Source organism: Protomyctophum parallelum, assembly GCF_964188405.1.
Source record: "Protomyctophum parallelum genome assembly, chromosome: 4".
Taxonomy (NCBI): domain Eukaryota; kingdom Metazoa; phylum Chordata; class Actinopteri; order Myctophiformes; family Myctophidae; genus Protomyctophum; species Protomyctophum parallelum.
This window is the reverse complement of record NC_139700.1, coordinates 13,970,988-14,043,076: the sequence shown is the minus strand read 5'-3', so window position 1 is coordinate 14,043,076 and position 72,089 is coordinate 13,970,988. Positions and strand designations below refer to the sequence as shown.

The following is a 72,089-nucleotide window of genomic DNA, read 5'->3' as shown; positions in this document are numbered from 1 at the left end:
CATTCGTGACATAAACAATACCTAAAATAATAAAACCCCTCAAACAACATTGTCCCACACACCTCCCCAATGTCCAATCTCCTCTGTGGTGGCTCACATATGCAGGTGCTGATGTCCAGCTGCTCGCTCTGCAAGACGTGTGACTGTCTGGTGTACGATGAGGAGATCATGGCAGGCTGGACGGCCAACGACTCCAACCTCAACAGCACCTGTCCCTTCTGTGGCACGCCGTTCGTCCCCTGCCTCAACGTGGACATCACAGACCTGAGATCAGTCGGCAGGTCGGTGGCGAGACACAAATCAGCCAGAAGACAGACATGCATGCGCACGCACGCACGCGCGCACACACACACACACACACACACACACACACACACACACACACACACACACACACACACACACACACACACACACAAAGAAGGCAAATGTATTCTGTATATACTGTACTATTATTAATATTGTTGTGGGCTCAAGTAGTGATAATCATTATTATTATTATGCACAAGCGCCTGCCAAATTCACGCGTGAACACATGAACCTACAATAGTTACATTCACGTATATAATTCCAACAGCATTCGACATCAATGTGAGGTTTAATGGCATCCATGTCAATAATGGGCATAACAGCCATGCAGGGCAGGCTGCCAGCCGGTTTAGCTGGGATTAGCAGTTATTTGCCAACTAGCTGGCATGCTGCGCTCCAGCACGTGCAGACACAAAACACAGACAGACATGCAACATCTTGAACCTCTTTAATCACATAGACACTGTGTCTGTGTCTGCCCTCAGGACCTGCAGGGACAGTAATCCAGAGGAGGGCACGCCCGTGTCACACAATCCCCAGGCTAAACCATCTGCAGTGTTCTCTGCAACCCGCCCGCGCACGCCTCCCTCGTCACCCACCGACCTGCAGGGCTGTGGGAGTGCCGGCTTGGCTCCACCAGTCTCTGCTTCCGTCATGTCGGCCTCGAGTCCGGCGGTGACGGTACCCTACCTGAGCCCAGTGGTGCTGTGGAAGGAGCTGGAGAGCCTGCTGGTGAACGAGGGGGACCAGGCCCTGTCGTGCCCCAGCGTCGTGGACCAGCACCCCATCGTCTTCTGGAACCTGGTGTGGTACTTCCGAAGGCTGGAGCTGCCCAGCAACCTGCCCGCCCTCATCCTTGCCTCACAGCACTGCAGCCACGGGGGCCAGGTATAAGCACACAGCTTTACACTGTTCAATTTGTAACATCATGACTCATATTACTATTGCAGGTCAATGTGGAACATACTGTACACTCAGCCAGCAGACAAATACCCAGTATTAGGAGTACCCAATTAAAACGGTTTAAGTGCCATAAACGTTAAGACGAGCTGAATCCAATTATGCACTGATTGCCATGGACGATTTTTTTTTTTTTTTTTCCTCTAAGGTGATGACATGCAACTTACATGCATAATATAATTACATTTTCTTTCTTTTTTTATAATGGGCGAATTGGCATCCAAAGCCTAAACTGGTGACCACCAGGTGGCGCTTAAAACCTCAGCTTATCCAGCCTTGATTTAAATCCAGCCTTGATTTAAATGAGAGAGTATTTAATTTTATCTTTTTTTCTCAAACTTCTTAATATCAAGCTGACTGACCAGTGACCACTTTCTGTCACGATGACGTATAGCACACAGTGCTTGGCCCCTGGTATCGATGCTTCCAGCTATATTTTGCATTCTTTCCTGACACGTAGTTGTGTATCTATCTCCCTTTTCTACTTTTCCAAGAGCGTAACTTCAGAAGACAGCAAGCATGTGCTGGTGAGGATAATGTGGGACAACCTGAAGTTGCACCAAGACCAAGTTCAACCCTGCTACGTGCTGTGGAACGCTCATTGTGAGTCACTGATGTATTCAGACTTCTGTGTTGCAAAGCTTTGATCTTTAAAAAAAAGAAAATGGAATCACACCCAGGAATCCTTAACATAATGTTGTTATACATGTTGCATCAGGCCTGCACTCTTAAACTAAAAAGAGAACTGTATATCATGCATTATTCAACACAGGACTGCCAGCAACGTCTCTCTCCCTCCCTCCTCTGACATAGATGCATAGTGAGTGATGGAGACGAAAGAGCCTTTGTTCTGAGTGACATACCTCTTACCATCTCTCTCTCTCTCTCTGCCTCTTTCTGTGTCTCTCTCCCTGTAGGTGCTAACTCCCTGGTACGCTCGGGGCTGTGCGAGGAGGGCCAGCTTTTCACAGTGGAACTCCTGCAGGGCTTTGTGAGGAGCGTCCAGAAGAGTGACATCTACCAGCCCATAAGTCAAGTCATCCAGACCCTGGGGCCCGAGCTTGGCTTCAGGAGACAGCGGTAACGAGATTGAGATTTCAATTAAGCTTGACTAAATTATATGGCACGAAGATATGTCATTTTTGTGTCAAAAGATTGTACAATATAAATGAAGACCATGGCGAAACTCTACTTTCTTCTCTCCCCTTCTTGCCTTTAGGAGCTTGTACAGAGATATACTTTTCCTTGCACTGATGGCTTTGGGGAGGAGCAATATTAATATTGGTGAGTTGAAAAGCAAGCAAAGTCTGATGTTGTTGTTTTTTCTCTCTCGTTTTAGAAACCACGGTTGGATGGGCTTTCATTTTTTGTCATCATGGCTACACTACTGCATCCATTTCATAATGTTGTTTGCTAGTCCCCTGATTATGCTGTGTGTAACAATACAGAATTACATTGAAACGCCTTAATAGCAACATCTAACTGCTGGCATACTCTCATATCCCTACAGATGCGTTTGACCGTGAGTACAAGATGGCGTACGACCGCCTCACACCTAGCCAGGTCAAGTTGACACACAACTGTGACCGCCCCCCCGGAGCGGGGGTCATGGAGTGCAGGAGGACATTTGGGGAGCTGAGTCTGTGAATGAATCCTTTATCCCTTCTCTACTCCACCTAAACCTCATCACATCCCACCCTCAACAACCACCTTAACCGCTGCTGCTGACACACAAAGTCTGTGTTTGCTGTTTTTGACTGCTTTATAGACTCAAACGACCAGCCTACCTGAACTACTGTAGACGGAGCCCATTCTAAAGCACACTGAGGGAAAGCGACGCACGCACGCACGCGCACACGGCCACACACACACACACACACACACACACACACACACACACACACACACACACACACACACACACACACACACACACACACACACACACACACACACACACACACACACACACACACACACAAGTTGCTTTAACACCTTTAGGACTCAGAGGTATGGTGGGACAGGCCTTGTGTTTGTATCTAGAGAACAACCCTCTGCGTTTTTCTGTATGCTATGTCTCTAGTAAATGTACAGTTATTACACAATCTATTTTATGATTCAGTTAAAGCTGTGAGTGACAGAGTGAGTAAAACACAGTTATCACACGGTGATGTCATCTGAATACATCAGTGGTGACGTCCAGGTGACCATTGTTAGTAGAGCAGTTGATTGTGTACAGAATTTACTCGCTTTAAGATATGTCCATGTTTTACACAGCACTTTGACAAGGTGACCTCTAGGCAGTTTTTGGCACTTATTATTACATTGAGGTATACTGGGGTTCAATCAAGCACAGCATTTTGTCAGCCGCTGCAGACAGTAGTGGAGATGGCTGATCCATAGACAAAGAAAAAATCGATGTACAAATAAATGGACAGAAATGGATTCTGGACACACCTGTATGGTGCGGGGACGACATGCAACAAAAAGTCTAGCTCGCGACGGAAAGGACTATAGCCTTTTTTTATGTGGTACACGCTTATTACCTGATACACAACCGGGGCACCCTTTCTTCAGATATGTTTTGGGGCATTTATTTCCATTGTGGGATATCACTTGTACATGCAGTAAATAATGACAGTGATGTTGTCCTCAGCAGTGTCCTGTAAAGCTGGCACACATGCCAGAAGGAACTAAAAAAGGGTAAAACTATGAAGGCGGTCTAACCGTGTGATTCTCCTTGATTTGACAAAAAAAAAAAAAACTCAGTTAAACAATGTGCACAACATAGATTGTTTTTGTTTAGTTTTTTGTACAAACCATGAATTGATGAGCCAAAATAACTTGCCCAAAAGGAAGTTACAAGGTATTAATGTTATTGCTATGATTTGACAACTTTTTTTCTTCTTCTTTTTTAAAGCTGTATCTTTTATAAAATGATGGATGTTGTAGCAGGTGTGTTGTAAGGGACCACTGTGGATAGATTTCCTCGTAAACAGAACAATCATACCAATGGTAGATACGTGGAACTCGGAAGTGAAGATTCATGTTTTGTATGTATGTTTAATCAACACAGTATTTTCATAAAGAAATTCATTTATTGACAGGTTGGGACAAGACAAGATGTACTGTAGGCCTACAGGGTATTTGATACTTTCTTTAATATCTTTGTTGTACAGTGTAAATTTCCATTGAACCCACAAACCTAGTTCACCAACAGTTTACCACAGAATATTAAATATTACAAATGTCACATTATAAAACTCATTACTCAAAGTGTTTATCACAAGCAATTATTCACTTTAAATTGATACGTGTTAAGACACAGATGTTTTTTTTTGCACTAAGGACATGAAGTAATTCTTAAATTGTTTTTTGTTTTGTTTTTATCAAGGGTGCTAAATTGAAAAACAGCTTTGACCTGCCCAGGGGTTGGCATTATGGAAATGCTAACCAGCAACAAGTAGAACTGAGTTTAATGTTTCAGAAGTTTGCCCTCTACTGCTAGGTCAGTGTATTCTTTGGCCATTTTAATTTTAATTTCATATTTGATTGATATTAACTGAAATTCTGAAAATGGGCTGAACGAGAATTCAGTATGCAGTAGGCTACCGAAGCACACTCTTGTTTTAAATTAATTATGTTTAGAACTACATCAACTAAAATGGAATGGGGTGACATTTTAGTTTTATATACCTATTTCATTTATCAAATAAAAAAATCAAATTCAAATGGCCAAGAAATACACGGGCCCTGCTAACTGATCCTGCCTGTATACAATGTTCATTATGTTATGCAGTTCACACATTATTAATGAACAACATGATGGGTATTTAAGGTATTACATACTGTAGGCGGTGTGCTTCAAAATATCTCTTGTCAAATTGTCAGTGGTGGAAGAAATACTCTTACAGGTCAAATTATTTTTTAGTAAAAAGTTTTACTTGAATAAAATTGCAAAAATTAATGGCATCTAAAATATACTTATATATATATATTATACTTATATATACTTAAGTTATTATGAATGTCCCATTTCACAATTTATTTTCAAAGATGTGTTAAAAATTGTCAACCGTAACAGTCAAACGTATTCGAAAATAGCCGATCAAAGGTATAAAATGGGGCTTAATTTGTTATTGTATGTTTTGTAATAATACATCTACAAAGTCACTTGTAACTGAAGTTTACTATATTTGCCTCTTAGATGTAGTGGAATAGAAGGATTGGTAAAATGGACTTAACTCAAGTAAAGTAAAAGTGCCTCAACATTTTTACTTAAATAGTAGGCCTACTTGAGTAAATCTCTGCTGTCGGGAAGAAACCACTTAACTCCAAAATGTTAGTTTTTCAGGAAATGAAGAAGAAAACAAAGCTTGGTGTTGTGACTTTGTATATTGTCAATTACTTCCATGAGAGGGGGAGATGTGGTGGAGTTTGTCCCTCAAACTGTCTGCTAAAACAGCTAACTAGCAGAGAACAGCTAACTAGCTGTTTTAGCAGACAGTTTGAGGGACAAATGTAGTTAAGAGGTTTAGTCCAAAGCGCTTTTTACTACTTTTCTTTTTTTCCCCAAAACAACGCACAGACTTCACAGACTGCTAGTACAATAGCATTGATTTATGCAAAAGGTGGTTTCCTCCCGAAAGCAACGAAATATACTTACCGGTACATTGTACATACATTCCACCACTGCAAATTGCATTTTGTGATGTGACCACCGACTTGTAACCAACCGCTACGACACACTGACCAAAACATTATTTGATGTTGTTTACACCCATAGTCAATTTCCACAATGTTCTGGAGTATGTATTATTTATGCTTTGTAACATGGATACTAATTTGTATGATTTTTACATAAAATAAATTAGTTTTCTGCCTGACTTGATCTAGAGATTGTTTTTAATTATGAACATACACACTTATTCTATGGAAGTTCATTGTCTAACGTTTCTCATTCATCTAATACAGTAAGCCTTTTTGGTTTGCTAGACTGAATATTAAAATAAACAATAACAGAACGGACGTATTTATATACAGAATTCACAATTATTAGAATTGATCAAATCCATAGAAATATGCAGTTATAACCTGCACATCCATAAGATAACCCTCATTTTATAAACCAATGAAGGAATGCTGTGTACTACTTCATCGCCCTACAAATACAACTGTCACATTTGGATTACAGTACATTCACTTATTAAAAAATCACACCCGTGTGAACTGAGTGGTGCAACTCCCCCCCCCCCCCCCCCCACCTCTCTCTCTCTCTCATTGGCAGGCAACAGAGCAGCACTATTCCTCTCTCTGTTTCTGGCGCCCCCTACTGGTACTAATAGTCATATACTGGTGCTCATTAACCAGTAGGTGAACACATAGGTGAACAACACATACACACGTACATTGCTGTTCCTTGGACTAAACAATGGTGGTGCATGTCCATTGAAAGCTGCCATTTTGACTAACAGTGCATGATGAGAAGTATAGCAGGACAGGTTACTGTGTGCGTGTGTGTGTGTGTGTGTGTGTGTGTGTGTGTGTGTGTGTGTGTGCGTGCGTGCGTGTGTTTTGCTGCTGGCATACTGCTGCAATGGGCACCAGTGCAGTGCGACTACAGCAGGGTTCTGCCTGGGTCTCTACAGAGTACAGACATCGAGTCCCTGACTTTAAACATCCATGTATTGGCCGTAGGCGCCGTTGCTGTTCAACTGTAGAGGGAACAACCCAGTTCAAAGAGAAAGGTCAGCTCATTCCCACGCTCAGATGGACACGGGGCAGACGATGATCCGGTCCTCCAGCATCACACTGAGCACCAGGAAGACAACGTAGAGCACGAACATGAAGCTGCCCAGCAGCTTGTTCATCTTCCATTTACAGAAGGCGATGGAGATGATGACGAAGAGGAGCATGAGGAAGAGTAGGACGATGGCGCAGAAGAGCCCGTTGCTGCTGACCGGCACCGGGGCCATACCGTTTGCCATAGAGTACAGGAGCCATGGAAACGGCAGGCTAACGTTAAGGACGAGAACAACAGAGGCACAGAGTGAGGGAGGGGGAGAGAGAAAGAGATGCGTTAGGTTTTCAACCCTTTTTGTATCAAGGCAAATTATTTATTCGGCATTTGAGCCACGGACCACCATTTGATGACATTTAGCCTGTCAGACGCAAATCGTTGAATATTTCTTGTCGTTGGATATAAGATTTTGTCCACAATTGCATGCTGTATTGATGTTGGTACCATTAGGAGAGATGACAGGGAAACGTTGATCAAAATTACAATTGTCCTACATTCTCTAATTGTGTAGACTTCTTGTAAATTAAGTAATGCGGATGTTTAACAATAATTTAACTCTTGAGAGCGAAAAATGAAACCAAATGGACCCGCACGGGTCCGTTTGGTTTCATTTTACGCTCTGATCTGACATGATCTTTTGTGCAGGGTTATCAGACCTGATAATACACCATGGTCTTACTGCAACCAACCATACTCAGCGTAAGGCCTCATTATACCTCTGCATTCACTACAGGCAACAGCTTTTGTTTTTGAAGACATCCAGCCTAGCAATTCCTTTCATGTGTCACGTACAAATCTACAAATGTGTGTGTGAGATGGAGGATGACTGATTTAAGCAGTCACACCTGGCCTGAGTCAAACTAGAACTGGACTCAGAGCTGGGTGTGGCTGCGCACCTGTTGTGCATGGACTTGATCAAGGCGCAAGAGGATAAATCAGTCATCTCCACAAACACTCAGGAAAATAGCTTCTGTCCGGACAGTAGGGAGCTATCTGCTTTCCTGTGTGTTTGTGGAGATTTATCCTGTTGTGCCTTGATCAAGTCCATGCACAACAGGTGTGCAGCCACACCCAGCTCTGAGTCCAGTTCTAGTTTGACTCAGGCCAGGTGTGAGTCATCCTCCATCTCACATATCACAGTGTGTTATGTATTTTCTGTTACCGTTGTTGCTCCATGTGAAGCCTATTGAACTCCATGTTCCGAAAGAAACATGCTCTATGAATAACGTTTACTTTAGCATGTTTTTAGATTGTCAGTCGTGTATTTTCCGTGTTTCGTTTTTCAATATACACAATGAACTCACCCTACGGTAATGTCAAATATGTTGCTGCCGACAGAGCTGGACACAGCCATGTCCCCCAGACCTTTACGCGCTACAATCACACTGGTGATGAGGTCAGGGATGGAGGTCCCTGCAGCCAGGATGGTCAGGCCCATAATCTCCTCAGAGATACCAATGGTCTCACCCACCTGGAAACATATGACATTGTCTTCATATGGAGAATACTAGCAGCAAAAAAACTGTTGTAATTTACAACATACAGTATGAAGCTTACTGAATAGGCTATACCTGTTGTTAAACTTGTTACCCTAAAGCTGGATTTGATTTCAGTATGCATTCAATTCAATTCAATTCAATTCAATCCAATTCAATTCAATTCAATTCAATTCAATTCAATTGAACTTTATTGGCAAGAGAAAACATGTTTACGTTGTCAAAGCAAGTGTAAAAATATAGCACTCACTGCAATCAGTCAAGTAGATAACTTTGTTGTTGCTTTGACACAAACATGTCAGTATCAATCTTTTTCGAAGCAATTTCATGCACTCGCTTGAAGCCATATACAAAAAACAAAAAAAGAAGAAGTCTACTTTAGCATACGTGTACAATGAATAGCAAGCAAGTAAGTACTTTGTGAAATGCATTTTTAAGCATTGTGCATTTGTTTAAAGATTAGTTTTGGGCTTTTCTGCCTTTATGATAGTATCAAGTGGAGATTGACAGGAAAGAGGGAGAGAGAGGCATGCAGGAAAGGTCGTCATGAATGGGATTCGAACACACAACGCGCTGTCAGGCCAAAGCCTATATGTGGCATCCACATGGACCACTTGGCCCGGTGGGCGCACAGCATTGTGACAAAATAGTCGAGCCGTGTCTTTCACTAATGAACACTGCAGACCCTCATTAACAAACCTGATGGGCCCACCACACCATGAGGTAGGAGAAGAATCCAATCCACACAATGGAGCCCAGGAAGGTCATCACAAAGTATTTCGTGGATGCCTGTAGGACAAGTAACACGAATGCGTCAACATGCAAAGAGTGAGACATAGAGATGCTGAAAAGGAGGCTGAAAAACAGCAAAAAATAGGCTGGGTGCTGGGTCAAACAAAGTCACATCACCAATTTCTGCTACCAGATATATCTTTTACTAATGTGTTTTTTTCCCTTCTGCTCCCAGATATATCTTTTACTAATATGTACATTAGTAAAAGATATATCTGGGAGCAGAAATTGGTGTGCGGACTTCTTTTAGACATAGAGACGGTGAGACGCCACTGCTCAGTCACAGGTTTATTATTCTGAATCTGGTGTCTGTGTGACTTACAGGGTTGCGGACATCAGGGATCGTCATCCACAGAGGGAACACTATAGGTAGCAGGAAGAGATAGGAAGCTTGTTTGCGCCATGTGTCCGGCCACGCCAAGGACAGCGGCTCCTCGATCTCATCTTCCTCTTCTTCCTCTTCCTCCATATCCATGGGATCCTCCTTCTTCTCCTCCTCCACCACCACCTCCTCCTCCTCCTCCTCCTCATCGCTGTCCTCCCCCTCATCGCTGCTGTCCTCTGTACTCTCATCGCCGTCATTTTCGGCATCACCATCTTTTGACGGTGATGGTGATGCCAACGCGGACAATTCAGGCTCATCTTCCTATGAGACATGTGTTTAGAGCAATAGGTACAAAGAGAGCATGGTGGATGATAGATGCAAAACTGTGACAATGTGACAAGTGACAATGAATAGCAGATTAATTGCATAATACCTAAAGCTGTGAAATGACATGTTGGCCCTTACATAAAGAGGTATCAATGATTCACATCTCTGCTTGTTGTGAACCAGCAGGATATTGAAAAACAGTACCTGCTTGTCTTCTTCTTCCTTCTTCTCTGATTCTTCCTTATTTTCAGATTCTTCCTTCTCTGATTCTTCCTTATTCTCTGACTCCTCCTTCTCTGATTCTTCCTTATTTTCTGATTCTTCCTTCTTCTCTGTTGCTGGAACAGAGAAGTGAACATCTTTCGTCTGTTCAGTTTTAGCTGCACCATCTGTGCAAAAATAATAATAAATACATTACATTTTAAGACCTGGACGCAACTTGCTCCTCCAAGGGAGCTAGCTCTCTTTGCATTGTACGATTGGAAAAGGTTTCTCTGATATATAGGCTAGTTAACCTATTTATTGTTTCCCAGCCTGACAGTTCAGGGGGTCATGGGCTAACTAATGTAACATTTGTGTCCAAGAGATTGGTCAAAATGTTCTCCAACCACAATTCCAATTATTGTAGGTCTCATTTATAGAGCACATGATGGAGTATAATGGCTGTATATTTGTATTTGGAGGTGAAAATCACTGCTCTACCTAGCCCCTTTCGGGACCCTACATAAAGCTTTTCTGAAATTTTGTGTTGGGTCCCTGGTCAGAACTATATTTTCGTATGGGAATTCCAGAACGCGGAAGTACACATTCTCTCTAAAATAGAATCTGCGCCGTTTGACGTCCTTTTTTTGTTTGCTTTATTCTGAATTCGGGAACTTTAAGTACCTATACATTCCGCTGCGAATATCTCCTGTGGCGCGGAAGCCGTTAAGTATTTTTAATCTTTGTTTGACAGATTTGGTCGCTTTATTTCTTCTTGTTTGTTTACCGTTTATTGTACCGCCTCCCGGTGTGCGGTTGGCTTGTGTGGCTACGTCCCTGCCTCTGATCTGCTCTGTCATAGCTATAGCGCCACTAGCTAGCCAGATAGGCGGTACAATGAGGTGTCAATAAACAAGGAAGGAAGAGATTAATCCAAGCTTCCAAATCGGGCAAACATAGATTAAAAATACTTAACGGCTTCTGCGCCACAGGAGATATTCGCAGCGGCATGTATGGGTACTTATACTTTACATATTCAGAAAGCCTCACACGGAAAAACGTCATCACAGAGCGCGGCCAGGCGCTAAACATGTTGTTTATGTTTAAGAATGGCTGTGTACCAGGTGGCATGGTAGTGGTGCAACAGGACCCCATGGACTGGGTCGAACAAAATGTCAGAAACTTCAGTACCATTGGGTTCTGCTTGGAGGGCTATGCTCTACCATGTATGTAGACACAATCTTGGACAGTGAAAAGCGCTATTCAGAATAGCCCAGACTGGCAATACTTCTTAACTCCTCAACATAACTCAGAGAGTGTATTTTCACTATTACATCTGGTAGTGTCCAGTATAAGAATTTGAAATAATATCAATACTCTACAGTATATCAACACTTAAGCCTTCCAAAGTCGTCTTTGACGCCTATTTTCCCAATGGCGTTGTTCGCTAATCTATGGTCATCCTTGGTTTCAGGGGTTTACATCACGTGACACGTCGATCACATGACCTGAAAAACAAACTGCTTTCCACAGCTTGAAGGAGCCGGTGGAAAAACACCACACAACTGCGCGCAGCGCTCATTCTACACCAGAATATTCTATGATTTGACTTTCAAAGGTAGGTGAAAAGCATACACTATCAGTGTTCAACTCAATACACTTACTTACAATTTTCTCTTCAGACTGAAGGAGCCTGTTTGTTTGTTTGTTTTTTGTTTGTTAGTTTTTACTGTGCAGTGCAAACACACATGCAGTGACAAAAAATACCCCAACAACACAGCAGCTACTGAGGTCATACACATTACAGAGTAACCATCACATGCATCGATTTTACCTTCAGCTTTGGATTCAGTCTTGCTCCCTGAATTCCCACTGGCCACATTGTTTGGAGTATCTGACTGTTCCTTCGATTTGTTACCTACAAACAAAACAAATCCAACACATCAAACCTCATCTCTACCAAGTCCCTATCCTATCTACCTCTCTACCTTATCTTTATCTAAGTCACCCTTTTCCTTAGCCCCTCTCGGAACCCTCCATAAAGCTTTTCTGAAATTTTGATGAGTTTTATGTAGGGTCTCTGCTCATAACTATATTTTCGTATGGGAATTCTGGAACGCGGACATAAATATTCTCTCTAAGATCGTATCTGCAGCGTTTGACGGCCTTTTTTTCTTTGAGTTATTCTGAATTCGTGAACTTTAAGTACCTATACATTCCGCTGCGAATATCTCCTGGGGCGCGGAAGCCGTTAAGTATTTTTAATCTTTGTTTAACCGATTTGGTCGCTTTATTTCTTCTTGTTTGTTTACCGTTTATTGTACCGCCTCCCGGTGTGCGGTTGGCTTGTGCCGGCTACGTCCCTGCCTCTGATCTGCTCTGTCATAGCTATAGCGCCACTAGCTAGCCAGATAGGCGGTACAATGAGGTGTCAATAAACAAGGAAGGAAGATTAAAAATACTTAACGGCTTCCGCGCCACAGGAGATATTCGCAGCGGCATGTATGGGTACTTATACTTCACATATTCAGAAACCCTCACACGAAAAAATGTCGTCAAAGTGCGCAGACAGGCCATAAACACGTTGTTTATGTTTTATGAATGTCTGCGTACCAGGTGGCATGGTACTGCTGGAACAGGACCCAATGGTCTGTGTCGTCAAAAAGTCAGAAACTTCAGTACCATTGGGTTCTGCTTGGAGGGCTACCTTTTCCTGAGACAAAGAGACTGATTATTTAAATTGAACCTGTGACCCAACACAATGCACACAATATGTTCAAATGAAAATAACTAACAAAAAGAAAGGAAAAGAGAAAGCAACAGACAAAATCATAAAAAACAAACATCCCACTTACCGTAAATGTATTTAGAATGTAGAGTGTAATGGGAAAATGAGGCAGTGTAATCTCAAACATGCTTCTAAGAGGTAACTTAGAAGCAACCATATCCTAGAATCTGGCCACTGGGAGCATTCCCCTAACATTAAATAACATATACTATTATGACCCGTTCTGGAGGCCAGCAATATGTTGGACCCAGACCTGTTGAAAGAGAGAGATATGACACTCGAGTAGTATTTGTTGTACTTGTATTTGGTTCAAGTAGTATTTGTCGCCCGATGGCAAGAGTTACTTCTGCATACTTCTTGTCCTTGTTTTTCTTTACTTCTTTTCGTTTACAACAAAGTCTATGGCAGTGTCATAACTCTCTCTCTCTGAATAGCCCTGAGAGAGCTCAATGCTGATCCTCCATTAAAGGTCTATGGCATGCAGTGTCATAACTCTCTCTCATTTATTTTTTGTTTTTCCTTTTAGGTTTTATGACCCACACAACCTGAACTTTGAACATTCAGAGGATTTTCTGCGGCCTGGGGTTTTCTCTGTGGGTTCTGAAGCCTTTTGAGCTGCAATAGGCCAGTCAATCTAAGATTTGGCCCAAAATAAATTGCAAAAGTAATCGTTCAAGGTTTTTTATGATCCTTAGGTTCATCCAATAATAAGTTTAATAACATATTAAAAATAGAGTATTATATAAATTGTGGATCATGTTAAACCTTTAAAGCGGCTATAAACAATAATATGTCAAAGTTTAATGACCTTTTCAATTGTTTTGGTATTGAGACAGCCAGCAATGGGTAGAACGCTCCCAAAAATAATTTAGTCTCTGTGACACATCTAGGGGCCACAACCTGCATTCAAAGATGTTCCTAGAAGCTTTGTCATTGGTCGAAAAAAACCCGGTTGCAATGACTAACCAATCAGGAAGCAGACAGGCAAATCGACCAATGACAAAGCTTCTAGGAAAATCTTTGAATGCAGGTTGTGGCCCCTAGATGTGTCACAGAGACTAAATTCTTTTTGGCAGCGTTCTACCCATTGCTGGCTGTCTGAATACCAAAAAAATTAAAAATGTCATTACATTTTTATAGCTTTTATAGCTTATCTTATAGCAGCTTTAAGGCAAAACAAATCAGATTTTAACTGGAAAAAGTGCCCCTCGGGGCACAGGTCTCCACCAGGGCAGGTCAGGTTGTGGCCTCCTGGTGGCGCTATAATAGGCCAATGTGAAAAAGGTGCCATTTGTTCTTAGGCCTTTGATGGCAATTGGATGATTAGAGGCATTTTGCAAAAATACACCTGTTGGTGGCGCTATAACAGGCCAATGTGAAAAGGGAAATATATTTCTCAGCCTAGTAGGAAAGTCTGTGAAAGATTCACGTAAATTGCACGAAGCGTTCATGGATTTGAGGCTTTCTGTTCAAAACGGGCCAGTCCTGCAAACTTTGAAAGCCAATGTTAGCCATTTGGGATGGAATATTAAATATCGGACAGATCCGTCTTGAACACATGACTATAGAGATAGTGTGTAACGATTTGCGGCATATTTGGACATAATCTGGAGGAGTAATAGCCGCTCTGGAGAATTTGGGGCAGAGGTTCATCGTTGGCATCCAGGGAGTGTGTGTGCAAAATTTGGCATCTACCGGGTTAACGGTGGCGGAGATTAGCTGTACACAGACGGACGGACACACACACACACACACACACACACACACACACACACACACGGATGGACCCACACACACAGACGGAGTGCAAAACATACTCTCTCCCCATGCCTTCGGCCTGGTGGAGACAATTATGCTTTAAGAAGCATGTAATGTGTCAAACTAGAGGGTTTTCATGATTCTGAATCCATTCCAAGCATTAGTTTTGCACGAAAAACACTCCTTGGGCTAAAAACGGCCATAGCCTCTTGCCCAAATGAGCCCAAATGTAATGAGGTCAGCACAGCATAATAAAAATTAGATTTTTTTTGCCTTAGGGGCCCATAGTTTTTTTTAATGGTACTCCCAACTTCAACCCCTGAATTACTTTTGCAATTTATTTTCGGTCACACCTCTTTTTAGCTTAAATTGACTGGCCTACAATGAACACAGGCAAACAGGCCTCAACAGTGACATCTGCTGGCAACTTCCTATGTCATATATAGGATTTGTGGACTTTTACCTCACCATCCACAGGAAAATCAGAGCACTTGTTTGAGCCAGCAAACCCCAGAACACAGAAAATCTACTGAATGTTAAAAGTTCAGGTTTTTTTGGGTGCAACTGAGCTCAGAAAACCTAAAAAACGCCATCACAAAAACACTCCATCACGGCACTCCATCGTTAAGCATCTAATGCCAGGGGTCACTCTATATGCATGCTTTGAGATATAAATCAGTAGGATCTGTAGACCATGCCATTTGTGGCTCTAGTGGTGTGCAGAAATGTATGAAGTGCATATGTATTGTGACATAATTTTGCCATGGAACACCACTATCATTTGGAGCCGATCTTAACCGTAAATACAAGAAACCACTGATGTAGCCTACATCAGTGGTTTTCAACCAGCGGTCCTTGAGGGGGTTCCAGGTGGTCCCCAGCTAAATGATGGAGAGTTAGTAAATTATATTTAATTAATAGATAATTCACTCTTGAGAGCGTAAAATGAAACGGAATGGACAGTTTCATTTTACGTTCTCAAGAGTAAAATTATTGTTAAACATCTAGACCTGGGGGTCATTATTGATTCTGAATTGAATTTTAATTCACACATTAATCATGTTACCAAGATTGCCGTTTTTCACCTTTAGAAATATTGCACGAATCAGAGCCTATTTGTCTTTGGACGATGCAAAAACGCTAATCCACGCCTTTGTTTTTTCTCGGCTTGATTACTGCAATGCGCTTTTTTCAGGACTGCCTAAGAAAACAACTGACAGATTACAAATTGTGCAAAATGCAGCAGCCAGAGTTTTAACTAGAACTAAGATGAGAGAACATATTACTCCAGTTTTGGCTTCACTGCACTGGCTTCCGGTTGTTTTTAGGATTGATTTTAAAATTATTTTACTTGTGTATAAAGCTCTCAATGGTCTCGCACCTTACACCTACATGACTGCCTGCCTAAATACAGTATGTCCCAAACCGCCCCCTAAGGTCTTCCACTGCTGGCCTGCTCGCTTTGCCTAAAAAAATGGCAACTAAAAAATACGGGGAAGCAGCTTTTTGCTTCTATGGGCCGTCGGCATGGAACAAGCTCCCAATGTACCTTCGTCAGGTAGCCTCTGTAGACATTTTTAAAGCACAGCTCAAGACCCACTTCTACAACATTGCTTTTGATTGATCTTTTATTTTTTTGTTATTCATGTCCTCACTGTATGCATTACTGCTTGTTTTTTTTAATGTCGTTGCCTTGCTTTTCTTTTTTATTCGCCATTGTTCTGTAAAGCACTTTGAGCTGCATTTCATGTCATGAAAGGTGCTATACCTTGTGCTGAGGACCCCCTCTAAAATGAGATGCGACATCTCAAGGGGCTTATCCTTTCAATAAAGGTGTATATATATATACAAATAAAGTTTTATTATTATTATTAGAGAATGTAGAAGAATTGTTATTTTTTAGGGTACCACATCAATGCTGCATGGAATTGTGGACAAAATCTTATCCAACAATGATAAACTATTCTACGTTTTGGCAAAATCTCATCCAATGGCTCAAACGCTTGGCATGAAAAGAGTTGAAAACCACTGGCCTACATAGATTCTGGAACGCATGTACTCGTCTCCATTTATATCCCTCAAATATGTGAATATAGTGAATCCCTATACTCTTTCGAATGGGAGAACCAAATGGCATGGCCACAAATCAATAGTTATGCATTGTTAAATATTCAGAAGCATGGTTTCCATGAATCCATGCAATGGGGCAGCCACACATTTACTATTTTTTTTTACATTTTACAGAGAGAAAAACAATGTTGCCAATATTCAAGCAACACTGAGTAATCCTAAAGGGAGAAAGGGTGCACAAGACGTTTTCCAGAGGGGCCGCTTGGGAAATAGAAGGTTCCTGCGGTTCGATCCCCGGCTCCCCCTGGGTTAGTGTCAAAGTGCAAGACACTGAAGCAGGTCAGTGCCTTGCATTGTTTCCTCCACCAACTGTGTGTGAATGTGAGTGTGAATGGGTGCACACTGTAAAGCCTTAAGGCGCTATAATGCACCTTTTACCATTTAGGTGTGGTGCATATACGGTAATCAAGAATTTACGTACATTACCACTTGTCCTTTGTCTTGAACTATTGTCACAAACCACCTGTCAATCACCTGCATTATCCCCAATTTCTATGAATGGAGGAACACATAATCATATTTCCCAGACAAAATGTTGACAATATAGATAGTATGTTGACAATGCCAAGATGTATCCCACAACTATTATGTATTTTCATTGACTATAGTAAACTATCAGGGTTTAAAATAAACTGTCAGAAATAAACTTTGTTACCGCTGAACCAGGTGATGATTAATGCATCTTGCACCCATCCCTTCTTCTATTCCGGTCTTTAAAAATGTTACATGTGACAAAATAATAGTTGTTTCTTGCATCCAAATTCTCTCCAAAGTTGAGTTTCAATAATTGAGATGAACATTATACTCAGAGTTGATTAATTTGGTTCAGTCTTACCAAATCCAGTACTGGAGTAACCTTCATCAGTTGTAACTTGTAAACAAAATGTATATGGACGGGTAAGCAGCCATGCATAGCCTAAAGCTCTCTACAATGCATAGGAAAAGGTGGCGGTGCTTTGTCTGTTCTATTACTGGGCCGGGCTGGGCTGGCTGTGGAAGATAGTTTAGTCTGTCCTTACTCCCTGCAAGACCATCTGAATTCTAATATGCCCATTACTCACTATCATTTTAAGTCTGGTCACATTGTTTTGCAAATTCACTGGAAAAACTGTGTGGCTGCCCTTTGCATGCTCCACTATAGTTAATAATGTTAAGGACTGTTGGTGGCCATCCTATTCAGGTCTCTCATTGGAGAGAGAAAGGTGGGGTATTTATGGAGACAAGAGGTTGTGTTTCATCCACGTTAATTTGAATTTAATTGAATTTGTGATTGGATTTCACTGCCCCCGAAGTTGTGGGGCACCAATCAGGGACCAGTTGTCACCAGAAGCATTTTTTTAGTCCGCCCCTTGAAATGCAGGTTCAACATTGAGATTCCAGACTAATGATGCAGTGATATTAGTCTGGCCATGCCAGGCTTCCATGTATGGCATTTGATTTACCACGTTCATTCAGATTTATTTTATTTATAGTTAATATCAGCTCTAATGGAGCAAAATTATCTCGCACCACACCCACTTCATACAAATCTGCACACTACTAGAGACATACGTGTCTTGGTGTCCAGATTCTACTGGTTTATCTCAAAGCACGTTATAGACCAATGGTTCAAGAGAAAGTGCAAAGGGAACAACCTTGCATTGAACTTCTTGAAAAAGACAAAAGGAGGAAAGGAAATGTAACATCTCTCAAGAATGAACCCTCCTGCAAAACTGTATCATATCCGCAAGCACAGACGAACAAGGGCCAAAAGGCAAGGTGAAGCTCAGGTGGAATTCCGTCTAGGACTGGATGTTCCCCTGTGCATGTTCCTCACCGCTTTCTAAATGTCATGTTGTGTAAGGTACATGTTTACCAATTTACTATAAGAAAGAAGCTCTATATTGATATTATCCAAAAAACGGTCATATGCAGACTCATCAAAGCCACACTTCGAGCTTGGATTGGTTATCACAGTGCCATCTTTAGATATGACACTTGTTGTGACCAGATACCTGATGAAGGTCGTGACTCGTGAGACCGAAACGTTGTATTAAACTCAGTTTAATAAATCTCTTGATCTCCTGTCTCTCACTAACATATTGAAAAATGGTCCAAAGCCTCATATAACCAGCTCTTTTTGGAGAGAAACAGAATCACTAGTCTCAAACCACATTGTAAAATACCATAGAGAGCAGCACATACTTCTGCTACTAGTTTTCCTGCACGTTCCTTATCGCGTACAGTATGGTGTTGCTTCTAACAAAGCCCTTCACTGCCTCCAACAGAATCCTAGTTTCAGAAAATGAACCCATAATGAACTCCAGAAATTAATTGAATTTCATTTATGCCATAAAGCAGTGAGGAGTTAAAATGCCATCTAGGAGCTCTAGCAGCCATCAAGGTTACATACGGTAAATGGGTTTGGGATCAGACCATGTAACTGTGTTCTGAACATTTTGAAATAGATCTTAGACACAAAGAGAAAATCTATTACTTTGTCACAGAGAAGAAATTATAATCTTTTACGGAAGGGTTCATTAAGTGCGAGATACCAATCATCATACCTGTGTCGGCTGCCGAAGCAAGGCGTTGGTCAATATTCTTTGCCTCGCCCTTTTTTTTATTACTACTACCTGCTCCCAGAACCAGACGAAGGCCTGTGAGATCCAAAAGAGTTTTGGTTAATAGGTCATAGAAACCAGCATCAAAATTATTAGGAGCATATGCATATATGCTCCTAATCTAATCTTTAGAGATGTCCCGATACTGTATCGGTATCGGGAAAAGTATCGGATCGGCCCTTATTTGTCATATCGGGTCATATCGGTATCGGTGAAAATGCCAGTCTAACCACAGATCCGACACAGGAGTAAGGGGTTGACACTATGGCAGGTAAATAGAATGTTGGGACATGTGGAATTTGCTTTGGAGTTGCCCAAACTGCAAGTGCGCATTTGAGTGAGGAGTCTGCTATAAACACAACACGAGATATATATATATATAGCTATAAACACAACATGAAATCACGACACTGGTATCGGTATTCGGTATCGGTTAACACAGAAATTGAGGTAGCGGGATCGGATCGGAAGCGAAAAAAATGTATCGGGACATCCCTAAAATCAATGCAATGTTCTTCCCATCTGACTCAATCTTAGCGATGGCAATCCGCCACCTGTATCCACCCAAGAAACAATAAAATCTAACTACTGAGAATCGTGTCCTTGGCCTTAGAGCAGACAAAAATGAAATAGGGTGATTAAACTTATTTACAAAATGACCGGCACCTTTCCAGAGTATAACCTGTATGTGATTTCTGGACCATGGCAAAATCAACTCAGTGGATTAGGGCTAGATTAGCGGGTAGAGCGGCTGGATGGGAACCACAAGATTCCCAGTTCGATCCCAGTCTCCCCCAGAGTCCTTGAGCAAGACTCTGAACCCCTAATTGCTCCCAATGTGCAGGTTGGTGCCTTGCATGGTTTCCTCCACCATCGGCGTATGAATGTGTGTGTGAATGAAATGCACAATCTATGTAAAGCCCTTTGGATAAAAGCACTATATAAATGCACCATTTCCATTTCTAACATTTTAGAAGATGCATGCAGGATATTAAGACCCCTGGCATTGACAGAAATGCAGTTGAGATCAGTCATGTGATGAATAATGGACATATTTGGAGCTTAATCACCTCAACAAGGAGGATATGGCAGCCTAGATCCCTAAAATAGCTCTCCCAAAAAACAAAAATAACTAGAACTGCACTCTGTCGAGTGCATACTTGCTTGTTGCACACTTATGGCCTACTAGTGCGCAAGCAGAGCGCACAAGTACTTTCGACCGCTACAAACTGTCAAATCTCAGTTTCTCTGTGAAGGAACGTTTGAAATGTTGATTAGGTTTAACTATTTGCTACCTACCTACTTTATGCATGTTACGTAATGACTACTTGTGCCTGATATGGCAGTGGTGCCAGATTACATACATGTATACATAAGAGCATTACCTTTAATTATCCCAACACTAAAACATATCGTCATTATGTCACCATCGAAAACCAATTACACTCTGGCATTGGGTCCTTTAATCCACATCTTTATTACGTCATCATTGAGAGCTAGTTATACATATACTATGTATGTATGTATATGTAATTTGTAAGTTGATTAGCGGTATATTTTATGTTTACGTCATCATTGAGAGCTAGTTATACATTTGTAAGGGACCAGAGTACATGGTGTGTATATGTATAACTAGCTCTCAATGATGACGTAAGAAATATGTGGATTAAAGGACCCGATGCCAGAGTGTAATTGGTCTTCGATTGTGACGTAATGACGATATGTTTTAGTGTTGGGAGGATTAAAGGTAATGTTCCTGTGTATACATGTATGTAACCTGGTCCCAGCAAATCAGGCACAATTTGCTATTTTATTTTACAAATTACATAAATATAGTATATGTATGACTAGCTCTCAATGATGACGTAAGACATATGGTCATGTATGTAATCTGGTCCCAGCAAATCAGGCACAATTTGCTGTTTTATTTGCATACGCATCAAAAGTGGCGGGTTGGCTGGGACGGTGCATACGGACCGGGCGAAACTATTACTTGCGCGCTCTGCTTGCGCAAGTAAATATACTATATATATGTAATTTGTAAGTTGATTAGCGGTATACTGTGGTTACTTTGCGCCAAAAACCGTCCCAGCCAACCCGCCACTTTTGATGCGTATGCAAATAAAACAGCAAATTTGTGCCTGATTTGCTGGGACCAGATTACATACATGACCATATTTCTTACGTCATCATTGAGAGCTAGTCATACATATACTATATATATAATTTGTAAGTTGATTAGCGGTATACTGTGGTTACTTTGCGCCAAAAACCGTCCCAGCCAACCCGCCACTTTTGATGCGTATGCAAATAAAACAGAAAATTTGTGCCTGATTTGCTGGGACCAGATTACATACATGACCATATTTCTTACGTCATCATTGAGAGCTAGTCATACATATACTATATATATAATTTGTAAGTTGATTAGCGGTATACTGTGGTTACTTTGCGCCAAAAAACGTCCCAGCCAACCCGCCACTTTTGATGCGTATGCAAATAAAACAGAAAATTTGTGCCTGATTTGCTGGGACCAGATTACATACATGACCATATTTCTTACGTCATCATTGAGAGCTAGTCATACATATACACACAATGTACTCTGGTCCCAGCAAATCAGGCACAATTTGCTATTTTATTTTACAGATTATATATGTATATATATAGTATATGTATGACTAGCTCTCAATGATGGCGTAAGAAATATGGTCATGTACATATACAAATAAAGTTTATTATGTATGTAATCTGGTCCCAGCAAATCAGGCACAAATTTGCTGTTTTATTTGCATACGCATCAAAAGTGGCGGGTTGGCTGGGACGGTGCATACGGACCGGGCGAAAATATTACTTGCGCGCTCTGCTTGCGCAAGTAATAATGTCATTGTGATTGGGATACCAAACACATTGTGGGACTGCCGCAATGTGTTTCTATAAACAAAATTTATTTGAACCAATAAATGGATAAGGTATTGTTCATCATTGATTCATTCATTCAACATTTATTCATTGATGAGAATGATACACACACACACACACACACACACTCCAGAGAATGGGAAGTGATAGTGAACGATAGGAAAAGAAGCCTGACCTTCAACCATTCGAACCAATCATCCAAAAGTCACCAGAACAGTCTTGTGAAACACCCACATTCCCAGAATGGCCTTGTGAAGCGCCCACATTCCTACATCTAGATACTGTATAGGACTGTATGGTATCCCAGTCAAAATATGGACATAGTCATCCATCCGTCACCCAATGGTTTGTGGAGTCCCATTTTAAACCTTGAGTACTGCACATTTGCCTGTCTATGGCAGCAACTTGTCAATCACAATGTCAGCCACACTCTGTATTGTCTATTTTACTCTAAGGGCTGTATTACAAAATTAACACTTCACCACTTCTTAACTTATCTTTATATAATTGGTCCTCACTAATGTTCATGATAAAATAATCCCCCAGGCCGAAGGCATTGGGAGAGAGTATGTTTTGCATTCCGTCCGTGTGCCTGTCCTTCCATCCGTGTACAGTTCATCTCCGGCACCGTTGGCCCGGCCAATGCCAAACTCTGCACACACACTCCCTGGATGCCAACGACTAACCTCTGCCCTACATTTCATTACTCGTACACATTATCCATACATCACACAAATCGGTACTAGTAGACACTATCTCTATATTCCCAGTTCGATCCCAGTGTGCTCAACACGGATCTGTCTCCTTTCCCATAATCGGGATGGAATATTATTCCATCCCGATTGGCTAAGATTGCCTTCCAAATCTTGCATGATTGGTCTGCTTCGAACAAAATACCACAAATCATGAACACAGCATGCAATTTCCATGAAATTATACACGTACATTCCCTCTAGGCCGAGGACAAAAATCAGCTTCACGGCGGCTATAACAGACCAATTCCCCAGTTTTTACCTATAACTGCACCGATCTGTGTACAACTTTGTATGCGCACTCCCTAGAGGCCAAGTAAAAACCTTTGCCCTGCATTTTTCACATCTGCTTATACCGGTAGTTAGTTCTACCATGAGGCAGATATTTGCAAAACAAATTTCTTATCATTAGGCAGATCTTTTTTAAAGATGGTGTGCCACATTTTTTGTATTTTTCCAGTCTATGAGGTGACAGTACTTCATTAGACACCCTGGAGTTGTTTTTGTGTGCAAATACTTTGTATTTAGGGTTTCTTCCTGGAGGCTAAAACCTTGACAGTCAAACGGGCCAATGAAATAAACAGTAATATAGTGACACCACACTATCAGCCCCTCCCCTAACCCCTCCCCCTTTATCATAAAACTACAGCTGTGGGTGCAGCTTCAGTTCAGGTGGATCACCACCCATCAACACCCACCAGGCAAACTAGGCACACTTAATTAACTGGTGGGCGTGTCCACATAAAAGCATGATTTTAACAAATACTGTACACTTTTTGGAAAAAGTTATTCCCCCTTATATTGTAATAATACCTGATGATCATGTTTTAGGTTGGAAAGAATCGTGGCACTCCATCTTTAACAAGATTTAAAAATATATATTTTTTTATTATTGTGAGAGCGATGGCTTACATTATCGCATTGTAACTTTTCATATTCAACTAACTTCGCTGTCAGTTTCTTAATCTCTGCCAAAGGGCACTGTTTCTGTTTCTAGCATGTCACCTCCGCACTGGAGACCTGCAAGCACATCCACTTATTTCTCCTCAACAGCAGAAACAAGGTTCAATTCCTAACATTCATTCTCTGTTAATTAAAGTTCCTTCTGAATATCTTTAAAATGTGTTGTTTGATCCTAGATAGCTTTGGAGATGTTCAAGAATAACAGCTTTAGCAGTTATTCGAATAATCCAGGGTTTTGTCATGTCTACACATTCATCTTGAAGCCCTGTTGTTGAGTTGTGTAAGATAGTTAAGTTATTTCTTTGGGGCAGCCAACTGATTTCCACCAAGGTTGATGAAAATCTGCCATCCATTCTTAGTTTAGTTAATTTATCCACAGACACACATAGGCTACACAGACAGGAGCCATTATAAAAGTTGTTTCTATGAATTGGAGCCATGCATTGATTGATTGATTGATTTACATTGAAGGCAGTATTTATCACATAAAAATCACACCCAACATACATCATCTCATTCTGGCCAATCACAATTTGCGTCCTCACTTTTGTGCTCAATATTTGTGTTTACACAAACCATCAAAGCTGGACAGAAAAAACTAAACAGGAACACAGTGAAATCAAGTCTCAAATACTACAGCTACTAGTTATTGCAAACAACCAGCAAATAAATATGACAGGCATAGAATATAACAATATTGTTCCAATGCAGCTGCTAGCCTCAGCAATGATCAGCTCATTACAATTCACAAGACGATAACATGAGCTGAAACGACTCTGACCAAGATCTTCAGAGTTGTCAGAATTGCCATTATATTCACTTCAAGTCAAATGTATTTATAGCATATTTCATACGACAAGCATAGACTCGATGTGCTCCAATGTGCTAGTCTCCATTTAATAGACATGCCATATATATCATAATCTGTTTATTTTAGTTTTAATGTGACTATATTGTAAATACATAAGTCATATTTAAGCATTTGTCATTATGGCTTTGCACACATGCATGGCCTGTGATCTCCATGGGCTTGAATCATAGCTTTGTTGAGATAGGTGTATTTGATTGGTTGATTTGGTGCAGTAGGGGATGCTGGCTGTGCTCCAGGTTTATACTGTATATAAGCTCAACCAAAATCTGATTACTGAATTAGAGTAGTCGAGCATTGTCTTGCTGCTTGGTGGCCAGAGAGACAAATAAAAAGGGACCAGGGGCAAGAGAAATATGTTGAGGTGGAAAGTTACCTTATCATAATAAAATGAATAGTAAGCTAGTAACCCCTCTTGGCCCTCTATCATGAAATATTGGGAGGTAAATAAAATAAAAATTAACAAAAGCAATTCAATTGAGTTTTAAGGCTATGTGTCCAGTATTGTGTCATTATTAATATTGTCGTTGGACGGGAACCTTGTTTGTCCAATACCTTTACTTTTCAGGAAATTGAAAAAAATAACCTGTGTTCCAATTGATCCAATGTAGTTATGCTGTACGTGTTACAAGCTCTTGTTAATACCTTTCATTGGTTATATATTTATAAAACTCACAGACATACCACTTTCACAAAAGTGGCAAAATGTGCCGAACAAAGCTCACAGCGAACGTGTTGTTACTGTAGCATTATAGCATACAGTAACTAAGTAGGGCATTCATTTACGGCGGGGAGAAAAATAAAAACGTTGAAATATATATATATATATAAGATGCATTTGCTGTCTAACACAGCAGTTATAACTCTTCCTTAACCATTTTTTATGTGTTAACTTGAAATAAAAGCTTTGTAGTGACTGTGACTAGAGCCAGTACAGTTCATTCTGTCCAACAAGCCTTTCCATATTTCCACTGTACAAATGAATCACGCCATAGACTGAGGTCGGTATTTATCTACTTAGTAGGCCTATCAATCTGGACTTAGTGCTGCACATGAAGCATCTACTAATCCATGTTACTGAGAGAAGGTTCAAGGTTAGCTTTATTGTCCCTTGCGGGAAATTGGTTTGCAGCCAGATCATAGTTAAAAAATACACAACAACAACATTCAATACAAGACTAAGATCTAAGAACAAGGCACTAGAGACAGAGAATTCATGACATTCAATAGTAGAAAAGTCAGCAAAAGTGCATTAGTGGGCAGTATGTGCAAAGAGGCAAGAATAAAGTGCTATCTGCTGTTCAGCAGTTGAATAGCAGCCGGGACAAAGGATAGTTTGAACCGATTAGTCTTTGTAGTGGGCACCCTCAGCCGACGACCTGAGGGCAACAGTTCAAACTCAGACCGAAGTGGGTGATCCGATACCTCCAGGAGGGAGGAGGCTCTCTTAAGCATCTGCCTCTTGTACAGATCTATGAGTTGGGCTTGGGTTCTCCTAGAAATCTTACTGGCCACTTTGATGAGGCTGTTGAGCCTGTTCTTGTTTGCCAGGGTCAGATTACTGTACCAGGCAACCATGCAAAACAGATTCAACTAGATAAAGTGCCAATCGGCACAGGTCTCCACCAGGATTCTTCCTCAGCCTAGTGGGAATATGCGTGCACAGTTTCATCGCAATCGGACGCTGCGTTGAGGAGTTGTGACGATTTGTAAAAAGCGGGCTACTCCTGAAAACTGTAGGAGGCAATCGTGGCCAATCAGGATGGAATATGAGAAATCAAACAAACCTGTCTTGATCACATGACTATGGAGATCATGTGTACCGATTTGCGTGAAATGTGGATAAAATGTGAAGGAGTAATAATAGAAAATGTGTTTTACATATGTCGGCCTCCTGGTGGCGCTATAAAGAGCAGATGTGAAAAATTCCAGGCAAAGGTTTTTCCTTGGCCTCTAGGGAGTTGGCATACAAAGTTATCCACAGATCCGTGCAGTTAGAGGTAAAAACACTTTTTGGCCAGTTATAGCGCCACCTTGAGGCTGAGTTGAAATTGTTTATGTGGCATTTCGTCCTCGGCCTAGTGGGAATGTGGGTGCACAATTTCACGGAAATCACGCGATGTGTTCATGATTTGCAGCATTTTGTTTGAAACTGAGCACTCCTGTGAATTTTGGAAGCCAATCTTAACCAATCAGGATGGAGTCTGAGAAATCTGAAAGACCGGTTTGGTTGAATGGCTCTAGAGAGACTGTGTACCAATTTGCGTGATGTTTGGACAAAATCTGTAGGTTTACTGTGCAAAAACTTGTTTTGCACAAAGCGGCCTCCTGGTGGCGCTATAACAGGCCGTTCTGGAAAGTTTGGGACAGAGGTTCATGGTTGGCATCCAGGGAGTGTGTGTGCAAAATTTGGCATCGACCGGGTTAACGGTGGCCGAGATTAGCTGCTCACGGACGGACACACGGACACACGGACGGACGGACACGTGGACGGACGGACACGCGGACGGACGGAGTGCAAAACATACTCTCCCCCATGCCTTCGGCTGGTGGAGACAATAAAACTTCTATAGAAAAGAGTCATCATTACAGACGAGACATTAAAATAACGCATTTTCCTCATAAAAAGAAGACGCTGCTGGAATTCTTTTGATGTAGAGGCAACATGAGAGTCAAGGAGAGTTTGTTGTCAAGAACGTATTTATAGCTCTCTACAACTTCAATTTCTGTGCCCTTAATGAGTGTAGGAGCAGGACTGGGAGGAGTCCTTCTAAAGCTGATGATCATGTCTTTTGTTTTGGTCACATTTAACTGTAAGAATGACTTGTGTCACTTACAGTATGTCACACCAGGATATGAAGTCATTGACAACTGGCCCATGCTGTACTGCGTGATTTCTTTCTACGTCCGAGCATAGACATGGTAACGCCCCGCCTGCCTCTGATTGGCCTAGTACCGACACTGCCCGTCTTGCCTGTCCTCTGAGATGCAAGGGTACTCCGTGGTGGTAAATATAAGTACAAGAGAATGGCAACACACGACAGTAACTTGTAACTTTAATTTTTCTAGAAAAGCTCCCGACCGGATCATACAGACTTTTGAAACAGAGACCAGGCTTTCCTCCGAGCCTGGTGAGGCGAGGTTACATGCTGGATAGTCTGCCGCGAGGTTTTCTTTTTGCAGATAAGTAAACATGGGATGGGACAGAGGCACGGTTACTCCGTGGTGGGAAATAAATAAATATCTTTTTAGTATTAGTTTACTATGATTAGATTAATACACGATAATCAACACTAAAACTTTAATTTAGATCACAGCCAGATCAAATCATAGTTGTTCAATCAATTATTCAATCAAAGCAAACGGCACAAACAATATTAGTTTGCCTCTTCTACAAAAATTTAAGTTACAAGTTACTGTTGCGTGTTGCCATTCTCTTGTACTTTTATTATTTCCCACCACGGCATAGCCTTGCATCTCGGAGGACAGGCAAGACGGGCAGTGTCGGTAGACCAATCAGAGGCAGGCGGGGTGTTACCATGTCTATGCTCGGACGTAGAAAGAAATCACACTGTACTTCATTGTCTTCAAGAAGGCTAACAATCACAGAGTCATCAGCACATTTGACAATATACCCGTTAGGGTGATTGCTACAACAGTCATTGGTATAGAGAATATACAGTAGTGAGACAACAGCCTTGGGGAGAACCAGTGGAGGAGAGCAGCAGAGAAGACAGGACCTCATTTACCCTCACGCACTGAGACCTAACAGTTAAGAAGTCTATGATCCAGCCAACAAGGTTAAGATCCAGTTTAAAATAACTGATTAGCTTCTGGGCTAGAAGATGTGGCTGGATCGTGTTAAAGGCAGATGAAAAATGGACAAACAGGGGCAGGGGCACTCAGTTTAACAACACCTCTAAGGACATGCACCGACCAAAGTGAAAGGAAATGGTAAGGGTGAAAGCCCGTACTGAACCTTGAATGACGGGAGAAATATTAAGAGACATACTCAGAAATAAAATCTTCTCTGAGCAAGAAAACTGAACCTGGCAACTACCGCCCAGTTTCCATCCTTTGTTCGATCTCAAAGGTTATAGAGGGATTCATTCAAGAAGAAATAAACAGCTACCTAGACAACCGTAAACTGCTGTTTGAATTCCAATCTGGCTTCAGCACATCCCACTCCACTGACACATGCCTACTGTATTTGAACGACTACATCAAATGTGAGGTAGATTTAGACAATTTCTGCGGCATGGTCATACTGGACCTCCAAAAGGCATTCAACATAAATAAATCATTCAATTCTACTGGACAAACTGAAGGCAATCGGTTTTGATAGCACCTCAATAAACTGGATGAAATCAATGGAACCATGTCCTCATCCCTCCCGGTGAACTGTGGAAGCATACTTGGGCTGTTACTGTTTCTTCTTTACATGAACGACATGAATGCTGCCTGTAACTGCAAATTGCTCTTTGTGCGGATGACTCAGCATTTTTGGGCTGTATTCTTGACAATAAGCTGACTGGTGAAAGCATGGCAACAAAGGTGATCAAAAAAGTAAAACAAAGAACAAGATTCCTGGGCAGAATGTCCTCTTTTGTTTTGCTCTAATTCAGCCCTCCTTTGACTATGCTTCCACGTCTTGGTCCTCCAGAATGCCAATGTAACTTAAAGGGACACTTTTTGCCAAAATATATATGTTAATGACGTTTAGAAGATTTAGAACACTTTCCTGGGGGTCTTTATGTGTGTAATATGTGGGTTTAGATATTCTTTCTGATGTCATGGACACTGGTCTCACTTACTTCCTGGACTACATCAAGGACTGTCTAAAGAGGACAAGAAGCGAAGACCGTACGGGCGCTCACATGGTGCTCCATGGAAGGAAAGAAACATGCGCAGTTGCAGACCAAGGAAGCTGAACGCGGAAGTGTTGGCTGCATAAAGCCCATTGCGCATGTTTCTTTCCTTCCATGGAGCACCATGTGAGCAACATGGCGGCGCCCTTACGGTCTTCGCTTCCTGTCCTCTTTATACAGTCCTTGGACTACATGCTGTCTCAGTAAGACAGGCCCTCCCCCTATCCACAAGGAGGAGCAGTGCACCAAAGCATTATGGGAATTGTAGTCCAGGAAGTAAGTGAGCTAAAATCTAAAATAATTAAAACCACATATTAAACACACATAAAGACCCCCATGAAAGTGTTCTAAATCTTCTAAACATCATTAACATATATATTTTTTGCAAAAAGGGTGAAGTGTCCCTTTAAGACTAAGCTTCAGACCTCCAAAAAGCAATTAATTCAACTACTTCTTGGCCTGGGGCCCATGACCCACCTTTTTCCAACCCATTTTGCTAGTCTAAACTGGCTCCGGGTAAAATACAGAGTTACGGTAAGCAATCAAAAATGGCATTGACATTCAAAATTGTAAATGCAGCCGTGCCCTCAATTCCCTCAGTAGCCACATACCTGACTAACTACCTAAAAGTGAGCGACACCCACAGCCACAATACTAGACTGAGTGAGAACAACGATCTGGTACCGCCCACTTTCAAAACAAATGGGTAAATTCTCCTTATACAGCACTGCCACCCAAGCATGGAATGCCTTGACCCCCTTCCTCAAATGCATATCACAAACATATTTTACATCAGGCCTCTAAATCCACCTTTCAGCACGCCCAAGGGAGAGGAAATGATCACCCTTCCTTTTTCCCCACCCTGTACATACAGTACAGTGTTTTATTTTTCCTGTGACATGTCATGTCTATGAATTGATTGCATAGGGCCTAAATGGAAACAAGACCACAAGGACTTTTTTTTGGTGCTATGCCTTTTGGACTAAGTGTTGGACTGTACTCTGTTGCTGTTTTTACATTTCTGTCTAATAAACAATTCAATCAATCAATCAACGCAAAGCAAGCATCATTTTTGGTCAGAGAATGTATCAGTGGTGACATGGAATGTATTCACCTCCTCCTAATGGTTCCAGGGTGTGGGTCACGAGTTGGAAAATGGAGTTTCTCAATGAGCTGTTGTGTAAGGAGGCTGTACTCATCCCTCGAAGAAGGGATGGTTTCTGGGAGAAAGAGATGGGTTCACAACAGACCGTGATACATACAACATCCTCCAACAGGCGGGTGGTCAAACTAGAAATTAGATGTGCAGGCTACTGACCCCCATTTAAAGCCATTTATATCTGGGACCCCCCCCCCCCAAAAAAAATTAAAAAAACTTCCGCGGGCCACAAGGGGGCGCTCCGCGGGCCACAGATGGCCCACGGGCCGCTAATTGGGGAACCCTGGCATACATGTAAGTGATTTTTATAATAATTTCTCAATTGTTAATTAATTTGTTAATTTATTTGTTGTATCAATTATTTGTTATTTACCCGTAAGTGATTCTTGTCCAATGGAGGAGCAGCATTGCCTTCAACGTCCTTCACCTGTGTGCAATACATTTTCTAATGATAACCATTAAGTAGGAAATCTATAGGAATAAGGTTATAAATACATTCATTTCAGTTATGTAACTATGTTTATACATAAATCTCCAAATACCATGGCGCATTGTGTCTAAAAACAAATCACACACTTCTTTACACCTATGACGTGATAATAAAGATTCTTCTGATTCTGGGGCTTACGTCTTCCAATGGCTTTGTATATCTGTCAAAAATGCACCGATATTTATTGGGTTAAACGTAAACTTTGGTACGAATAGACCCTCCCCTCATTATACCTAAACAGTATCATATATATCATGTGATGCTGACAGTGTTTACAACAGATAATAAAACCCAGCTCCAACCGAGCTACAGCAGTGCTGTTGTAATGTCTCAAATGTTTAGGGGTTTGTTGTGGGTGATTGGCTTTGGTCCCCCAAGGCGTACAGCCGGGGTGCCCAAAGGGTAGATCATGATCTACCAGTAGATCACAACGGCTGTGCAGGTAGATCACATGGCATGGTCCTACAAATATATTTAATTTATATATAAAAAAAACTGTTTCGCATGTGCCACTTGAAGTGTTGTACACAAACGTCAGTAGCATTATAAAGTTATAATACAAAAAGAACCCTACCAATTAAAAATGTCCCTCTATTTCCCATTCCAAGTGTGCTTGTCTCATGTCTTACTGTATGTAACTGTTCCAAAGCACATCAGGTAATTTTTTTAAACAAATGTCAGCAATGGGATCAACATTTTTTTGGTGGGTAGATCTCATTGAGCTGGTAATTTTGAAAGTGGCTCTCAAGTCAAAAACGTGTGGGCACCTCTGGCCTACAGTGTATCAACCAACTCCAGTGCCGTGATTGTCACATAAAAAACATAGATGGGAGTTTCATATCCAGTGCTGTAACACCAACACGTGTACACTGTACAGAATGGACTGTATGCATTTGGGCAACTTCAGTCTGGGCCAAATAACTTATCTGACATTAACGGTTTGCTGCCCACTTGGTCATTCATAATGAAGCAATTTAATCAGTTAAAGTTAGGATAATATTAATTGTCTTTAGGGATACGAATGAAATGCATCCGACTCGACTACTATAGATAGCTCAGTCATACCAGTTTTGCTCTATGAAAAGGTATAATACTGTACTGATAACATTAATATGTGGGCCCCATGTAACCTTGGGCCCCATTAATCATTATTATTTTTCACTATACATACCTTTTCCTTTTCCTTTTCATTCTCCTCCTCCAAAGCAATTACAATGCCCTGGTGTTTGTAGATCTGGGTTTTGACGGCCCGCTCAATCTGCACGTTGAATTTCATGCAGATCACATAGACAGTGTAGCCTCCCAACAGCAACATGCTCTCCCACCACATGATGTAATTGTCCAGGAAGAAAACAATAAGCATAATGAGGTCAAAGATGTAGAAGGACACGTCTCTGAAGAGTGGCCACCAGGTCAAATGGAGCATCTCCTTCGAAAACACAGCACACATTCCAATGACAAACAGAATGTTGAACACTGCAGAGCCCACAATGGTGCCAATTCCTACGTTGCTATGGGCGATGAAGGTGCCTATGAGGGAAGTGAATAGTTCAGGGGCCGAACCTCCAGCGGCCATGAAAGTGGCCCCTGCAACGTCATCGGATATGTCCAGCTTAACTGTTATTACTCCCAGAGCAGGAACAAAGAACTCATCGCACACAATTGCCAGGGAAATAAACATGTAGACCATCCCAAAAATGTGGAGCGACACCCAGCCTCTCCTGCGGTCTTGTACAGAGAAGATGTCCTGGGGATAGTCACCCTGTGCCGATTCTTCAGGTGAGGCAGGCATGGTTGTGCCAGGACTAGGCATTGGTGGTGTGGGTGTCTCCTTTGGAGGTTCAGGAGCCACGTAGATACAGTGGACAATAGTCTGATTTGTTGTTGTTAATAACAAAGGCTCATCTGTGGTGGGGGGTGTTGTCAAATCTAACGTTTCAGTTGTGTGATGGATCTCAACCATTTCTGGTGTGGTTTGGTCTGTTGGCTCCCACTCCAGAGTCGCAGTGATGGGTTCCTCAAGGGCCAGAGTCTCCAGAGTAAACTCCTCCAGCCCTTCTGTTGAACCCTCTCCAGTGTCCTCTCCAATCTGAGGCAGCAGCAAGGGCTCCGAAAGCCTGGCACTGATGCTCAGCTGGTAAAGGGTACACAGGAAAACCCCAGAGAGAAGGAACACAACCCGGCTCAGCTGTAGTCGCTTTCTCCGTGTACAATGCATTTTCCTCCAAAGCAACAGTGGTATTGGCTATGGGGAATTACACTGCACAAAATGAGCAGTGCAAAAAGGGTGGGTCCAGCTTGGTCCCCAGAACACCATGGGGTGATGGTGTTTTTGGTGGTGGTTTTAGGTTTGCAGACGGATGACTCATGTCATCTTTTAACTTCTACAGAAAGCCCAACCTGAGAAACATGAAAGGGCACATTGAAAGTTAAATGATGCCTAACCAACAGATGGTATAAACATTTGTTTTAATTATATTTAGGCAATGAATTTGAGATAAGACACTAGTATCAAGGAAAAGGAGTATGCATATTAGAGAGGTTTTCTTTAGACTAATGATACAAAAGAAAATACAGGCTTTTAGCTGTAGGCTACAGCACAGCTAAAAGCCCAAATCAGAAGGCTAGAGCTCAAATTATTATTTTAAATAAACAAATGAAATTAACCAAGATTTTAACTAAACGTTTAGCTCATTATTACATCAAAGAAAACAAATAAATAGGCCTAGGCCTATATACCAGGGCTGCCACGTACAGGACTCCTGCATTTCCATTTCCCCTGGCCTGGATTTCTCCTGCTTTTGGTTTTCTGGTAAATTCACCAGAACACAGGAACTTAACTATGTTAAAAAGTTTATGGAGGAGGTCCCCCAGAGTTCCCCCACCCCCTAAAAGAATCCCCTATATTCCTCCTGATTATTACAGTCAACCCTGTTGGCAACCGTGCTAAAGCCTACATAAGTACATATAGTATCCTATATCAAATTAAATAATAGAAGCACTTACGGATGCAGGCTTCGTTTTGACGGTACGATTTCTGAAATCAGGGACACAGAATATCCAAGAAAAGACTACCCACAGCTGGGTTCACTGCATGGCACAAACCGTGGAGAGTCCAAATTGTGCGCAGAGGGGTCAAGTAGGACGCGCCGCAGGACAAGTCTTCACAATGGATCAGCATAAAACCTAGCTAATAGGCTACCTGACGTCTTAATAGGATTAGGGGCATTGTCTCACTCTCACTTTATTATCATAAGCTTAGTCCATTCATTTAAAAATATTTAATTGAATAAAATAAAAAAATATTGTTACTCACGACGTTATTATGTTAAATCTTGTCAGTCTTTGTTTAAAGTTTTATGAAGCCAAAGTTTGAAAATAATTTAATGGAAATATAAGGGTAACAATTATAAAAAATGGTTGACTTGAAACTTTCTCATTTAAAAACTACAGTGTCAGTAGAATATATTTAAATGTCTATAGCGAAACTGTGGCATATTATTATGTTATTAACTTAAACGCGATATCATATATATCGACAACGCACTCTTTTTTCACGTGCATCTGTAACTAGGTAGGAACTATTAATGCATTGGTCGCAGCTCAGCTTCAGCCCGGACAGAATAGTCGTCGTACACAACACAAACCTTTTAATGGCGATTGAAACTTGACAGCAGGCACGTATGATTATTTTGCTTACTTTGTTTTGTTTACATTACATGTACATTCAGGTGCCTTTTTACACTGTCATTCATTTTAACGAAACAACACCAGTTTCAGTATTGGGATATGTTTGTTTTCTTTGATACAAGCCAATGCTAAATTAAGTAGCTATTGCAACGTTAGTTAGCTGCTAAACAAAGGCTGTCTTATATCATTCATTATTACATGAAAATACAACAGTTACATTACACTTATGTTCTGAGGAATGTGGAGTTTTTTTTTGTTCTATTAGAAAAAACATGGATTGATTGAAAATTGCATTAACAGTTTGTAGAATAAGCACAGTTCGAGGACAGCACAGTTCAATAGTTCAAATGGAATGAATCTAGATTTGCAATACCCTCTTCCATTGACTCACCATTCATCCAATTTGCTTTAGCGATCTGCTTGTATGAGCTACTTTCTTGATTGATTGATTGAAATATTTATTAACAGTTTGCAGAATTACAGTACATTTCAAGCACAAACTCAATACAAATACTGTCAAGATATTCTCTGCAGGTGATTAGTTTGGAGGCACTCGTCGTTGTCACTGAACTGTGGCCCTGCGCGTTTCGCAGAGGCAGCAGCGCGAGTGCTTCCAAACTCCAACACTTAGAAAAATAATCACCTGCAGGGAATTTATTGACAGAAAGTAGCTCATAACATGTCTAGGCTTATAGGCTGGATTTTTATGAAACAAAAGCTTGGCAGATTGAAAGAGGATAATTCAAGCTTGGCCTAGAGTTGCATGTTGGTACAAGCAATACAAGCAGATCGCAAAAGCAAATTGGATGAATGGGGAGTCCTTTTCAATTAATCAGAACATTAACGTTCAGTCATTTTGTCATTTCTGAGCAGCTAGATAACTTGTCTTTAACTGAACAACTGACAGTCACAGTAATCACCCACTGTGTTTTCCATACAGCTGGAATACGTTACGTTGCCATAACTCTGCTTTAAGAAGTCATTGCAAGTAGGAGCCATGCCTACTGTGGTTCTGATGGACGTGTCTTTGTCCATGACACGGTCTGTGTCATTGGAAGGCAACGAAGAGTTTCAGAGGAAGAACTTGGCTGTTCATGGGCTCACCATGCTGTTTGAACACATGGCTGTAAATTACCGTTTGGAGTTCACATCACTGGTGGCTTTCTCTTCCCTCTATGAGCTGTTGGTGCCTTTCACCAGAGATTACAACACATTACAGGTAAAGCCACATTTGTTCTGCAGCGTTAGTTACTCTATGAAAATAGCATGTACAGCTCCATCTCAATTAATTAGAATATTGTGTAAAAGTTCATTTTCTTCCCTAATATAATTCAAAAAGTGAAACTTTCATATATTCTCAATTCATTGTGCATAAAGTATTTAAAACTTTTTTGTTTTAATCTTGATGATTATGGCGTACAGCTCATTTCTCGTTTAAAAAAACATTTTTTTTAGTGGTCTCGTAAAATATTCTAATTTGTTGAGATAGGATTTTTTTATTTTCATGAGCTGTACGCCATAATCATCAAGATTAAAACAAAAAAAGCTTTTTAATGCTTCACTTTATGCACAATGAATTCAGAATAATATGAAAGTTTCACTTTTTGAATTATATTATGGAAGAAAATGAACTTTTACACAATATTCTAATTTGTTGAGATTGAGCTGTATTTTCATTGGTCATCACTTTGTTGTGACATGCTATGTGTCGAGCATCACATCACATTGCATGTAACTTTGTTGGCAAAGCATAAGAGTTATTAGCATACTCAGTTATTATCTGTCAATTGTATCAATCCTGTACAGGAGGCTCTAAGCAATCTGGAAGACTATGATAAAACTTGTCTTGAATCAGCTCTCAATGGAGTCAGCAACATAGTGCAGCAGGAGTGGGGCAGTTCCTGTCCCTGTCAGGTATTCTGTAAAGTTTTTCCACCTGGATCACTGGTTAATTTGTAATAGAATAATGTAATGCAACGACAAGGCGATTGTCTTCTCATCTTTGCTTTTCCTGTAGCTGGTGCTGGTGACAGATGGGTCTCTTGGTATTGGAAAGGGTTCCTTGCGTCATTCCTTGCAGACACTGAAGCAACGTGCAGATGACAAGAAGTTCCCTCTCCCTTTCCCTTTTCCTGCCAAGCTGTTCATCATGTGTGTCGCCAATGCAGAGGAGGTATTGAGTCATCTTATTTACATTTTTTACTGTATATTTTTTTATCCTATGAATTCTGCAAATGTAACGGCCCGGGATTTGAACCCCCGTGTGGAAAGCCAACCTCATATCCACTAGGCTAAAGGGACATTCCACCTTGGCCGGGGGAGATATTAGATATTGGTCATCAGGCAGAAGCTCTGAGACACTGTGCTACACTAGCACTGAATTGTGTTTATGAAAGAATCCAGAGCTGGGGTAGAGTTGCATTTTGTGCTTCTTTATAGACAGGACAGTGAAGTCTTATACTTTTGGCCTAAATATCTTACATTTCTGACTAATAACGTATTCAATCAAGGTGGGGAGAAGGAATGAAATGCAGCACATATGATTGACACACTTAAGTGCCCACCCTATCAAGGCAATATTTAAGGTCATCAATCCAAATGGCCTTACATTTGATAAATGTACTTGAATTGCAATAGAGCAATTTCATTTTAATAGATTTAACGACTTTCACAACGTTTTACTACATTTCTTACGACAGTCTCGGTCAAAACATTTAGGCCTTTAATAGGGAATGTCCCCATCAGTTTCTTTTGTTCCCGAATCCCGATCCGATCATTTGATTTTGAGTATCTGTCTAACGATTTTTCCCGATCTGATATTTGTATAGAACACTTATGCCATATTGCAATACTACAATACCTCAAATCACAGACAATATTTATTATCTAATATCATGATATGGATATAATGTTGATACTAGGGATGTCCCGATCACCTTTTTTTGCTCCCGATCCGATTCCGATCATTAGAAAAGGACGTGATCGGCCCCGATTTCCGATCACGTGATCGGAGCGGGACAACCCTAGCCTTTAGTGTAATGTTATAAGTGCTAAAGGTAGCTGCATTCTCCACTAGAACACCAAAAGAACGGCTGACAGGCAAATGGCAATTCATTCTGCCACAGAACACATCTGGAAGCCAGACCCTGCCCACCACGACTCGTGCTGTTTGCCGTCACTTGAGCCATGTACAGTACAGTACAGTACAGCCAGCATAATACCTGTTGTTGTGAAGTCAAGTTCTGTGGGGAATTGATGACGGAGTTATGGAGAAAATCTGTTCTGAGACTGCCCACCCAAAGCTTTGAATGTAGCTTTGGGCAAACCGAACAAACTTAGGCTGCTTAGTGTACTATATGCAGACATTTTTCCTTCCTTGCAATATTTGTTGTTCACATAAGAATATATTATAGAACATGTATTCCTTGGGCAGTATGTATTATATGGGACTAAGCAAACTATGGGTTTGCTCACTTATAATGGTGATGCTGCCACCTAGAGGAGTATGTGAAAACTTAATAATTCAGAGATGGCTTGGTTTAGTAAAACCTTTGGTCCTTGGCTGACAGATTTTAACAGGATATGTCTAAAAATGGTTTTGTGGGGAAAAGCTGGCCATGGGCCTTTAGAAGAACTGATTCACTTTTACTATTGAGTGTAGAAAAAATACAGTATTCTACTCTTTATACTTAATAGTAATAGTTTAATTTTTAATTTTATATTGTTGTCTCTTCTCTATTCTTAGGACTATATTTTGTAACTGCAAATCGTTGTACTTGTGCTTGTACAGGAATTAATGTCACTTGTTGGTTCTTTACAAAGTTTGCACTTTGTGGGTCTTTGGTGGGTGGGAAGTAAAACTCAAACTCCTTTTATTTTTTTTAAATAAAAATAAATAAATATATATATATGTATTTTTTTGTAACCCATTTTTCACCCCTGTGTCAATTATCTATTGTGATCCTGGGCTCTACACACCCTTCGCTAGCCTGGGGGAAGCAACGGACTTGAATGCTTCCTTCATCCGTGAGTGTCCAGGTTGCTCCTTTACACCTGACAGGGGGAGTTTCCCTGGTTGGACGTAGCGTGTGGAAAGAACACGTTATTCCAACCAGTTACTTTCCCCTCCATCAGGCGCCCTGGCTGGCCAGGGGGAGGCAGTTTATTGACCAGGATTACTGCATGTTTTTTGTGAGGGTACCTACCCTAGGGGACACGGGGAGAACATGCAAACTCCACACAGAAAGGCCCTTTCGCCAACCCCACCTCGGGTATGGGCACTGAGGAGAGGACACGCTGCCAGCGCCCACAGTGTCCCGAGCGGGAATCGAACCCAGGACCTTCTAGCTGTGAGGCGACAGCACTACCGACCGTGCCACCGTGCCCCGCACTCAAACTCCTCTTGATGTTTTGACAGGGATTAAAGCCAAAAAGAATCCCAAGACTGAAAATGTTTTTTTGCAAATCTACACTGATGCCATTAAATGACCCCTATGAAATCCTCAGGACTGAAATCAGTCCCCAGGACTGAGAACTTTAAGCCCTGTGTTTTTATCTTGAATTGATCTTTGTTCATGTTTGCCTGAATCTGGTTGTATACGTACTTGTTGTGCCTTGGTTCTTATGAAGTGAATCACTCTGTTTTGTAACTCCAGCTGCAGATGACTGACACAATGGACAACTTGGAGGAACTACTTCATCTCAGTGGAGGAGACGGACAGATCTTCACCATGGAGGGACAGCTGTGCTTGAAGAGTGTACAGGCCATGTTTGGGTATGTCTGTGTTTACAATGTATACCTGTGCTTGTGTCCAAGGCGTTTTCTTCCTGTGCTATACACTGAGCATGTATTCTGCGCTGCTCATGGTGGAAGGCATAGGTTATCAGTGTTATCACATGAACAAAACAGGTTGAGGATGACTGTTACACACAATGGGCTCTAGTGTCGCGTAAATAAAAAGATTTCTATCATTTCATACACAATGACTTATGTTTTATTTCTTCTACTTGCCCCAAGCAATAGTTGGTGTCAATAGTTGATGTCAGTGTATTAAATGTCAATATATGAATTAATAAATGTACCTGTATTTGTTCTTTATATAGTAAGTCAGTAAGCCATGTTATCGAGTCTTGAGACTTCCAGTCCCTTGATGTAACAAAAAATAGCAAAGCATTGTCATGGACAAACCACACTGTTTGGGTTTCATTTGTGACATTCCTGAACATCTTAAAGTTCTTTAGACTAGAACGGCCAGTAAAGAACATGCAATAATGTCAATAAATTATCTTGGAGTATGTCTGGGAAAGCACACCTCTACGACATAACAAACAAGGCTTCCAGCCGTGAACTCATGCACTCAGTGCTTGTTGGATTGGGTGGGTATTATTATGAAATGTATTTTTATAACACACCACTCTTATCTGCTCCTTTTACTCCAGGAGACTGATTGACTATGCATACTCACCCTTCCATGCTGTGCTCCACTGTGGCAACCTGTCCTCAGATGTACAGGTCTTCCCTCGACCAGAACCTGTAGTGGTGGATGAGGAGGTGGACCCTATTCCCAGAACTGTTAATACAGGTAACCATCTTGTTTCCCAATGCAGTTCATAGTATACAATACAATACAAATTACAAATCCCTACAGCGGCCGCCGGCCGGGCGAGGTGGCCTACCGCAGTATCAAGGGCCAGACCACCAGGTTTATGAACATCTTCTCAGAGGCGTATCTACAATAAGGCGAGGACAGGCGTCCACCTGTCCAAATCCATTTTCTGCTTGGCCAAAATCCATACACTGAGGACAAAAACAAGACCTGAGAACTATTAGTAGCGTGTATAGAGTGCGACCCTCAATCACCCATTCGCATGTTTCAGGCATGCCTTTGTATCCTACTGTCTGGCAGGTATATCTCTTTGAAAACCTTTAGTGCTACTGATTGTGCGCGGGGGGACGACAATTAACATCTTGCCTGCCCAAAATGTAATTCCTGGAAACGCCACTGCATCTTCTTTCTCTTTTCCGGAAACAATCGAAACAATGGAGCTTTCACCAAACAATAATTTCACCTACAGTTTTATACCTGTAAACTTGTGATGTGACTAAATAAAGGTGATTCTGAATAGAGGCATGCCTTTTATTACAAGTGTTTATTTTATCATTTGATATATTTGTTGCAGATTTGGAGATCGTGGGCTTCATTGAGATCGGCGACATCTCCAGCCCTCCCGTCATATCCAGACATCTAGTGCTACCCATTGCTGTAAACAAAGGTTTGTGGTACAACATTTTTTAAAGTCATGTTACCTTTATTAGAATAGGGCTCTCAATGCACACACAATATACCGTGACAAATTGTGAGGTTGTAGATCTGCTATACCAAATCTTCACCTATTATGACATGCCCAAAATAGAGACACTGGGATTTATGTGGTTAACAAAATGGCCGTTTTATTACAGAGGTGGATGAAGTTGGCACAGGAGCCACAGATGAGCCAGAGGAGGAGGCCTCAGCCAGTCAGATTGCAGGGAAGAGCCCCAATTTCTGTGTCCTTCTACATGGCAGTCTGAAGGTGGAGGGCATGGTGGCGCTGGTACAACTGGGGTGAGCAGAAAAGATGCTTCACATCTACTACATTTCATCGCTGTTGGGCAGAAACCTTGTATGTCCAAAAACATTGCGGGGTGGGGGGGGTGTTCTAATCTACATGGATCCAATGTAGTTCTTATTTAGTCACTACTAGCTCTTGTGATAATATATTTTATTGGCTATTATAACCTACAAACAGACTTATCAAGTCTGCCATTTTATTTTTTTCTTGCGTTGTGCGTATTTCATGCGTTGTGAGCTTGTAGTTAGGCTATTTTCAATATTTTTCCATGATACTGTCTATAAAATAGGGTTAATGAAATAAAATAAAATAAAACATACAAATAGTTTCTGCCCAAATGTCACAATTTGAAATATTCATGTGAAATAATAATAATCTGTCTGCAGGCCAGACTGGTACGGTATGCTGTACTCCCAGGCAGACAGCAAGAAGAAGTCTAACCTGATGATGTCTCTGTTTGAGCCTGGTCCAGAGCCTTTACCATGGCTAGGCAAAGTCTGCCAGCTGGGACCTATATCAGGTAACCTCCTGTTCCCAGTTCCAAGGTTAATAGAAGTCAAGGTTCTCACCAGCACACACATTTCGAAAAAGCGGCTAGTAACCTCTCTGCATACTTTTAGCAAGCCCTTTGTGGGCAGACCAGTAAATGCCACCTGCCATTGGTGAATTTGACTGACAGCTGACGCTTGGCTACACCAGTGTTTTATGCCCCACTGTTTAAAAGAACACATTGCCAAAAGTGTTTTGCTTGCTGGCTTTATCATTATTACACAAAATAAACATATTATTGTTGGATTCCCCGACGACACACTAGTCTAGTATAGTCCAGTTGAGAGTTCAAAGGCTTTCATGTGTACATTATCAGTTATCATTGAGTTAAATATTCACATCTGCTTCCTGTGTGCCTGGCATAGTTTGGCTCGATTCCCATTTTACATGAGATGATTCTTGTTTCAGAGGCGGCTGAAAATCCCTATGGAGAAGATGATAGTAAAAGTCCATTCCCCGTACAGCCGTCGATTAAACGCAGCTACGCCCAGAATGTCACAGTTTGGATTAAGGCCAGTGGGCTTCAGGTATGTTACCTGCTGTAGCTCAAGAAATCAGTAGATGGATAATATGCAAATGCATAAGTCTATAATATCACATAAGTCTACTCCACTACCCCAATTGCCGGATGATGTCATTTTGTTGGTAAAAGATTACTTTTAATGGCCAGGATGTTTGTTAAAATAAGTGTTATAGTTCTATATTCAGATACTAAATCACTGCTATAGTGTTAGTGTTTGTTCCGTACCCGTGTTCTCCCTGTCTCCAGTTCTTTAGTAAACAGAAAATACATTTTCAGGTCAGGATACCAATTGCATCCAATCAGGAGAGAGAACTGATGATACAGAGGATAAATAAGTGAAATTGGAAGTGATGATACAAATAAATGAACGGACAAAGTTCTGTTTTGTGTACTAGATGTTGAAGATACAACTGCAGCCAGTTTTTTGCCCAGAACTTCACCACACCAACTTGTTTATCCATTTTGACAGCCTCATCCTCACAGAAATCCAGTATAACTTGCTCGAAGTGACACACTCGAATGGTGGCACTTAAGTACCAATCACCTGTTGTTGAGATGTTGTTTGACACCAATGTGTTAGAAGGACCAAGCCACCCACCCACCCATATTTGGGCCCTGCATTAATATAGACGCATACTTTATTATGTTGTAATTAATATGTTTTCATTCACTGATATGAATACTATCGCTCCACAGACTGACGTGCAGAAGATCCTGAGGAATGCCAGGAAACTGCCAGAGAAGACTCAAACATTCTACAAGGTAAAACCCATGCTGGGGGAGAATCTAAAAGCTTTAGATTTATTTTGTATTAAACAATACATTGTAGATTCCTGTTCTGATCTAATTCCTCTCAAATATAATTTCGGCCATTGTTGTATATTTTGAATTTGAAAGGTATACCATTTATTATTGTTATTTATGGGGATAACTACCAAAACGGACACAAAACAATAAGCTTTTAACTAAGCTTGTTGTTCACTCATGGTTGTTTTTCTGCAAACGCATCAGGAGCTCAACCGTCTGCGGAAGGCTGCCTTGGCCTTTGGTTTCTGGGAGCTGTTGAAGGGAGTGGGAGAGCTGCTGGAGCGGGAGTGCACACTGCTGCCAGACTCTGCACACCCAGATGCAGCCTTCCAGCTGTCCCACGCCGCCCAGCAGCTCAAACTTGCCAGCACTGGTGACTCCCAGTATGCCGCTTTCGACCATAACATCGCTCCGATGCATACAGACTTCTCAAGCTGAGTTGGGAACAATGGACTGAATTAGCACACTTTCATATTTTTTTATATATGTTTTTTTACAGTGTCAGACATTGAAATCCATGTGACAGATACAATCCAAAGTCCCCCCTCCCCATACCAGCTCATATTTACAACAAAGGGCTGTTAAGTGGTCAGGAGAACAAATGGTGTATAAACTGCTAATTTAGTTCCAATGTCATGCAAGATAGCAAAACCCGGTCAAAAGAAGGCCCAATTTTGTAATTGTTGGTGTACTGTGTGTGTATATAGATTTTGTAACACTGTTCCAAATAGTCTTTCATGACTGCTTGAGTTTTATTTGAGAACCTTTATTCTGTATCACACTGCCACATTTCAGAAATGCTGAGGATAAATGTACGGTATGTCCAAACTAATGAATAGAAATATCAAAAGTTTGTGGCATGAATCATTTGTCATAGCTGTTAAATGCAGATGAATACAAATACATTTAAAAGTGAAACAATATTATGCTACTGGAATGCCCATGCGTCGAACCACAGGGCATATTGAATACTTTTAAGACACTTCCTTTGGTATTGCCTTTATTTCCACAATTATTGTATAGTTCTTACCCTGAGATTTGTGTGGCATTTCACAAAGCAGGAGAAATAGAATAAATTCATTTCAGACTAGTCATTGCTTACTTGATGAAGCTTTGTGTAATGACCCAACAGTATTCATTCCTGGTGCCTGGGAATTTTGTAAAACGGTACAACAGTAAATGTACAGTAAAATACTCTACCTTCAAAACAAGAACAAATTCTAAATTGACAAGTAGTTTACCCCAAAAATACTTTCTTAATCAATTATTACACACCTCACAAAGCATAGAATTCATGGAGATCTTGTTTTTGTCACATTCCTAAGCCAATAATTTGATGACCGGTGGAGTCTATCTGCTAAGAGTCCTGCTGAGCAGCGACCTGTGACAAAAACAAAAAGGTCTCCTTGGCATGTAATTGATAAGAGAATAAGTGATGTTTTGGGGAGAACTACTTTAAGAGCATAAAATATTTGAAACTTAGGAGAAAATACCAAAGGAAATCGCTTTTGAAAGGCGCTCGTCAGTGAACGGTTTTGGCCAAGCGAAGTGCCTTCAAAGGTTGAGATTAGTTCAACTTTCTGACAAATGTGCATATGACGTTCAATCAACCCTCCAAAACAGGTCTTCAAATTTTCCCTTGCTTAGCAGTTTTTACATTTATTTGTTCAGTCAAAGCTCCTGGATGAGGTTATGAATTGTGATATGGCCTGTACCGCCATGAAGGATGTTGAGTTCTATTTTACTACTCTTTTTCTGATATAGGCAAAGGTATTTGACAAAATACAAGGATAAAGTACAGACAAATGTAGAACCAATGGTCTCTAAATTGTGTGATGAATGTTATGGAAACACTGCACCACGCAATCCCTCTCCTTTTTTTTCAGTAGACAACACTATGCAGCACTTTTTCTTCATAAAAGGCATACAGTGTGAACACTCAGTTTTCTGATCTACAGCATATCGATGTATAAAGAAATAGTCATTCTACTTGAAATACAAACATCTGTTATGGGGGACGGCTTCCGCCGTTGTAATAAATGTAAAGTCTTGCACCCGTGGCATGCTTGCTGGTGGTCCGAATTTTGGTTAGACAGGCTGAGGAAAGAAAATAAGTTGAGATGAACAGGAGAGCAGATGGGGATCATTTCATTTTAACCACGGAGGTGTAGTTCCGCCAGTGTTGAATATCAGTTTGCTTTCCTCTTCTTGGTGCGGTACCGCTTCTCCCTCTGCTTGTAGAGATGCCGGAAGTTGGTATACAGTCCTGTGCATAAGATAAGATTAGTGTTAACACAGAATTTACCATCTGAACAATTTGACCAGAGAGTGTATGTATACACAGAGACTCACCCAGAAACATGAGAATGAGATAGACGTGCAGGACATAGGAGAAGCCAATAGACTTGCCAATGGCTTTGGGCAGAACAATGCTGAAGAGTTTTGTCTCATCAAAGATGGGAATGGACTGGATCACAGCGACAGCTGACGGGAATAGGAGGCATTTTTGTTTTTTGTGTGTGTTTTTATTTTATTAACACTGACATGCAGATGATTGTGTTCTACTGAAAGAAATGAGAGCAATCTAACCTTCTGCTAAAACACCCAGTGGGTATAGTGGTATCCAGATGGTGTACCTCAGCCAAGTGAGAGTTTTCCACTCTGTGTCAAAACAGGCCAGCATGTAAAATGGATACCTATAAATGGATAGTAGTCCAGAAGTAAGTACTAAGGCAACAAAGCATTTAAAGACTAGATATGAAATGTGGTAGAAAGACTTTGTGCAGACTTAAATGATCAATTATTTGAAAATCCTGCCTCCACGCAGGAAACAATTTACACAAACATGAAAATATATCACTACTGAAATTGTTAAAAGAAATATCAGTAGGTAATCCAGTGTGCGTGACATTCACTATGAGCATCAGCATGTAGAAGACCACTCACCGAAAAATCTCGATGGCACTCCAAAGATAGAAAACGAAAAATACAACTGGCTTGTTGTGCATTTCATCCAAGCTGCCAAAGATTATGAAGAGGATAAAGTTTCTCCCAACCACCTGGAGATGACAGTAGAACACATGCCATAATAATAACACACGCACACACAGTAATGCATCGGAAGGATAGGGTCAAAGACAATGGAAATTGGTGTTGCATATCTGACAAGTATAGAAGGTGGGCAATACTGGTATGACATTATTGAAAGTGTGGAAAATTAAAATACAGTAAAGTAAAGATATTTGGGAGCCTGAATTGGTGTGCGGATTTTTCATTTCTTATATGACTTTATTTTTGATCCAGCACCCAGTACAGATGTGCGTGTCCTTTTTGACTGTTTGTTCAGCCTCCTCTACTAAATTAAAATACAGTACCTGTATAAAAACTGGTACAACTCCAGTCCTCACTACACCGAAAGCAGCGTTGAGTACCTCGACTGATGCCAGTATCTGGCAGAAGAACATGACACCCGATATGGTGTGAAATGTGTCATAGAGAGAGTCTAAAAAATGGAAAAGCATTACATTAAGTTAGTAAGAGAATCTCAAAGGTTTCACTCGACTCACACAGTGAAAGAACAAAATAAATAATCCTCACCTTGACCAAAAATAAAAAGCCGTACAGTCATGTTAACAAAGATCCAGGAGAAGCCAAGGAACTGCACAAGGTTATATATGAACAAAAATCCAGTTTTCACACTGCTAGATGCTGAAAGGAGATGGATTAAAACAATAGAAATGTTGAAACAGCAGATGCAGTGTGGTCAAGTGTAAACAAAGCAAAAAAGATCAGGTTAAAAAGTGTAGACATGGCCTGGGCCATGGCTCAGTGGGGTCCAGGCACCTTGGCTGGTAATCCAGTCTGGCAGTGTGCCGCTATTGTCAATAATACAGATCAAAAAACACTTATACGTACATTCCTTTGGGGCTTTGGAGGTCTTCAGTCTGTTTTTCCTCTCTTCCTGTCAGAAGAAAAACAAAACGATGTCTGGTACCTCTTGTGTTTGACCTTATTAAAACCCAACATAAATGTCAGCTTCCTAAAGTATCGTCACCATGGACATGAAATCTTTTTTCTTTTCAGAAGCATAGTTGTTTCAAACATGGGTGGGGGGCAACGACAACAGTGAGCAGGGACATGATTGACATCATACTGAACGTGAAATGCACCTCTCACCTTCTCACGTACTTCCATCTCAGCGTCTGACTCGTCCAGCCAGCGGTCAAAGTCTGGGGTCAGAAAGACTGGTTTACGCTCCTGCATGGTCAGCCTGTCCCACCACCCGCACTGCTCCTTCTTCAATGTGATGTTCACCTGGCGCTCAGTTGATTTATGCGTCACCTGACCATACATACAAATTCATTCATGAGCCACTATCAATAGCATGAGTCAGGAATAATTGACTGCAAAATCCATAAACCTGCTGCAAAGCAGACACACACCTCTGGTTTCACTGGCATAAAAAATGTTAGGCTGAATTCATACTCATTTTCTCCTTTAGCGCCATGTCCTTGGGCTGAAAACACAACATGAAAATTGTATTTGAATTAATTTAATATTATTTCTCAAATGTAACGGTACAGTTGAGATAACTCACCTCTGAATTTAAGCACATTTTCATGTACTTGGACATCGATATTCTATAAGAGATTAGAGATAGACAGTTGGTTAATCTTACTTCAGCAAAATGTGTCTAGATTCTGACTATAGGCAAACTATATAACTGGTTGACCATACTATTTTTCTACCAGAATGCAATATATTAATGCAATGAATCACTTAAAGCAGCACTATGTAACCTTTTTAATGAATACATTAACATTTTGTCCAATCTGTATGGTAGAGTATGTCTCCCTGCTCTTTATTGAGACATTTAAAAAGGGGCTGTTTTTCCTTTATTTTTTGACGATGGGTTCTCAGATTAGCTCAATGGTATAAAGATAATTTCAGCACTTGTTTAGGAAACCGGGTGGCGGGTTCAAATCTGCAGGTAGAAGAAGGTATAGTGCAGCTTTAAGCAGAGTTAAAATAAGCAATGAATGATTGTATCTTCCAAACATTTAGTTAATTTACTAGTTACTACTACTTTTTTACTACTGCACCACACACCACAACTTCCACACACTTCAGGCGAGACAAACCCCCTGGCACCTGCGTGATATGATATCACACTACAATTTTAATAATAACGACAGACTGTATTATTTAAATAATAACGTCAAAGAGACCTAGGTCTCTGTGTTGACTATATAATATACACACAAACATTTGCATGAAATGCATGATACTCATCGGCATGCAGCACTGATGTGACAGGGTCATATTGTATTCAAAGTAACTTCCAAATAAGATGGCAAAGCCTAAGCCAGGCAGCCAGCTGTCTAAACAAGCCATATTCGTACAGGGTCAGCCAGTTTGGTATTCAGCCAGGGATAGACATTATTACTACATAAATATCACACAATGCATGTGACTGAAATTATACGTCACATGTATCTCTTAATTACTACAGTTCGTGAGTAATGTGCTGTGACAGTCAGTCATTTTAGATCTGTGCTTCTTTGGCTATTAAAACATAGCAGATATACAGCTTTATAATTGTAAATCTGCTATTTAAAAAAAGGTTTAAAAAAATCTTTAAAGAGTGAGGAGAGAACTACTGGCCATTTGTAGAATCGACCTCATGTCTTAATATTAATATGTTACTTAATTATTACACACCGGCCTCAGACAAATTAGGCAATGTGCACATTGAACAAGGTTCAAGGTTCTGCTATTGGGTCGTCCACTCACAGTTAACAGTCTTTGTATTGAGTTTGTGCTTGAAATGTACTGTAATTTTGCAAACGGTTAATACATATTTCAATCAATCAATCAATGAAAGTTTAACAGCAAAGCAACCGCCTCCTCCAGCTCACCTGTGCGTCTATGAGCTCCACACGTAGGTACACCAATTCGTGCCGTTGGGCCCAATGTACGTGAGGCGTGAGGGCCATTGGGAGGCCTTAAACGGGGCTATAATAATGGCAAATTCAAGCACAGACTCGTACAGACAGGGGAGCCATCGAATTGTATGCCAACAAAGTCAAGTCACAACACGGATGCTAGAGGCTAGAGCGGATTAACATTATTCTTCTGCCAATGAGCACGGGCACATATAAGCATCAACATGCGGCAAGAAAGCGCCTCGTCCAGGCGTCTTTTCCGGGTTTTAAACTCCTGGTGGATGGAAATTACGCTAGCGCGCGGCTGCAACTTGACGCGTCGGCAAAGCGTTTCCGTCTTTTTGACAACGCGTCAAGTTGCAGCCGCGTGCTCGCGTCATTTTCACCCACCAGCTTTAAAAACACGGAAAACACGCCTGCTCTAGGCGTTGCTTGACGCTTAAGTGTGCTTACACCCTAATTTACACGCAATGCGTGCGTCCTCGTCCTCGACAAGCGTCAGTGTAGCAGCGTGCTCGTTCACGGTCACGACGACACACACCATACATACGCCATACTCTGTCTAGACACACACACACGCACACTACACTCACTGACACTGCAGTGTTTACGGAAGCAATGAGCAGGGAGGTGGCGCGTTGCACAGTGCGCTGCTGAACCCACGCACACACCCGGCGTATTATTTTCTTTTTGCAGCCATTCTTGATGGTCTGTTAATAATATGCAGACCGACTGTAATGTTACTCAAGCGACATTTGATTTGTTGAATTCCTGTGGTAAATACCGAGTCCTTGTCGGCGTGACGGGTAGTGTCGCAGCGCTGAAGCTGCCTCTGTTGGTCTCCCAGCTTCTGGAAGTACCCGGGGTGAGCTGCTGCTGCCTGCTGCTTCATCTGGACACGTTTATACTGTGTGTGGCAGACAGTCCACCTACGTCTGTATCAGTGTTTATGCACGAAGAGATTTAACGGGTCCCATTATCTCCTAATGAACATGCATACTCTCTAACCACTAGATGACGATGTTGAATTTTTTCAGTGCGTCTTTAGCCTATGTATGCTGGTTTACAGTACAGTACGCGATACAGACAGTACATACCCTACTATACTGCTGCGGAAAATAACGATCAAGGCAATTTAGCCAATAGAGCACTGTCTTTTGGAGAAATGGCTTCCACATTATCAAGTGAATTACTGATCATTGATCATATAGCATGAGAACAACAATGGCATATTCGCCAGCAACTCATTAAGCCTAAACTAGTATAGGCTATACTTTTCAGTCATAGGGTAGTATAGGTTCAAACATTCATAGGCTGTTTGGGGGGGGGGGGGTGACGTTACCTTTTGCACTATATTGTCTTTGTTTTGCCTATGCCCTCTATAGGTGGATGTACGAGTGGTCACCACAGAGCATGCCAGCCACTTCTATGACCCTGCTGAGATTACTGTGAAAGTCTACAGTGACAAGGATGAGTGGGAGGTAGCCTAATAAATGAATGACACCTTTCTCAAATGCCTTTATTGCTCTACGTTCCTAGCTGCGCTGTTACATACAGTATGTTTCATAATTCATAATATGCCCGATAACACTGCACTGTTCTAGCTGTGGACACGTCGCACTGACCCGGTTCTGCACATCGAGCTGAGGCGCTGGGCAGATGTATTTGTCATCGCCCCACTAGATGCTAACACCCTGGGCAAGATCGCCAGTGGCATCTGCGACAATCTATTGGTGAGAGCAGGCTGGACAAATTTTAATGGCCCGTCGCCCAAATGATTATTACTACACAGTAGTACACACATGAAATGCTTCTCAAATGCATAGCCTGAAACGATACTTAAAGGCTGATCATTGTTTTGTTATTGACAGACATGTGTGGTAAGAGCCTGGGACACCAGGCGACCCCTGCTGTTCTGCCCTGCTATGAACACAGCCATGTGGCAGCACCCCATAACGGCACGACAGGTTGCCAGCCTCAAAGAATTTGGATATGTCGAGATCCCCTGCATTGCCAAGAAACTAGTGTGTGGCGACGAAGGTATGTTGTTAACACATTGCAAGGCAAGGTCTTATTTTATTTATATACTGTAGCACCTTTCATACATAAAGGCAATTCAAAATGCTCGACAGAATAAAGAAACAAATACAAAGTGCAACAATGCACTTTACAAATGAATAGAGAATATAGTAGATACAATTAAAATAAGATAAAGGAGCATATAAATTAGAACACCTTTGATAAAAGAAATAATAAAAAGTGACAGCACAGCTCATTTAAAGCCCAGGCAAGATCTAGCTGTTATTAGACATAATTGGTAACCTATCTTAAATACCATATTTGTGCCGAATATAAGACGACTGATTATAAGACAACACCCATTTTTCAAGACTCATTTGTGGAAAAAGAACATTGAATGTCAAATAGTCTAGTCCCCGATTATAATACGACCCGATTTTTAGGATATTTTATTTCCATTGGGAAAAAAACAATCAGCACAATCGTGTAAATATGTTTTTAAATTGGAATTAAGAAATTGCTTGCCATGGACATCCCTGGACGAAATCCGGCAGCAGTGTATCAAATCAGTGTCTTCAAATGTCAAAGCCATGTACCGTGTATGACTTTCTCAAAACCGTATGTACAGGGAAGTGTTGATTTTACTCTGGGAGTGTAATAAAGTAGTTGTTTCTGTGTACGTAATCAACAGCAATGACACAGGCACAGTTCATTATGCAGTGTTTCAGGCATTCTAACAATGCCAGTAAAGCAACAATAGAGCATTCTTTGGCACATCTTATTTAGATCAGTCATCAGTCAACAACATCTTATATTTGAGAGAGCAGGTGATTCATCAGTTTGGAGCCTCTACAGCGGTGCCCGTTGGACACTGGCCTACTTGGAACGATGCAAGTTGGAAATTAATGCCCCACCCATATATTATGTCTGTGTCCCTTTTATGCCCATATATGGAGTTCTGGACAATCGTGGGTCGGACTGACTCGACACCGTGGGGGTGTGGAACGTGTGTGTCGAATTTGAAGTTGGTGGCTGCGAACAGTTCTCGAGTTACATGAATTAGAACAGTACACACACAGGCAGACAGACAGAGACTTGGTGCATTTATAGATAGATATGTTATACCTTTCAATCCGGGAAAGCATCTGTGTCATTTTAGATTTTGTTGTACTTATACAAACTTTGGCTATTTGAGAATAGCCGGGTTACTATATTCACTTTGTTTTATTCCATTTTGCAGAGTAAACAGACAAGCAGTTCAGTCAAAACAGTTCCATTTTTCCATCTCTGTTTGTTGCTTCTGAATAGCTGGTTTACAACCACAATATTGGATAAAGTATCTTTCCCACATACTGTTCCCCAGCTCTGTTATGGTGACTGAGAATGTCATGTCAGACTGTCCCCCCCCTGTAGGGTTTCAAGTCAGGGTTTCTGACTGTTCCTATCTTTTGGGAGTTTATGTCCTTCCTACACTAATTAAAAGTGTCCGTACCCTGACACTGCATCCTCCAGTCCAAGTGTGTCCATCTCCTTTTTTTTAAAGATATTATTTTGCTTTTCTGCCTTTATTGATAGGTTGAAAGTAGTCTGACAGGAAATGGGGGGGAAGACACGCGGTAAAGGCCGCCAAGCTGGCTCAGTAGCCTAGGTGCCCAGATGGTTGACCTTTGAGTGTAATCTATATCGAACCCTGTGGTTTAGATGGAGACTCATGAGGGACCACTCAGATGGTCAATCTAAACATTTTGTGATTATTAGCAGTGGCGTGCACAGATAGACAATAGGGGGTGCTAGAGCAAAACTTAATTGCCCAATGTTGGCCTTGTTGTTGAGTTTAATACCATGTGCCTCCTTCTGTACATGTGGAGTCACCAGCCACTTCTTTTCACCTGACTGAGTGAGAAGTTTCTCCTAGGAAATGTGGAGGTGCAAACTGGCTCCCCTCGAATACTGTTATCCCGTCTCGTCTCATTAGATTAAAAAGTGTAATAGTAGCCTTACTAGCCTATTACTAAACGGGTAACATAGGACCACAAATTAACACAGGCTGGCCACTTATGTATATTATTTGCTACGCCGCTGCCCGCTTCCCTGATAATGATTAGATGTGGTTCACATTCCAACCAGCACATCCCCTCAGGATCAATCTTCAAAGGCTTTTCAGGCTTTTCCACAGTCACATTCTTAACCCATGAAGACCTGAGGCCGATTCTACACATTCCTTCTAAATCAGTAGTTCTCAAACTTTTACATGCCATGGATCCCCAATTGAAGAAAGAAGAAGAAATTCTAAGTTATAAAACTTTCTGTAATTTTACATCATGTTACATAGAACACATACAAATCTTCTATTGAGTTCATATCTATCATATCCATAATTGGTTAGTGAACTAACTAGGAACCAGTAAGAGGTCTGAGGGCGAGAAGTGGTCGTGTGCAAGCATCCGGGGGGGCCTGTTGAGAACTAGTTTTTGCTGGCTGCCGGGCACGGCTGCACTAATAACTTTGGGGCAGGCCCGTCTAGAGTTTGAAACTTTGAATGGACAGGTATAAGTCAAAAGGGAGACATTGAAGAGGAAAGATGGATGGGGAAGGATCAATATATGGAATGTCAGAACAGGTTCTGAGAACTTCTGACATATATCCATATATGGAGATCTAACGGTTTGAGGTCAGAGCCTAAGTAGAGTTGCTCGTCAATATTGATGACATCAGTGATCTCCATATATGGGCTTAACTGCGACAGATCACATTTACTATGACATCAAGGATATCTATCTCTGATGATGTCACATGATGTCACAATGACCTGGTGACCTGGGCACCATATGTGGGCTGATGTCACGTCACGTGATGTCACAATGACCTGGGCACTATATAGACCTATGGGGGCTTGCCTGGTGTGACCAACCGACCAACCAACCAACACACACACACACACTGACAGGAAATGCTAGATTCTATAGTTAACTGTCTGTGACTTGCGGTCGCAATTATATGCAAGGTAGTGAAGGTACAGTAAAGCGTAATATGGAAGCCACAAAAACAATACATACATACATTACATTTGTACTGAGGAAAGAAAGATATTCAATATAGGTTCTTCTGTAATCTTGTGTGATGTTACATAGAAGCTGCAAAGTATCAAAGGGTGCACTTACAAATCTCTGCGTTTATATCTATCATATCCATAATTATCAGTTCCATTGTTAGCTGAGTATTGCAAGCAAAGTTTGCCTTGACCAAATGTTAGCTATCTACATAGTGGCCTAGTTTAATATATCTCACTATGCTGGGACAGAGGTGCTGAGCTATTACTATATATGGACATATGAATGGATGCTTTGGACACGCTCTGTTGGGTATGTGTGTGTGTGTGTGTGTGTGTGTGTGCACTCGTGTGTGTGCGTGCGCAGTACACTTGTAAGCGGTCACAGTCTTGCTAGCCTCGGTACCCAGGCTTTCATTTTCAGTCTTGCTAATGTATTGAGCGTTATGCCAAGTTCGAATTGCGGACAGGACAAGTTTAAGTAGTGAACAGGCCTATATTCAGATGAAAAGTCATTGACTGACCCTCAGACATATATATATATATATATATATACTGTATATATACTCCTGTCAATGATAGACAAAAAGACCCTGATATGTTGCCAGAGTCTCAGAAATACCTTATTGTCCATAACTGATAAAGGAACGAGTATAAATAAGTATAAACTTGCTCGTCAGCTTAAAGGGATAGTTCAGATTTTTGGACTTTAAAGCTGTAGGAAATACTTGCCATTAATTGCAACTGTAGGTCGCATTTACTATGAAAACCTGCATCTCCTGTCCATCCGTTAGTTAGTCACCCACGCCTCCATATATGGTCAGTTTGGTCACACCTTGTGACAATAACAATAAAAGCGTGCTCTCGTAGCCTGCAGCTTTTATTGGGAAAAATCGATTTGAGGGAAAGGAAGTTCCAGATTGATGCTTCCGGCCTGATGACTACAAAACCATGACTACACCATGACGATATTATCCACTCCCGACCAGATCATAGACCCGAAAAGGAATGCTGCCCAGGCTAGGAGAAGACTGGATCATCACCTAGATCTGCATATATAGAGCTGGCCAGCAACTCTGACCTCAAACCCTTAGATCTCCATAATGGAGCTGACCTGTTCTCACATTCCATATGTTGATCCCCCCCACCCGACATTCCATATTTTGATCTGACCTCATCAAACCCTGTACACTCAACACAGAATTCATTCCATATGTTGATCTGACCCCCCATGCCAAAGCGCCAGCGCGAGGTCGCGCCTCGCCCTTAGGCCGTCTTACTGGTATTCAGGGAGGCTGTGTCTCAGGAGGTAGAGCAGGTCGAATCAGGTTTGATCCGCTTCGAATCCCGGCTTCTCCTGTCCACATGTCGAAGTGTCCTTGGGCAAGACATCGAACCCTACATTGCCTCCATTGAGTCTGTCGGTGCTAGCTTGCCACCATTGGTGTGTGAATGTGGGGAGTGAGGACGCTGCCGTCGACTGTTCGCCGCTTCACCTCCCAATGTTTAAATGAATAAACCATTGTAAAGTTTTTTGAGCACTTGGAAAAGCGATATAAAAATAATAATTAGCTTGGAAGGAGGAGTCTCAGCATAAGGACAGAAATGGATACTGGTCAACCTGGTTTTACCCCTGTCCACAGTGAGTGCTGTGAAGTAAAAACAGTAATATAAAGCCAACTCCACATTGCACAGATTCGTTCACGATTTTACGCCAGGACGGATTTCTGCCGTCTCTTGCCTGTCAGCAGGATGTCGACAGCTAGTCTTGACGTTATCGACGAGGATCGTGAGAAACCTGACATGCTTGGTCGTTCACAGACAGATTTACCCAGTCGATAGAGAAGAGGCTATGCTCATATCTCGATCTGGATGGCATAAATATTATTAATTGCATGGTGTAGAATGGTAGGCTATATAAATAAATATTGAGGTAGCGTGGCCGTGGCATGACTAAGATGACAGTGACACGACAGTGTTGTTGTTGTTCTTTTGTTACAGAGTGCAATTGTTTTCGGCTGGGCACCGCACAGCAGACTACTGCCACCTCCTGGTATGTAAAGTTATTGCACGGGATTTGCTCATCAGCGGTCGGTTGATAGTGCTCAGTCTGCTACAGTCTCTTTGCAGTCTTTTGACAGTTTTAACTAGTTTTGACTAGTCTGGAGTCTCTGGACAAGTTTGCAAGGTCTGGAGTCACCTTAAGAGGTGAGGTGGAAAATTGTGTGTGTGTGTGTGTGTGTGTGTGTGTGTGTGTGTGTGTGTGTGTGTGTGTGTGTGTGTGTGTGTGTGTGTGTGTGTGTGTGTGTGTGTGTGTGTGTGTGTGTGTGTGTGTGTGTGTGTGTGTGTGTGTGTGTGTGTGTGTGTGTGTGTGTGTGTGTGTGTGTGTGTGTGTGTGTGTGTGTGTGTGCGTGCGTGCGTGCGTGCGTGCGTGCATGCGCAACCATGAGAACCATGAGAAGTGTCTTTATTCACATTTTGCTCTAGACTAGAGCAAAATGTGAATTAAGACACTGACTAGAGTCTAGAGCACTGGTCCTCAACTAGAAATGCTGAAGGTCCACAAATATTTTTTGAATAAGACCATGGTCCAGTCTCATGCGCACGCAAATAGAATTGCAGGTCGCGGGCCACGTGGGCCCCACTAGGTGGGGCTGCCCCCCTCGCCCCCCACCCCTAGAAACAACTATGCGTGTTTAGTACAGTCAAACCAAGCTTATACAAACCGGGTCCCATCCCAACCAACCAATACTGGGGTGGCAGAGTTGACAAATATTCATTATTCACCTCCAAAAATCCAATTTTGTTCATTCAACTGAATGTGTGAATGTGTCACTGCTAGTGAGCCAGTCAGTGCAACATTGTCATCGTGACATTGAGCTAATACAACGGAGAATTCAACTTGCGGTTGCGTTGACTTTTTTCTTCTCTTTATTCTTTTTTTAATGTTTTTTTGTGGATTTCGCTTTTATTTTATATTTTTTATGGAGGGACGGACAGTAGGCTGACAGGAAATGGGGAGAGAGATGGGGGAGTGACATCCAGTAAAGGCCATCAGGATCGGGAGTCAAACCCGCGGCACACTGCCAGACTGGATTACCAGCCACGGTGCCTGGACCGCTGATCCGCGGCCCAGGCCTCTTCTCTTTATTCTAGCATTTCTCCAGGGTCTGCAGAGAGGTGTGCCGCGGTCCGGTCGTGGACCGCCTGTTGAGGTCTAGAGTGAGGGGTGTTGCAGCCATAGACTGTAAAAAAATATGGACAAAGCGTTCTCTGTGTCTGATATGGACGTTGGACGGAAGATGAAGCCTGTCAGTCCTTGAATTGTAAATCGCCATCTTTCTAGATCCGTTTGGGCCCAGCTGGACATTGGCTGGCCCAGACAACAAGGCGGGACTTCCCCCCTTCTTCTTCGTTGGTTTTTATTTTGACTCGAACGGGGGGTGGCTCCCGATCATAGACTGTAACGGTAGCCACACCCCTCAGAACATACGTGACTTTATGGTCATCTTTTAAATAAATGGGACCATAATTTTCCAAAAAGAATATTATGACATGAGAAATGAGACTTTAAACTAGTGACTGGAAGCAGAAAGTATTCATGACCATGTTTATTAAGGTAATACAGTCTAGGTGAAGTTGGGCCCAAATACATGGAACTCTATGGAGCTATGGGGTTTTTTGGGCCCAATGACAGCGCCACAACAGGCCATTATATGAACTTTCAGGAAGTCCTGATTTCCTTAGTGGCTTCACAAAATATCTGTCTGACTGCCCCCCTGGTTGCAGCGCATAGTTGCAATGCATTTTGTTTGGCGCATCGTTTCTTTAAACCAGTGAGAATCACAGAATGGAAGAGAGAAATATTTGTACGAACATTTTTGTCAAATGATAAAATGTATAAACATATTGGGGGGAGAAGGAAATATACACACACACACACACACACACACACACACCGGTGTGTTACTACACATAATTGTGAATTCATCAATTTTCTACAATTCAGATAGGTTTGAGTATTATCAGGAGCTGGGTCACGCAGGTAAAAGAATCCCAGACTTCCAGAGGTATTCCAAGGCCAGTATGTTATTGTTGATATAATTCTCCCCATCTGGTCCTTAGTCTGCCCTGTGGCCTGTTTTCAACTGGACTTACGCCGATAACCTCCTTGGGGAGGCGCCCAGGAGGCATCCTTAGATCTAGATTTTCATTTTTTGCCAGGTGCTTGAAAAGCAGACGGGCATTGACCATTAGCATTGTAACGGGAGGGAATGTGTTATCCCGGAATGGGTATGGACTAGTGATTCATAATTCTCTTCCAGAAGCAGGTATCTTGTCAGTAATAGTTTGCTCTGTTGCAGGTAAAGGGGCCATGGCAGAGGTGTCGACCATCATTAATGCAGTTAAACAACATCTTAAGATACCTGAAGAGAACATGTGAGCATCTGTCAGAGAAAGACCTCCGGCTGGGCCAGACGTTCCTGGGTCCTCTCCAACACTATTTCTTCAACACTTACTATTGAATTTTAAGTCTTTAAATTACTATTTAAAGACTTAAAAGGAAATAAAAACACGAACAAGTCCAAGTATATCCAATGGTTTATTGTCTCCACCAGGCCGAAGGCATGGGGAGAGAGGTTTTGCACCCAGTCCGTGTGTGTGTCCGTCCATCCGTCTGTGTATGGCACTGTTGGCCCGGTCGATGCCAAACTGCACACACACTCCCTGGCTCTACCCCAAATATTCCAGAACGACCTGGAGGCACATTTTTGTGCACATTTTTTGCATTTTTTCGTTACACAATTTGTCCAAACATCGCAAACGTGTCTGACCTGACCTGGTGGAGACCTGTGTTCAGAGGAGCACTTTTTCTAGTTGCAGATGAACCTGAGCACATCAAAGCCATAAATGTTATATCTTCTGATGACACCTCCTCTTCATCTCAATAGTACACTACTGTATCCCAATCATCTGATATTTTGCTGAGGTCAATAAAATTATATTTATGTATTCCATTCTGTGTGAATCATGCACTCCTCAATATAAATGTCAAACAACTACTGTATATACTGTAACATCAAACATCAAATGAGCAATATGGCTAAAAAATTACCATCTGAACGGGAAGGTCATAGTACTAACAATATGTGTAGGCTACTTTTCTTTTATAAGGATGCTATGGTTTAACGTACTATGTTAATGTTACTGTAATTGACAAGTCATTAGAGGAGCTGGCCAGCTAGTGTGTAATCCTAAGGGGTTCATTGTGAAGCGGAAAGTCTTCTCCCTATTCCAAAGGGACTTTGACAGATTGGTTTCAGTGAAGCCACACAACATTGTAATAAAGCTGTCAAACCAAAGCACCTCTATGTCAACTAAGGCATGGAACATTTTACACACACACACACACACACACACACTTATGTGCGTATACAAATATTCTATATTAATGATGTATTCATTGTCATATAAATTCAAATTGGTAGAACGAATAAATATAATGTTGATTATTTATGTAGATATAGTGAATAAGGAGCAAAAGGTATTTGTGCAAATACTTTGAGGTGATTTATAGCACCCCTTTAACAGATGCCAGCCTCAGCTTTTTTCCCATGACTTTAAGTGTCTAGGGTCAAACATGATGAAACCCACGTTTCCAGTGCCAGAGATGTTTATCTCTGTGAAACTGAGCAACCACCATATAATGAAGACAACTAACCAGCCTGGAATGTGTCTTTTAGCGGAAGACGTGGCATGATTTGTTCCATGTGGTTACCAGAAGCACAGTGTGTGGTGTGACAATTGCAGAACTTCTCTTTCCGTAAACTAAGTACTTCCTTTAATAGAGGATTATTTTGTAGACATGACATCTCGTGAACACAATTTGTTATTGCACATCGTCCACTGAATGAGAAGTCATGAATTATACTCTGCGTTAATCCATTTAGGACTGGACCACATTTTTGTCACTTTCAATAGTGTTTAACCACGTGTTAAATAATGTATGTGTGTGTGTGTGTGTATATATATATATATATGTGTGTGTGTGTGTGTGTGTGTGTATGTATATATATATATATATATATATATATATAAATATATATATATATATTTTTTTATGACAGGACAAAGTTACATTAAGTTGCCTTTAAAAATAATGTGTAATTTGTACTTTTTAAGCATTTCTTTTTTATTTTATTTTATTCTTAGGTATTTTTAAAGCATTTATGCCTGTACTTTAAATCAAGTACAAATTTCACAAAGCAAGTTTCACCTGTAGTTTGCCCAGGAGAAGTATCTCAACTTGGGTTTAGTACTACGGTTGAGCATTTGTATTTGTAACACTGTGTGTGAAGTCTGTCTGTTGCTTCTAATGAAATCTTTTTTTTTTTTATCTGTCATGGCTTATCGTTTGTCTACCTTCATGGTAATTGGCTTATTGACTTGCAAATAGAAAGCAGCACTAGGTTACAACGCATATGTGCTGCGTTGTGTTTGGCTCTGCAAAAGCATCCTGCCCTCCCTGAGCTGTAACTTGTCCTGCTGCCATTGGTTTAAATTACGCGAAGCATGGTGTAAACATTACATCAGGCAGCCACGGGGAGTGACTGACATCACGGCCTTGAGAGGACTCTGGAGGAGTGTTCAGTCTGTTCCAGGGATAAAGTGCAGTGTCTTCACAACTTTGATCAGGTGTCCAGGTTCACAGGCAATGTGAAATTATCCAAAGTTCAGCAGCCAAAACAAAATATATCTCTGTGCAGGTGCTTGTTATCTCCATGCTGAAACATGATTACTTTAGTCTGGCAAATACATTTTGCTACGCGGTGTTAAAGCACTGTACTATGTACTCCCAGCTCACTCATATGTGCAATATCAGATAACATTATAGACATGATGCAATATCAAATAACATTAGACGTGATTCTAAATCTTCACTATTATCATTCAGTAGTGACTGCATGGTCTGGTGAATCACTGAATTACTTGTCTACAAGGCAAGCAAGTAGGCTATGTGCTCCAGTTAGTGTCTTGTTCTAAAGTTTATTGCGCACACCTAGAGAATATGAACATTTGCACATTAATAACTGATTGATTTATTTATTAACAGTTTGCAGAATTACAGTACATTTCAAGTACAACTCAATACAAAAACTGTTAACTGTGAGTGGACGACACCATAAAGCATTACACTTGTTTACAGGGCCCACCATTTTCAATTCATCAAAACATTTAGAGACGTACAAATATACACAACTATATAGTCAAAACAGGAAATCATCATAGAGGAGCTATACAAGTAAAACTGATATACAACTGGTATACGTATACAACTGGTATACAAGTAGTCAAGATAGGATGCGACAGGATAGAAAAGACTAGTTATAAATTAGCATACAGAGGAAACACTAACATGATTGCACAGCTTAAGAGTGATTAACTATATAGAACTTATTGTAACAGTATAAAAATAAATAATGGGATGTGTATCAAGCTCTGGGCATACATGTATACAACATGCTGTAGTGAAAAGTGAGCTGTTTTTGTGCTTATGTGTTAAACTAACTTTGAATAAAATCAGAGTTCTGATATAAAGATAACTGATGGTGTGTAATATAACAAAAGAGAACTAGAAAATTCGCAATTTAAAAAAATTGCAGAGTGTGGTTGCTGCAGTGGCTTACATATGCCCCTCCCACTAATATTGCCAGCCAATTACAATGTCGCGTCACCACTGTGATCATGCGTAAGTAATTGGGAGGGGATTTAACCCCCGAAATTCATGTTTTTGCGACAAACGGTTACATTTCTCGCATTTGCGGCACCCCCTATGGATGAAAATGGAATTGCTTTTAGAACTTGGTTGATTGAACCACCCCGGACATGTGATTCAAATTTGGGATGGATTGGACATTCCGTTCGTGATTTATGGCATCTTTTGTGATATAGGCCCCTTCTACTAACTTTGGAAGACGATTACGGCCGAACGATACGCACTACCAAAATTCTGCAGTTGGTGTTTTAATCGGATAGGTCCAGAGATCATGTGTGCCGATTTCTGTGAGATTTGGACAAAATCTGTAGGAGGAAAAATTCAAAATGGCGGAAAATCCATCATGGCGGAAATGGGCATGGCCTATATGGGGAGATGCGTCATGACCCAAGGAATCCAGGGAAAAGCCAAAAGGTAAAGTGGGCTGTTATAGCGCCACCATGAGGCCGACCTATAAAATTATAATTTTAATTAATTTTAGTGATAATTAAGAAATATCCCTAAAAGTTTTGTAACTATAGTGATTACAGTCTCCGAGGAAAAAATACTTGAATGTGATTTTTTGCCTTTTCCCATTCATGTCAATGGGGAAATTTAATTCACTAATAAATTCATATCAATTAAACTATACAACATTTCTCTTAACAAAATACAAGCACACGATTCCCGATTTTTCCGGTCAATTTGACATATGGCTCAAGTGCGTACAGCGTACAGTGTGGGAGGTATAAAGCGACAAAAAAAAGACTACTGTGGAATAATACGCATGAATAAAGTGTTACAATTACTAGAGTCTGGTTGCCCCTTTTGGGGCAACCACACTAACAAGTTTCCATTGTGAAATGTAAGGTTCACTCAATGACTAAATTAAATGTTTATGTTAGTAAACTTACAAAATAACAATTCTTCTACATTCTCTAATTGTGTAGACATCTTGTAAATTAAGTCATTCAGATGTTTAACAATAATTTCTTTTGAGAGCGCAAAATGAAACCACGGGTCCATTTGGTTTCATTTTAGGCTCTTGAGAGTTAAAGATCTATATAAGGGTCCATTTGGTTATCAACTCTCCATCATTTAGCTGGGGACCACCTGGAACCCAAGTTTTGTGAAGGTTGTTGACTTTAGTCTGTTTATGTGCTGAGCTCATAAGTTCATTGGTCTTCAAGATATCAGCAAGCTGTATGTCAGTTTTGATAGGTTTGGTCCAATAATGATCCAACTTCAAAACGTTTTGATATTTATTTAGAGCGGTCCCAGTAAGACAATTGTATAGTCTCTCAACCAGTAAAAGCTGTCATCTGCTTTTCAGACTGAGGCTATTTGACCAATCATGGCAGTGTTCACATTAAAGGTATATTCAGTGATTTCACTTCAAATATCACTTCTTTTTTTTGTTGTGATAATCCTCCCTACTATAGAGTGTGCTGGCCATATAAGGAGTTCCTCCCTGTCCCCAGTTAACCCCTGGGGGTCAAAAAACCTTAGGTTTCGTTTTTGACTCTCTATCCTGATTGGACGAAAGGCTGGGTCCCACAGCCAAAAACGAAACCTACGTTTTTTTTAGTGAAATCACTGAATATACCTTTAATGTATTTTAAATATATTCAAAATGTATTTTATTTTTAGTTCGTTATGTGACTATACAGGCAAGTTGGGGATTTGGGATGTTCTTTATTTTCTAATCATTTTCAAAGCTTCCATAATGTAGCTCAAGCTCAATTCCATAGGTGGAAGCATTATGGGAGCCAACACATCTGTTTTGAGAGACTAGGCCAATTGGGTCATTTGTTGTGCAGGTTTGCCCACAACTTCTAAATGTCAACTCTCAACTCTCTAAATGTTCTGATGAATTGAAAAAGGTGGACCCTGTTGTAAACAAGTGTAATGCTTTATCCATGTGTCGTCCACAGTAGTAGTCTTTGTATTGAGGTGTGCTTTCATGTGAAATGAACCCATTCTGCAAAAAAAAAAAAAAAAATCTTTAATTGGTATGACCCGGTTGGGGATCGAACCTGTCTGAGAAATAAACATTTAATGATATACCTTATAATATTCAGACAGATATATATAATATATATATTTTTTGTAATTCTTCTCCATGAACTATGTTCTATGAGGTTGCCTCAAAGGAAGTAACCTTTGGACTTTGGAACTGCTCATCTTTAGAGAGGACTCACATGATTATTGTGTATAATGTAATCTCTTTTACTTCCTTTGTTTGCTCAGTAGTGACTGTTTCTTCAGCTCTTTATCTGACCTAATCAATCAACAGACCCTCATGTGACATCCAACATTCCTGGCTGTAGCTGTGAATCCCTGTTGTTCAATGAGCCAGACTGGGTGTCCATTGCATTGACATGTATGATTTGACTCCTTACTCAAGTAAAAGTAAGCTATACTTCTGAAGTTCTGAATCTTTGTCTTGCATCATTATGTAATGTAAGGTGTGTGTGTGTGTGTGTGTGTGTGTGTGTGTGTGTGTGTGTGTGTGTGTGTGTGTGTGTGTGTGCGCGCGCGCGTGTGTGCGTTGTGTGCGGTGTGTGTGTGTGTGTGATGTGTCATGTGTGTGTGATGTGTGTGTGTGTGTGACTGTGTGAGGGAACCTGTCAGTGTGTTTTGGCCCCTGGGACTGCCAATGTTTCATCAGAAACTGCATCCTAAGAGATCACCTGCTTTGTTCCCTGTTCACCAGATTACCTCTCACTCCTTTAAAAGTGGTAAACAGTCCACAGATTCCCACAAGAGACGGTTGAAAGCATGGAAGCATTTGTCTCTCATTATCAGTCAGATGCTAATAACTTTTTTCACAGCAGTGTGTCCATGTGTCCATTGTCCATTGCACACAAGAATTAAAAAGGATTAAGAAACAAGGTAATTTTTCACAGATGGTGGTTTCAAAAGTCTATACCAAGCTAACCTCTTTTATATGGACTATCTCTGACAGAAAATGCACAATCTTTTTATAGTTTTCACAAGACAGTATTACTCAAAGTGTTATTGTAACACAGCTAAGTTTACACCTTTATTTTTATTCCTATTTATATTCAATATTTATTTGTATAAACATTGTTTATCTTGATGTTTTTTTTTTTTTTTAAGATATTTTTTTGCGGCTTACGCCTTTATTGATTTTTTAAGGGATAGAAAGTAGGCTGACAGGAAACGGGAGAGAGATGGGGGGATGACATGCGGTAAAGGCCGTGTCGGGTCCGGGAGTCGAACCCGCGGCACACCGCGACTGGATCACCAGTCTGGTGCCCAGACCGTTACGCTACGGCCTGGGCCTATCTTGATGGTTTTGTTCCACTTTTGCTTTGGCAATGTAAACATGTTTTCTCGTGCCAATAAAGCTCCTTTGAATTGAATTTAATTGAAAATTGGTGGCAAGCCGAATGCCTGTATATTGTGGTCAACACAAAACTTCTCACTTCTCTTAGCCAATTCCTCTGTGGTATGTGTTGTCCTTGCAATATGCATCGCTTTAAATACTATACTTTTAATGATACACCACTATAATGTGTAGATAACTCAATCAGCCCTGTTTTAAATTCCCAATGCAGTTTACTTTGAGCTTTTACAAATGTATGTGTAGTCCAAGGGTTGAATACTAACTCTGTTTGCAAGTGTGCCTACAACTGCATGTCAAAAGGAAATAAATATGGAGAAGGGAGTTCCAACCGCGCCTCTAGCCTATGGCAGGCCAGTCTGGTACAGGAGAGGAGGCACTGGAGACAGTTTAAGCCCTTATTTTATTAACAGGGTGATAAATAAATATGGGTTTGTATGTGTATCTCCGGAAGCTGAGACAGCATTATGAGTTTTGTACATCTTGATCTAATACTGTTTGTTAATCTGAATGTTAATCAAATTAACATTCAGATTAACATACAGTATTAGATCATTGCTGGGAAGGCATACTGATCTTGGAAGCCAGCCAGCCAGGTAGCCTATGCAATGTCATCAGCCTACAGAATAACAAGTTAATCTGTTTGTGATTGTGTAATGACATGAAATGTTAAGAAGTGTCGGTATATACTGTACATCAAGAGCTGAGAAAGCATAATAAATATTGGGGGCGTAGCACCCTGCCGCAATTCCGTTCTTTTATGTGTTCTGCCTGGTCATGTTTGGAGCTCCGTCCATTAGGATGCTCAATAAAAGACTTTGACCGTTTGAAGAAGAAACCTAGCGTGGACTTCTCTCTCTCCTTACAATGCTCTGCAAATATAAGCATTAAAGCTCCATTACTACAAAGAAAAGCAACAACATTTTTATTGTGTACAAAGTACAATCATTCACAGTCAGTCACAAGCTTTATAGGCAAGCTTTGTACATGTAGTGACACTTTGCAAGTTTCACCATGTGCAATAAGTGAACCATACAGGTACCTCTTCTTATCTATCTGAAGATACAATAATTTCAGGCAATTTAGAAGAAAAGAAAAAAACTGTCTGACAGCAAAAGCAAGTTGCTGTGACTGCTGGCCCCCTTGATGCTGCGTGTTGGTTAGCCTTGAGCTGTGATGCCATGGTAACTGGAAGTGGAAGAGGCACATGGGGTCATCTCTGGGGAAATGCCGGGAAACCTTTTACCTTGGAGGCCAAGAGCTTAATGGACGCCAAAAACTAGTCTAGACTAAACTGAAGGATGAGCATGATGCAAGTGTACCAAGAATTTACTCGTTTGGTGTAAATTCAGCAGATATAACCAGCATCATCATGTACTGTGTTCACATGGGCAGATGCAAAAGATACAAAGATAGACAGTGTATTTGAAGCTGTTGTAGCTTTCGCAGCAGCTACAAACTTCGGATGTATCTTTGTACCTTCATGTCACTGGCTTCCATTGAACTGTATCTTTGCATCTGCCCGTGAACGCAGCATTAGGATGAAGTAGGTCTTATTGTCAGTATCAGCCGGTAACACGTGGGAGTCTGCATGTGCCCGTGTATCGTCGTCACATGTCCAGCTCAGTGTTGCAAAGCCACATGCACTCACGTATCTGGTCCCACGTGGAAGAGCCACCAACCAAGAAATACCAAGAAATAAAAAGCAATGGTTGTGGCAATAATGTTTAGCCATACAAAATAAAACAGAACACCAGGGTATGTCAAACAAAGAAAACATTGGGCTGATGAAAATCCCTTATTTATTTCTTCACTATACCGTACTCATCAATCATTTACTACATTAGGAAGAGGCCAGTAGCTTCACAAAGGGCTCCAGGCTAACACTGATCATCTGTATAGGCACCAGGGGCCCTGCATGGTCCCTAATCTAATATAGACTCATATTATAAGCTATAATATAATGATTCATAGAGAGAGCATGTCAGCCTGTACTGATTCAGGGCTACAGGCTGACGCTCGACGTGTGCTCTGTTTGTCAATTATAATGTGGATAGTTAAATAACATTCTACTCTTACCTATGCTTACTGTGCTTTCTCTTGTAATTGCCTGCTGGGGGTGTATCGTGTTGTATACTGTTGCATATTTTATTTAGGTTATATATTTTTGCCAACTGATGGTGATTCTTGAAGTTTGACTGTTGTCTTTCCATCATGCTCCAGCCCAGGGATCTTCAACAGGGGATAAAGGTCTTATTTTATCTTAATCTGTACAGGCATCAGCAGACTATAGTCTAGACTAGTGTATGCATATGATTGATTGATTGACTGAATAGAATACTTTATTATTGATCTGTAAATGGCTTGCTGATAGACTATCATTACACCTGGGTGAAACTGAATCTTTTCTCTTTGGGTCTAATAGATTAGAAACATCATCAAGGCAGACAATGTTATCACAAGAAAAGATGAAATTACCTACCTGGGTTCCATCTTAGAGGCAAAACAGTGATGAGATGGCAACTAATGTAATCAAATAAGTCAACAAAGAACAAGATTTTGTACAGGATCACATCCCCCACTGGTCAGTAAGAATACATTGAGGACTCGAACAGGAGCACTCATCCAAGGTTACTTCGACTATGCATGCACCTCGTGGTACCACAGCAGCACCTCAAAGGCCTTAAAACAAGGCTCCAGTCATTCCAAAACAAACTGGTCAGGCTGCTTGGCAGAGCATATAGAGTAAGACAGACTTACGATATTGAGGGGGCAAAAAACTGAGCGCTCGAGCGCTGTTCATGCAGCTTGAACTGGGACAAGCAGTTTGAAATACAATGTTTTCAACAAGGGCGGCGCAAATAAGAGCAATTTTAGGCATGTGTGCAACATCCCCAGGACTTGTCACTATTTGCTATGCTCTTCGCCAATAGAAGTCTATGTAGAAGAGCCGCCATTGACTGGCCCCATGAAGTGAACGGAGTTGTCGTAACTGCTGCTTGGCCTTCCTCCTACAACTCACCTTACCACCTTAGGGTAGATGACAGAAATTGGGCCTGGTCTACCAGATTCACTACACCACAAAGACACATCCATGTACCTGACAAACTACTTCCAAAACGTCAACGCTATCCACAATCACATTACCAGAGGGAGCTCCACTAATCACTTTCAACCCAGATTTGGCTCAAACAAAGGGTTAAATAGTAAGTTTTCCTCCTATGCCACAAAAATGTGGAATGCCCTACTACCAACAGTTGTAAAGGAATGTGAATCCTTACTCTAACCTAAGTTTATATGATGTTTTTGCATATTAGTACTATATATTTTTATGTCATTAAATGTTTTTGATGAATTGAGTACGAAAGACCAAGCACATTTTTAGCGCCACTAGCTAGCCAGATAGGCGGTACAATGAGGTGTCAATAAACAAGGAAGGAAGAGAAGAATCAAAGCGACCAAATCGGTCAAACAAAGATTAAAAATACTTAACGGCTTCCGCGCCACAGGAGATATTCGCAGCGGCATGTATGGGTACTTATACTTCACATAATTATTCAGAAACGCTCACACGAAAAAATGTCGTCAAAGAGCGCAGACAGGCGCTAAACATGTTGTTTATGTTTTATGAATGGCCGCGTACCAGGTGGCATGGTAGTGATGCAACAGGACCCAATGCACTGGGTCGAACAAATGTCAGAAACTTCAGTAGCATTGGGTTCTGCTTGGAGGGCTACCCTGAAACATGACTGTGGATGACGAGCGTCGAGCGTCATATGGCTACCCCTTATTGAACGGTAGCTTACTTTCCTGGGCTTTTATTTTCTTCTCCCAAACAATAAATCAATAGACAGTTAGTTATAGTAGTTACAGTAAGTACACTGTTCAACTTCAATACTACCTGTTTGCTGATTTAAACCCAAGAATTGGCACAGTGAGCTGGATGCAATCCTACCTGGAGGGGAGAGAACAGATGGTGGAGGTGGTGTTCCTCGCTCTGACTTTTGGTGCGTAATCCAATAACAATGAAAACAATCATAACATCAGCATGATCCACGATGAACACCGACACGTCTGTCTCTGCGTGCTATATGTAGAAAATAAAAATAATTAAAATGTATAGTCATGCCACTGCAGTGTACGATCCATCACAGGCTTCATACTGTAGGCCTACTAGTACTGTACATTATGAAATTGAGATTGGTGGCTGGTGCTATTGGTGGACCGATCCGTCTTCAGTTCAGCATGAATTTATTTTCCCCTTCACGTCATCATGTCACGCCGAAAGTAGACTGCTGACACACAATAACAAGTATAAGTTCTCAATACTTTCCTAAATCTACTTCTTCGAACTTTTATTGCTTTTATGGCACAGTATTCCATGGATATTGGCTCTTTGAGTGAATGGTTAAGTGGCTTTTCTTTGTTTGCTTTGAGCCTGAGGTCATCATAGTGTACTGTGATCTGATCAATGTGCAAACCCATGACAACTTCAACACCTTGTTAATGTTAATGTGCCCTGCTACTTCATTTGAGCGTTGACTCCGCCTGTTGATCAAAAGACCATCCTCCCCCCCCCCCCCCTTTTATCTTCCTCATCAGTGTGGTCTGTCTGTGGAGTGTGCAGTGTGGACTTCGAGCAATCCAACGAAAACATTTGGCAGCAGCACGCAGAGCCGTCCTGGGCGGATACTCAGAAGTTTGGTTCATCGCGGCATAGACGTCGTTCTAAGAAGTGGGTCCATATCTCCACCATAAATCCCGCGGTGGTTGACAACGTTTCCACCGTTTCTAAACGTATTTCATGGAATCTTTTGGAGATATCATATACAGTGTGTTCGTATTCGTAATAGAAAGGTAAGAACATTATTTCTCAGTCAATTTTCACATGCCTGAAGGGCGTCACATGTATTTATTTTATTTTATCCATATTTGACTAAATTGGCCGCGGTTTAGTTTGTCACGAGTCGTACGACTATCTGATCGTCTGATAAAGTAAATTGCGAAACGATGTGGCAATGGCATGGTGCTTTCCTGGGAATAACATAAAATGCGCGAGGCATCTTGTGTATCTTATGGCCAGCTCATCTCATTGCATTTCATTGTTTTTACATGTAGCTATTTTGAACAATGTCATGTTGGACGTGATCACGCTCACATCCGTATTCTTCTCAATGTCGCTGCAATTTGCAAGTGTATCTGCAATTTAGCGTAGGCTACCCTTTTGTTGGGTGATCTTGCTTGCAAGATAAGCTACTTGAGATATAAACGTTTTTGCCTAAAGTTAGTGTGCAGTTCGACCTCCGTCAAGTGAGCCTAAATAAAAAATGATCAGCGGACTTCAAAATAAGAACCGTGCAGGCGTGCTCTGTTGATTAATGTTACAAGATTTAATAATACAAACTAGAAAATTACCTCGACATGAAACTAGGAAATTAGAATGAAAACTTAGCTATTGTCTTTTTTGTTTAAATCAAATTAAGGTATAGTCTACAAGACTACATAAGAGAAATGTGACATGGAGGGAGTTTTACCTTGAGGAACAAAGTAAAACTTGATATACAACATATTTTAATAACCAACATTACAATCTCCATATTTAGCGGGGCAGATAACTGAAATAAAAGTTCACTTGTGGATACAAGCACCAAAATTGGCACACATAGGCCTACTCCTTAGGGATTGCTCTTTTGCCCACCATTGTGCCAAATACAATTTCAAGATGGCGGCCATTTTTCAAGATGGCCACCATTGAATATATTATTGTAGAATAAAGAAGGACCCATGGACTCACTGGCTTCCTTTTTTTTTTAAAGATATATCTTTTTGCGGCTTACGCCTTTTATTGGTTTTTGAAGGGACAGACAGTAGGCTGACAGGAAACGGGAGAGAGATGGGGGAAGACATGCAGTAAAGGCCGTGTCGGGCTCGGGAGTCGAACCTGCGGCACACTGCGACTGGATTACCAGTCGGGTGCCCAGACGGTTATGCCACCGCCTGGGCACTCACTGGCTTCCTTGTACCATATATCATAGTCCCGGAATCCTAATATTAGTGAAAAATCATACATAGTGAAAAATGTATGATTTGACACCAAGATCATTCAAATAGGACAAGTCTATGGGTTGTTTTTTTTGCGAAATGCAATATTCAATGGCGGCCGTCTTGAAAAATGGCCCCCATCTTGAATTTTTATTTTGCCCAATGGTTTTATCAAAAGAGCAATCCCTAAGGAGTATGTGTGCCAATTGTGGCGCT

General features: G+C 41.1%; 5 protein-coding genes across 8 annotated transcripts in view; 4 read left to right on the top strand and 1 right to left on the bottom strand.

Annotated features, from left to right (window-relative positions):
* The window catches only part of dennd4a (DENN/MADD domain containing 4A), a 34,606-nt gene extending 31,493 nt beyond the window's left edge, over positions 1–3,113 (top strand). For both annotated transcript variants that reach the window (XM_083762609.1, XM_083762608.1), the window contains 6 exons: positions 106–281; positions 795–1,197; positions 1,764–1,872; positions 2,187–2,349; positions 2,489–2,553; positions 2,780–3,113. In XM_083762609.1, coding sequence (XP_083618735.1) covers positions 106–281; positions 795–1,197; positions 1,764–1,872; positions 2,187–2,349; positions 2,489–2,553; positions 2,780–2,916 — 1,053 coding nt within the window. In that variant the 3' untranslated portion in view covers positions 2,917–3,113. The remainder of the gene's footprint in view (positions 1–105; positions 282–794; positions 1,198–1,763; positions 1,873–2,186; positions 2,350–2,488; positions 2,554–2,779) is intronic.
* A 32,011-nt stretch (positions 3,114–35,124) lies between these two features.
* Positions 35,125–44,674, top strand: ints14 (integrator complex subunit 14). The gene is made up of 12 exons (XM_083762947.1): positions 35,125–35,188; positions 36,142–36,420; positions 37,008–37,115; positions 37,219–37,374; positions 39,857–39,975; positions 40,641–40,783; positions 41,382–41,474; positions 41,662–41,806; positions 42,200–42,333; positions 42,771–42,889; positions 43,582–43,647; positions 43,897–44,674. The coding sequence occupies exons 2-12, from the start codon at positions 36,199–36,201 to the stop codon at positions 44,128–44,130; spliced, it is 1,539 nt and encodes a 512-aa protein (XP_083619073.1). The 5' UTR covers positions 35,125–35,188; positions 36,142–36,198; the 3' UTR covers positions 44,131–44,674.
* A 241-nt stretch (positions 44,675–44,915) lies between these two features.
* hacd3 (3-hydroxyacyl-CoA dehydratase 3) lies at positions 44,916–49,782 on the bottom strand. The gene is made up of 11 exons (XM_083762948.1): positions 49,611–49,782; positions 48,290–48,332; positions 48,135–48,208; positions 47,869–48,033; positions 47,608–47,653; positions 47,290–47,400; positions 47,067–47,194; positions 46,639–46,751; positions 46,282–46,388; positions 46,045–46,176; positions 44,916–45,958 (listed from the first exon to the last, which is right to left on the bottom strand). The coding sequence occupies exons 1-11, from the start codon at positions 49,686–49,688 to the stop codon at positions 45,882–45,884; spliced, it is 1,074 nt and encodes a 357-aa protein (XP_083619074.1). The 5' UTR covers positions 49,689–49,782; the 3' UTR covers positions 44,916–45,881.
* Positions 49,783–50,225: 443 nt separating this feature from the next.
* ppcdc (phosphopantothenoylcysteine decarboxylase) lies at positions 50,226–59,723 on the top strand. 2 transcript variants are annotated; one of them, XM_083763225.1, is made up of 6 exons: positions 50,226–50,502; positions 51,023–51,118; positions 51,242–51,370; positions 51,509–51,677; positions 56,707–56,758; positions 59,070–59,723. In XM_083763225.1, the coding sequence occupies exons 1-6, from the start codon at positions 50,359–50,361 to the stop codon at positions 59,071–59,073; spliced, it is 594 nt and encodes a 197-aa protein (XP_083619351.1). In that variant the 5' UTR covers positions 50,226–50,358; the 3' UTR covers positions 59,074–59,723. The 2 variants fall into 2 exon arrangements, with proteins under 2 accessions (XP_083619351.1, XP_083619350.1); XM_083763224.1 differs by lacking the exon at positions 56,707–56,758.
* A 10,784-nt stretch (positions 59,724–70,507) lies between these two features.
* Positions 70,508–72,089, top strand: part of cUnh15orf39 (chromosome Un C15orf39 homolog) — a 20,300-nt gene continuing 18,718 nt past the window's right edge. For both annotated transcript variants that reach the window (XM_083763469.1, XM_083763470.1), the window contains exon 1: positions 70,508–70,688. The gene's annotated coding sequence lies outside the window, so the exon portion shown is untranslated. The remainder of the gene's footprint in view (positions 70,689–72,089) is intronic.

What these genes read in the sequence shown, in the direction of transcription:
- ints14 (XM_083762947.1), top strand. Translation starts at nt 36,199, where the DNA reads ATGCCTACTGTGGTTCTGATGGACGTGTCTTTGTCCATGACACGGTCT. An exon ending in GCAGTTCCTGTCCCTGTCAG is followed by an intron (nt 37,116 to 37,218) that starts GTATTCTGTAAA and finishes CTTTTCCTGTAG; the next exon opens with CTGGTGCTGGTGACAGATGG. An exon ending in ACCCATTGCTGTAAACAAAG is followed by an intron (nt 41,475 to 41,661) that starts GTTTGTGGTACA and finishes GTTTTATTACAG; the next exon opens with AGGTGGATGAAGTTGGCACA.
- hacd3 (XM_083762948.1), bottom strand. Translation starts at nt 49,688, where the DNA reads ATGGCCCTCACGCCTCACGTACATTGGGCCCAACGGCACGAATTGGTG. An exon ending in CTCCAAAGCCCCAAAGGAAT is followed by an intron (nt 47,401 to 47,607) that starts GTACGTATAAGT and finishes ATCTCCTTTCAG; the next exon opens with CATCTAGCAGTGTGAAAACT. An exon ending in TTGTACCAGTTTTTATACAG is followed by an intron (nt 46,752 to 47,066) that starts GTACTGTATTTT and finishes TGTCATCTCCAG; the next exon opens with GTGGTTGGGAGAAACTTTAT.
- ppcdc (XM_083763224.1), top strand. Translation starts at nt 50,359, where the DNA reads ATGCAGACCGACTGTAATGTTACTCAAGCGACATTTGATTTGTTGAAT. An exon ending in AGCTTCTGGAAGTACCCGGG is followed by an intron (nt 50,503 to 51,022) that starts GTGAGCTGCTGC and finishes TGCCCTCTATAG; the next exon opens with GTGGATGTACGAGTGGTCAC. An exon ending in GTGACAAGGATGAGTGGGAG is followed by an intron (nt 51,119 to 51,241) that starts GTAGCCTAATAA and finishes GCACTGTTCTAG; the next exon opens with CTGTGGACACGTCGCACTGA.